Here is a 71925-nt window from a genome sequence, read left to right as displayed (position 1 = left end):
GATAAAATAGTGTATGTAACTCTACACTCACTTCGTTCGTTTCTTAAACCCACACTTATGTTTTAATGCCTTTACAATGCGCTTATAAACGTCAAATAAAGCTACACCGGCTCTAACCTTAAATACTGATCATCTGTTTGGCTGTTTAATGGATCTATGCCTTCATTTGATATGGCCAAGCCCATATCAACTTTTAAGTTTGGAACTCGACTAATAATAGAATTTGTATGCAACATTGGTTCGCGAAATAGAGACTGCAATGTTTTTAACTCTTTAATATTTGACTAAACATTAACTACGCACTTCGCGACCTATTTTTTAACCGACAGAGAGAAAACCGTTGTTGGGCGCCTTATTGATCGGTGGGCTGCTTAAGACAGCTGATCTCCAGCATAGTTACTCGCCCGAGGGCTCACTTAGTACTTACATTGTGTGGTCCATGTACTTGAGACCCCCAGCCGCTGCAGATGCAGATGGCTCGGGAAGTAAACCTCGGCCACCACTACAGGCAGCATGTCACCGGGGGCCACTCCGATGGCTCGGGGAGTACACCTTGGCCACCACTAAGGCAGCATGTCTCCAGGGACCGCTCCGGCGAGGGTACAGTACTCACGTCATTTGATCCATGTGCTCCTGCATGAGGTCATGCTCAGGCCCCAGCCGCTGCAGCCACAGATGGCTCGGGGAATAGACCTCGGCCACCACTACAGGCAGCATGTCTCCGGGGGCCACTCCGGCCAGGCTGCCCGCCGGGATGCTCTCCAGAAAGCTCAGGCAGTCAGAGGGGAACACGTCTGGGTCCTGACACACATACATGCAATTAGAAAATTCTCAATAAGTCTAATCGGACCCACTACGGTTTAGGTTCACAGCGCACACAGATCAAACTGAATGTGGACCTTCGGGAGATTTTTTTAATATACCTGGCGTGTTTGGTCGCGCTGACCTGAACCTTATTACAAGGAGACAGGGTTAGTACTTACATAGTCTATGCCAGGCAAGGCGTCATCTGCGTCGAGTAGCGTGCGACTGGAGCGCCTGCTGGCGCCCAGCGAGGCGTCCCGCGCGGCGCGGCGCAGGCGCAGCGCCGGCGCGCGGCGCGGGCCAGGCGTCTGCGGGGGGACTGGCTTGTACACGAGGGCAAGAGGCACTAATGCACAGGAGTTGATCCCACCCACTTTAGGTGGTCATGGTCACACTAGGCGAACCTGAACATTTTACACTTTGAAACAAGTGTTTTGACTTTTATGCGTTATGCCAAAATGTCTTCACATTTTATGATATTTCTGAATGTCGTCAAAAATTTGTTTAACGTAACTTAGGAGACGGAATTGCTTTCGCCCACGATAATTATAAAATGCTTATCATTACTACATACCTGTCCTCCTTGTACTGTGAGCAGCCAGTTGCCGTCCGCGGCTCGTTGCGCGCTCAATCCTTCCACCGCGCACGCGCACGCCGACACCGACGGGTAGCGGAACCGAGCGAAGTTCAGCTCGTGGCCGTATTCCTCTCTGAAACAAAACGGTTCAACGCAGATCGTTTTCAAAGCCCGTTGTATGCGCCCCTCGTGTGACACAAAACGAGGAAATGCCTCGCGAAGCAGTTAGGTTTGTGCCGACGTCCCCCGAGCGTGGCATTGTGGGCAAAACTTTTTCAACTCACTAACTAATTGAGCACAACCATTCAATAAAAATATTTGTTACATTAACTTCGACAAAGTTTAAAGTATTCTGTTGAAGCCAAATATGCGAAAATCAACTACAAAACAAAATGACCTACTTTATTACTTACTCATACAGCCGTAGAAGCTCGCTGCACCAGAGGCCTTCAGGTCGGCGCGCCACCAGCCGCAGTATCTCGGCCTGCAGGTTCGCCCACGCCGTCGCCGAACGCTCGCTCAGGCCTGCACAACAACACTTCGGTTTGCAAAGAGCAGGCAGGGTTCGATGGCGTAAGAGAAGTACTCATAATGTTTCAAAATAAACTATGTTAACTAATATGATGATAAAATAGAGGCGTTATTCATTGGTCAAACGATAGCGCAGGCCGACGGTAAAACGGAAGCATACGATGTCCTAAGACCAATCAACGAGTCCTTGGCTATAAAAAATTTTACGGACGGGTTGAGAAACCGCCGTCTTAGTACCATTCTAGCCGCTCGAGAATACAAAGAATTAAAAAAAGCTGTCAGAGCTGCCCATGACGAAGAGCTGGCGCGACCACAGCTCGAGCCAGTAGTCATAAACATGATCTACGGCTTTAGAAGAGGATACCAGCAGCCCCGGCGTTACGGTTGGCGCGGGGCGGGCCCGGTTATCAGTCCGGTCGAGCCCTAGCCTACCGCAGCACATGAGTAGTCATTCGATTTGTAGCTGGACCCAAACGGCTAATCTTTTGTCTATTGTTAAGTAAAACCGCACGTGCTACTACCTGCAGAAGAATGGTTCGGTCACTTTAACCGGTTATTGAATTGCAACTCCTACGGTAATTGCAATAAGATTCAAAATAAACAAATGGAAAAATAATTTGTGATTTCTTCTGTTGTCCCTCCACGGTTACTGAGTGCCGGCGAGTCGAACACTACAGATCCAGTCTAAAATGTGTCATTTAATAATAGACAAAGGATTCGCTGTTCGGGGCCAGCTACAAATCGAACGACTATAACGAGCTAGCCTGTACCTAGTAATCATTTTTTTGTACATAACATTTTTTTGTTTTGTTTTGTCTGTTTTATGTTAACCTGTTTACGTGCAACAAAGTGACATACATACATACATTTTCATAGGGGACGCGGTACACGCAGGAGCCGCGGGCGCCGAGGAAACATGTATAACTGTACACATATACACACGAACCGAGGACCTCCCGCAATACGGTAAGTTCAGTCCTTCAGTTTTTTCAAGCATAAAGTTTTGATTATATGTGACGGTAGTCCGTCGACTATATTACTTAGTCTTTATTATATTCTTATGATTGACAATGACGCAAGGATATCTATTCTGTAACGTTTGCTACGTTACCACTGTTACCAGTATATCTGTTCCCAGAGAATCAATGATACACGAGAAGGGTACTGTAATAGTAAAAAAAAACACTTAGCAAAACATTACGTTGATTACAGAAAAATTAGCCGAGAATATATTTTTAGCCGGACGTTAGGTAAAGTTGAGTAGAATAGCAGTCCAGATTATAAACACGAGTGATGAATGACGTTAAATTACCCATGTTTGAGCCTAGCTGGGGAAAAATCTCGCTGAGCAAAATTACAAATATTACAATACACTCACTGGAGGAAGTCTGCCGGCCTGAATCATCGTCCTGCAGCGACTCTTTGCTGCCTAACTTCTGCGACTGGTACACCGGCATTCGCTTCTTCAGGAACCGCTGCAACCGCTGGTGCGAGTCCCCTTCTTCATGCTCGCTGTGTCCGTTGCTCAATGTCTCCACCTTTAGCGTGTAAGGGGTCCAAATATACGAGAAAAATAAGAAAATCTTTTAAATCAAGAATTTGCTTAAGTTGTATAAAATTTCAATGCTTGTAAGACTCCCAGAATAAGTCGCCTCGCGAGGAAATTGCCATGTAGCACACTCTGTGAAGACGTGATAACAGCAACACTGTTGACAACTAGTGGACCCTAATATGTATTTGCAATAAGGTTTACGGATTATCAGTTAATAGTGGGGATGATGACGCTTTACGTGGCCTTCGCGCGGCAATTTCCTCGCGAGGCATCTCGTTCTATGAGGACCGCCAATTCAATAGCAATTTGGATGTCGACTTGCGGAAAATTCTCAAAAAAAACTAAATCTAAGAACTTAGCTGTTCAGTACCTTAGCTGATGGGGCAACCGACTCAGCCTTCTTGGCACTAGGTGTAGTAGTAATGCTAACAGGCTTTGTGACTTGTGGAGCCGGCTCCGGTTTCCTAGGTTCTGAATATTGTGGTATTGGTTCCAGTTTCCAGGGTTCCGTGAATCGTGCCTTTGGTTCCGGTTTCCTCGGTTCTGTCGGTGGCTCTCTTTCTGTGTATCCTCTGTTGGATGTGGTTATTGGTCTGCCGTTTGGTATTTTAGTGGCCTCTTTGTTAAACGTGGTTGCTATTAGACTAGGCTGTGGTTTTTTTATTATGGACTCTGGCACGCTTCTCCGTTTTCCCCTTCTGTGGAGTCAATTTAAGCATTTATAACTGACAAAGAAAAACAAAATAGGATATAGGTATCACTACTTTTATGAATGTTCTGTTCACACTGAGTCGAATCTGCACTATACTACTTATCAGAAGGTGCAATTGGAAAAGAAAGTAACTGGTTCTAAATAACTATTTATTGGGCGTTCTGCACTGTGTCACTAATGGGATTTAAATCACAATTTAGAAAAGTCAAGGTTATATACACTTTAAAGAATCGGTAAATCGATCGTATTATTAAAACGAGTAGCTAATAGCTAACGGAGCTCATAGCTGGGGAGCCAGCGATGCTAAATGTGTAGTTACTGTTATGATAGGAAGAAAAAAAGGTTATTAATGTTGTCTTTCCCAGCGACCAGGAAAGCGTCTACAGATTTCTAAAAAAACCGGGGGGTTGGTGGAGGGTTAAGAAAAACGTTATGTAGATTGATTGTCGATTTGGTCGTTTTGGTCCATAATATTCAGATAGTTGTAGAATTGAAGTAATAGACCCGCGCCACGTACCTAGAATCTCAAATGTGATATCAGCAAAACATTGTGTAATGCCACATTTTAGCGGCTACCATCGCTATACAGGAGATAAATCAAGTAAGGTCAACCGGACTAAATGCAACTACGGGTTTATTGTATTTATTTGAGTTCTTTTTTGAAACAACATTGAAGCATTGTTGAAGAGTGCCCACAGTCATCACAACATAATGAGGGTATGACAAAGAAAAACTGGTTTTAGAATTATTCTGATTATTCTGTTGTTGAATATCATATAAAATAAGTTTAGAATGTTTAGATATAGTTTTTGTAATTACCTGAATAAATAAATAAACATAATATACTTTTTTGTAACTACAACACAACATATAAAAGCTTGATAATAAAAAAAAAGTCTTATCAGCAGTGTTTGTTGGAATTGATAATATTTAGTCTTGTAAATAGCGTGGTCTACATATACAGTAGCGATCAGCAAGTTTTAACAACAATATAAGTTTTGATAATTTAGGAAACATAAGCTATCTCAATCAAACTAATTTGGAAGTAATTAACAGCCTAAAACTTTATCGAAACAAGCAAAAAGTTTTTTTTTTATTACTACATGAAGAATCTGGCCACAAGAAAGAGCAATTCGCAAGATCATAAGTATTTTGACAATAATTTCGTTCCGTGGCAATTGCGGACGGGCCACCATAGGATACCTATTTCATAAATAAGTATATAAGTAGAGTTTCCTTAATCAGTGTGAGTTTCCTGAGTCAGTGGAAGAAAATGGAAGAAAGAAGGAGTACACAGTGTAAGATTGTCCCCAAATATTAATTTATTATTAATACTTACCCCAGCTTTGAGGACTTCTGGCTCTGGACAAACTGGTCAATGTGTTTGATGGAGTCCGTCACAATGAGGGTCAGTATGGGATTGTTCTGCGGCCCCGCAAACTGTAACAGTACAGAACAATAGAGAGCATGTGTGTTGGAGAGTCCGCCATATCGTGACAGGAACCGAAAACAAACAATTACCGCCTCTAAGGAGATGCTGCATACATAACCCTACAGCATTAAAATCTCCCCTACTATTCGCTACAAACCTAACCTTCGCAGACCTGTGCGGTATTACTCCCGCCGTCCTCACTGAGAAAGGAACAGGCCCTGCAGGAGTTGACTACTATTTCTCTATACTCAAAGATACAATCTGTAAATAGCGTCATTGTTTTGCTCCACATTAACTTCTCTTCTCTATTCTTACTTTCTCCTTTCCCTATTTCTGTAACTTTCCTTTCTTTTCGTCTTCGGTGGTGACGTAGCCCTTTCAGCCGCAACACCAATTTTGTCATAAAAAAGACAGTCAATGGTCACTATGTCGCCAAACTGTTTAGACAGGTTAAAAAATAGCATTTAAACCTAAAAATAAAAACATGTCATTATGCTTCGCACCAATGAATAGGGGTTTTCTGTGCTGCCCCCTACAGTCTATACAATTCATACTATTATAGTGTAGATAGGTATATGATTAAGGATAGGAATAATAATTGTAACCAGAAACCATACATATACTATAGACATTGAAATGTAATACATACCATATAAGGAACAATAATATGCAATAGGATACCTACCATATTGAGTAATATGTAAACAACCATTTGACAGCGTCCACATGTAGACCTCCCAAGTAGTGTGATTCATATTTAACCTAGATAACTTAGTAAATAAAGTGACCCATTCACATTTATAAAATGTGAATGGGTCCAAATTTGCGTTTATGTTTGCTAGTACCATAAACAAAACTGCAAATCCATATTAAAAATAAGAAACTAACAAAAACAATGGGCCTTCTTAGTACTTATTACTACTTACTTACTACCTTATTCAAGTTTCTGAATGAAAATCTAGTTGCATATTTGTTTTTATTTAAAAACTTTTTGTGCCTAGTAAACTGCGTAGAATGCCATTAGACAGATCAAAATCGACCAACAGGTTCAATGGATATTACAGTTTGAAGATTTCCGAATGCATGTATTTTTTTACGTCAAGTAACTTTAAATTTAGCATCTTGGGCTCCCCTATTATTAACAATACTTGAATTATTTCGTTAAAAGCGTATTATTAAAATAATGGCAACGGAGGGCTATATGGGGATGTGAGAGAGAGAGAAGGAAAAAATATATAACTAAATAAAAAGCACTAGGTGCACTAAACTTCTGAAACAATTTTTGACACTTCAGCTTGCACAAATCGGCAAATGTTTTTATTTCGTTATTGCATTATTCCCTTCAAAATGATTGCAATTTTTTTTTCATCTTTGTGACCCTGCCACTCATTATTAACACATTCACTGCCGGGTACCCACCTGGTGGGCACTCGTGAACTTTGTTCAGATGCCGGACAAAAAACGGTGCACTATCCCAGAAACCGGTGGTCTATAGCTGCGTACAAAACAACCCGTCCAGCGGGTTGTCCGGCATCTGAACAAAGTTCATGAGCGCCCACCAGGTGGGTTCCCTGTTTCTGGTGTAGTGCGCCGTTTTTTGTCTGGCAGTGAATGTGTTAAAATAGGCACTATTTAACAAGTCTTCATCATATCATAATCAGATCTCTTGAGTATTTCAAGTGGCAATTTTTTTACTATTCTGTCAGGCTGTCCTAGACTCCCGGCTCAGTGTCAAAGGACTAGTACTTGGTGGAGGTACTCAACAGGATGCAAGGTATATATAGATTAAGATAGGGGTATCTTAATCTAATGGCTCAAGTGACTCCAAAAGTCCCCCCTTGGGCTCTTAAACCATTAATTTTTCAGTTTATAGGTCTTTTACAAAATAATGACCCTCAATTTGTAATGCAAGACTGACCTATTCCAATTTCTAATGTAAAATAATACTAGAACTGTTTAGCATAATCAGTCCGACAATTACCACAAACATTGTGCTGATTCATAAGCTTTACTTAAAAGTAAACATTTTTTAATCATTTCTGCTGTTCAATAGGTAGGTCCACACAGGGCGAGCATATGCAAGAGGCAATTTCCTCGCACACAAACTGGCCAGTTTGTGCATGAGGAAGTTAACCCACCTAATCTCTAGCCTTAATTCCTCCCAAAGACAGATAGTTGAGTTGCCTTTATGATGTTTGTATTGACTTGTTGAATATGCAAAACCAAGATACAGAGGTTTCACAGTAAAATATAAGAATAATACCAAGAAACAGTCAGAGCAGCGCTCCCGCAGAAACTGCACTGGATCGCGGAAGCCGTGCTTGGCGGAGGGCAGCGGCTCGCCCAGCATGCGCCGGTAGTCGCGCAGCAGCGACGCCGCGTCCATCGTCGTCGCCGACGACACCACCAGCGAGCGCAGCACCTTCTTCAGACCCTCCAGGTCCGCCATCGTAATCTATCGACAAATACACACGTGCTCCACCTTACGCATATTCGTAGTAGCTGTTTATGAGTTATGAGAACCACATGCATACATTTGAAGAACACAACTACAAGTTGAAACATCTTTGACGTGAAACATTTAGAGAAGTAGGTAGTTAAAACTTTATTATGAATTCAGATCAAATATAATGAAAGTTATGCACGACAGGAACGCGTTAAATAAAAATTATGCGAGATCAGCAGTTTCCAACGGTTGAAAACAAAACAAAGTTGAATCGACCTAAGTAAAGATCATGAAAGTGAGTTACCTGATTGATAAATCGAACTATTACTGTGTTAGCATTTGAGGATGTAAATTAGACATTGGAAATGATCAAAAGAACTTGCAATAGTCCAGATTTCAGCTCACAACAGCAAAATAAGATATCCCGGGCCATTAACTTGCTTTGCTTTCGAAGTGTTTTTTTCTTTTGCTATTTTTCTATACTTAAGAAATGTTTTAGCTTCATAATTTTTTGCCGAAACGAAACGACTCAGCACATACACAAAACCGTTCTAAATTTACCTTCTCAGCTGTCAGATTGACGTTACTCCATCGATGCGATGCCCTCTGTCAGTGTCAGTCGCAGTGGGTTTTGTTTTGCGATATTTCGATCGAACACGAATTACGTAAGGTTATTTTGCATTTAAAGTAAAACAAAATGTCTTTCTTTTTAAAACGCACCATCGGTGCGGGGCTGGGCCTGGGGCGCGTCGTTTTAAATAACGCCAAAGCGCCGGTCGTGCAGAGTATAGCTTGGAAGAGCGAGACCGCCGCTCCTCAAGTGGAGACTCGGCCAACATACGCGAAGCTGGATCCCCTGCAGAAGTCGCAGCTGATAGACTTTGGTAAATACGTAGCGGAGTGCCTGCCGAAGTATGTGCAGAAGGTACAGATCACGGCGGGCAATGAATTGGAGGTTTTGATTCCGCCAGAGGGTGTGATCCCCGTCCTGTCGTTCCTGAAGGATCATCACAGCGCGCAGTTCGCGTCACTGGTAGATATCGCGGGGGTGGACATCCCGGCGCACCCGCAGCGGTTCGAGATCGTGTACAACCTGCTGTCGCTGCGCTACAACTCGCGCATCCGCGTCAAGACGTACGCCGACGAGCTGACGCCTGTCGACTCGGCCTGCGAGGTGTTCAAGGCCGCCAACTGGTACGAGCGTGAGATTTGGGATATGTATGGAGTCTTCTTCGCCAACCACCCTGACCTTAGGAGAATACTCACAGATTACGGCTTTGAAGGCCACCCCTTCAGAAAGGACTTCCCTCTCAGTGGCTATGTGGAAGTGCGTTATGATGATGAACAAAAGAGGGTGGTGGTGGAGCCCTTAGAGTTGGCACAGGAGTTCCGCAGATTCGAGCTGGAAGCCCCATGGGAGCAGTTCCCTAATTTCCGAGGCAACCCTGCTGCTGAGGAGGTTACTAATCCATCTGAGGCACCTAAGAAAGAATAAATCAATCTAAGTTATATCTGATTGTACTCTGTAAATAAACAGTTTGTCTTATTAACCTATGATTAGAGATAAATAAAAAGTATATTACGAATATTATTTATTTTATTGAGTTGGAAAATCTACAAAATCTAAGATTGAGTTTTGCATGTGTGCTATAGTTTGACAGAACCAGTAGGTCTCAAGTGCCTTGGTATAAAATAATTATTGGTACACCTTTTATCACAGACTGTTCTTTTCTTACCACAGTCAACTAATACTCAGCATTGTCTCATCACATGGTCACCTCCTGTGTCCATCATCAGTTCAGCATTTAACACATTCACTGCCAGTGTGAGCTACGCCCTACGTAGCCAATAACACGATAAACCAGTATGTAGCGTTAAGCGCCTACAAACAGAGAAAGTGCCTACCGGATCGCTGGCAGTAAATGTTTTAAATATGTCTGCCTGTTGTTATTATGTTTCTTCTGCATTGGTACTCGCTCGTTGGATAAGCTTCCAGTATAGCTTATACTGCTTATAGCATAGTTATACTTGTGTTTAAAGTAAGGGTTGTGCCACACACTAGTTAAAGAATAGACCCACATTCTTCACAATTTCACACTACAATAAATTACACTTAATTTATTGAACATAGACATGTATTTTTTTTATTTAGGCAAAAGGAAAATTCAAAACAAGAATATTTTGTGTTACTTTATTTCTTAATACTCAACATAGTCAAAAATTCACTTTCAGATGATGATTACATATTTTTAAACATTCAAAGATGTTTTTACGACATTAGAGTTTTCTTGGTATGATCACAATAAAATGTGAAAGATAATTCTGACACTAGTGCTCTTCTGTGTACTGTGTTTTGACATAGTTTAATGGCGGTACCAGTATCACTTGAAGTGGAACCACAGCTGGAAGATGTTGTTGTGGAAGTGGCAGCGGAAGCCGCGCTTGTACGAGTACTCCCACTCGCGGTACTTCTGTCTGACAGTGTTAGCGGCGGTACCGGTACCGCTTGAAGTGGAACCACAACTGGAAAATGTTGTTGTGGAAGTGGCAGCGGAAGCCGCGCTTGTACGAGTACTCCCACTCGCGGTACTTCTGTCTGACAGTGTTAGCGGCGGTACCGGTACCGCTTGAAGTGGAACCACAACTGGAAAATGTTGTTGTGGAAGTGGCAGCGGAAGCCGCGCTTGTACGAGTACTCCCACTCGCGGTACTTCTGTCTGACAGTGTTAGCGGCGGTACCGGTACCGCTTGAAGTGGAACCACAACTGGAAGATGTTGTTGTGGAAGTGGCAGCGGAAGCCGCGCTTGTACGAGTACTCCCACTCGCGGTACTTCTGTCTGACAGTGTTAGCGGCGGTACCGGTACCGCTTGAAGTGGAACCACAACTGGAAAATGTTGTTGTGGAAGTGGCAGCGGAAGCCGCGCTTGTACGAGTACTCCCACTCGCGGTACTTCTGTCTGACAGTGTTAGCGGCGGTACCGGTACCGCTTGAAGTGGAACCACAACTGGAAGATGTTGTTGTGGAAGTGGCAGCGGAAGCCGCGCTTGTACGAGTACTCCCACTCGCGGTACTTCTGTCTGACAGTGTTAGCGGCGGTACCGGTACCGCTTGAAGTGGAACCACAACTGGAAGATGTTGTTGTGGAAGTGGCAGCGGAAGCCGCGCTTGTACGAGTACTCCCACTCGCGGTACTTCTGTCTGACAGTGTTAGCGGCGGTACCGGTACCGCTTGAAGTGGAACCACAACTGGAAGATGTTGTTGTGGAAGTGGCAGCGGAAGCCGCGCTTGTACGAGTACTCCCACTCGCGGTACTTCTGTCTGACAGTGTTAGCGGCGGTACCGGTACCGCTTGAAGTGGAACCACAACTGGAAGATGTTGTTGTGGAAGTGGCAGCGGAAGCCGCGCTTGTACGAGTACTCCCACTCGCGGTTGACGATCTTGAAGGCGATGTCCTCGTACGGCGGGCCGGCGCGGAAGCGCAGCACCGCGAACTCGGGGTTGTCGGCGCAGGGTTTCTGCAACGACACACAGAGTCAATATCTGATGGATATTGTAAAACCAGTTAGCACAGAAAGAGTAACAGTACTAACATACAGAAAAGAAAATTTCTACGAAACCGAAGTTCTATTCAGGGACGAATCATGCTGTGCCTTTTTAACGCATGGCACTATCCCTTTCGGATATTTAGGGTTACCTTATCTGTGGTTGTGCACGCAAAGGGACGTCAAGTTGTGCCAACCGTAATAATTACTCGTAGCAATGCTGAGCCGAACGGAGCCGAGAATGCCCGAAAAGTTCTCCAATTATGGTCCAAAATGCCCTTGAATATCTTAGTTCAGGTGTGTCTATTATTCGAATAGAGAATGCTAACGTCATAGTGCTAGATCTACATGTTCCAAACTGTGGACTTACCAGAGAAAAGTCCGGGGTAGCCTTGGGATCGATCAGATCCGGGTAGAAGATGTTGAACTTGTAGCCCTGCACGATCTTGGGCGGCGGGTTGTCCATGTCGTAGTGCGTCTGGTTGTACTTGTTCCACTCGAAGCCGGTGTGCACGCGGTTGAAGTAGCGCGGCTTGCGCGGACGGTACTTGTCCGGCCACAGCGCGGGCACGGGCAGGGCTTCGCTCCTACAGAAAAATCATAAAAGACACGTAAACAACAGAAATAAAAAGTGTGTGTATCGTAAAACACTCGGTCGGTAGAAGAAAGTATATTATTATTGATTAACAAATACAAAAAAAAACTTGATCGACAAAATTTCACAAATCAGTTCAAAAATGCGACTTACAGGCAGGGAGCTAAACATAAGAAACCATTTATGTACAAGCTGAAACTTACGACACACTTAGCTCGAGCTACACACTCGCTTAGTCAATCAAAAATATAAAATTAAAGTGCACATACACGTCTGGGGATCGAACCCGGATCGTCGCAGTTACCACCTGTTTTTAAGCGGCTGTTTGCCAACTGCATCACTATAGGATATAAATCGAGAAAGAATTTAAACAAAACTGGGCCGTGATGGAATAATCTTACACTTTTGTTTGCCTATCCGCCATCCCCATAAGGAACTTCGTAAAAATGTACTTCCCTCAGGAGAGAGTCGTGCCAGTACCTGTCTAATGCGGCCTCTACGCTGAACTGCGCCTCGTCGGTGCCCATGCCGCGCCGCGCCTCGCGCTCGAACACGGCGGCGCCCGCCTCCCCCCCCGCGCCCCCCGCCGCCCCGGCGCCCCCCGCCGCCCCGGCGCTCTGCTCGTGTGCCCTTTGTGCGTTGGCTGCGTGCGCTCGCGTTCTGAACAAACAATACTGATTTATTTTACAAGCGGGCAAAGTTGTTGTTCAACCCCGCAGGCTAATATATCCGAGCAAGCGAAAGATTGCAAAATTGAGGCGATTGCGTTGCGGCGGTTTTTTTTTTTTTTTTTTTAATTATTAAAGTACATCCACATCATACATATTATAACTTACACTAAACACATTTTAAAAGGTAATAAATACTGATATATACAACAATTATGGAGTACATAACATTGACTACTTATATTATACATAACAGTGAGATTACCTAAACTTAGCCTAAAACTAATCTTATACTAATCTAAGATTATACTAATTTTATTCTAACTACAATACTATAATTTCTGTTATTGAAATTTATAAAAGACACAAAATATAATTTAATTTAATTTAATTTAATAAATTATTTCCCTTGTTTTATTTTCTGCCCAATATTTTATTTTTGAAAGCAGGTAACCGATCATGAAAAATGTCGATGTAATCCCCGTCCTTTATAAAGGCATTGTAGGCAGCGCAAACTCGTACCATGGGAGACTGCAGTCCGAGGTTGGTCCTAGTTACTGGCAACGAGAAAGTTTTCGTTATAGGACGCCGAGGATAATTATGAGGTGTGGTTATATAGATTTTCTCAAGCAAGTTGCTGCATTTTATTTGTCCATTTACGACTTTGTGCAGAAAACACAGGTCCAACATTCGTCGCCGATCGCGCAGGCTATTCATATTATATTTGGCGAGGCGACAGTCGTAGGTGTTTCTGTGCGAAAAACCTGGAGTACTAAAAGCAAGATATCTTGTGAAAGCCCTCTGTATGCTCTCAACGCGTTGTGAGTGTACGTGATAAAAAGGACTCCACACAATTGAGGCAGATTCGAGATGGCTGCGTGCTAGCGTGTTGTAAAGTATTATTTTAGTTTTCTGATCCTTAAAACCAGTGGAATTTCTTTTAATAAATCCTAGCATCTGTGCGGCTTTTTTTACTACAAAGTCGATATGGGCATTAAATTTAAGTTCATTATCAATTATTACGCCAAGATCTCGAACTTCAGTAGCTTCCATTAAATTAACACCGCCTATCTCGTACATGTATTCAAGTGGTTTTTTTTTCCTGCAATATTTAATAAAAAAACACTTTTTTGCGTTGAGAGTCATACGATTTGTATTGCACCAAGACATTATATTGTTAAGGTCACTCTGTAGCTTTTTTGCATCTGATTCACATACCACCGATCTGTATAGCTTGAGATCATCTGCGTACAAAGAATAATTGGAGTGTTTGATATGGTCAGTAATATCATTTATAAATATCAGAAAGAGAACTGGGCCCAGGTGAGAGCCCTGTGGTACTCCTGAACCGGCGTTATAGGTTATCGATTTATAGCCATGTACAACCACATTTTGAGGCCTATTAGTGAGATAAGACTTGAACCATTTTAGCCACTTGCCACCTACCCCGAAACTGTGCAGTTTTTGTAAGAGAATTGCATGATCGACTTTATCAAAGGCATTGCTAAAGTCAGTGTAAACAGTATCAACTTGCAGGCCTTTGTCAACTTGCTGGCACAAGTCAGAAACAAATGGCACCAGATTTGACACTACTGAGCGACCAGGCCTGAAGCCGTGTTGATGGTCTGAGATAAAATTGTCCACAAGCCCTGAAAGTATTGGTTGTATAAGAGACTCGAATAGCTTTGAAAAACACGATAAAATTGAAATTGGGCGATAGTTCTGTACCGCGGTTTCATCTCCTTTCTTAAAAATTGGCACTATTCGAGCCTCCTTCCATACAAGAGGAAAACATCCGTCAGAAAGTGACCTATTAAATATTATAAAAAGAGGCAAAGACAGTGCTGAACCACAACGTTTCACAAACACAGGAGGTATGCCATCTGGACCAGCACCTTTAGAACCGTCCAGTATTTTGATTGCCCGCAATATTTCAGTTTCAGATAGATGGATTTTAGTGATGTATGCATCAGATCTATGAGGTGGGTCATCGAGCGCGTTGCTTCCATAGCTTGGTGAGCTATACACTGAAGAAAAGTGCTTAGCAAATAGGTTAGCAATCTCTGTTCCTGTTTCCGCTGTAACGTCACTGAGGTGCATTCTGGCAGGGAGGGTTGAATGGCCTCCTCTTTTGTTCTTAATAAAACTCCAAAATGCCGTTGGGTTACTTTGGATGTTTGATTCTATAGTAAGTTTGTAACGTTTATAGCATTCATCATATATTTTGTGACACCGATTACGAAGTAACTTAAACTCCAATTCGTCCCGAGGGTTTTGATATTTGCGGTGCCTTCTGCGAATTTTATTTTTCTCGTGTAGGAGTTTTATTAGCGCTCGACTAAACCACGATGGGTACTTGGAATTCTTACTACTCCGCTTTGGTACAAATCTGCAAATCAAATCATCAAGTATTCTATAAAACTCGGTAGTCATCACATCGACAGCGGTTTCAAGGCATGAGGGTTTAACAAATATTGCCACCGAGTGAAATACAAATTTTTTCGCCACACTTCGCGAGGAAAATGCTAACTGTAAAACATCGAACGAAATCAAATACGTTTATGAAATTTTGTATTTTAGACCAACTAAGTAGCGGCCGGCGCGGTACAGCGCGACGCGGGCCGCCTCGGACTAGTGTACCTCAGATACTGCAGCCTCTGCTCGTCTATGTCCGCGTCCGTGGTGAGCGTGCCGGGCTCCAGCGCGCGCGGGGACAGCGGCGCGGGGGAGTAGCGGCCGGCGCGGTACAGCGCGACGCGGGCCGCCTCGGACTAGTGTACCTCAGATACTGCAGCCTCTGCTCGTCTATGTCCGCGTCCGTGGTGAGCGTGCCGGGCTCCAGCGCGCGCGGGGACAGCGGCGCGGGGGAGTAGCGGCCGGCGCGGTACAGCGCGACGCGGGCCGCCTCGGACTAGTGTACCTCAGATACTGCAGCCTCTGCTCGTCTATGTCCGCGTCCGTGGTGAGCGTGCCGGGCTCCAGCGCGCGCGGGGACAGCGGCGCGGGGGAGTAGCGGCCGGCGCGGTACAGCGCGACGCGGGCCGCCTCGGACTAGTGTACCTCAGATACTGCAGCCTCTGCTCGTCTATGTCCGCGTCCGTGGTGAGCGTGCCGGGCTCCAGCGCGCGCGGGGACAGCGGCGCGGGGGAGTAGCGGCCGGCGCGGTACAGCGCGACGCGGGCCGCCTCGGACTAGTGTACCTCAGATACTGCAGCCTCTGCTCGTCTATGTCCGCGTCCGTGGTGAGCGTGCCGGGCTCCAGCGCGCGCGGGGACAGCGGCGCGGGGGAGTAGCGGCCGGCGCGGTACAGCGCGACGCGGGCCGCCTCGGACTAGTGTACCTCAGATACTGCAGCCTCTGCTCGTCTATGTCCGCGTCCGTGGTGAGCGTGCCGGGCTCCAGCGCGCGCGGGGACAGCGGCGCGGGGGAGTAGCGGCCGGCGCGGTACAGCGCGACGCGGGCCGCCTCGGACTAGTGTACCTCAGATACTGCAGCCTCTGCTCGTCTATGTCCGCGTCCGTGGTGAGCGTGCCGGGCTCCAGCGCGCGCGGGGACAGCGGCGCGGGGGAGTAGCGGCCGGCGCGGTACAGCGCGACGCGGGCCGCCTCGGACTAGTGTACCTCAGATACTGCAGCCTCTGCTCGTCTATGTCCGCGTCCGTGGTGAGCGTGCCGGGCTCCAGCGCGCGCGGGGACAGCGGCGCGGGGGAGTAGCGGCCGGCGCGGTACAGCGCGACGCGGGCCGCCTCGGACTAGTGTACCTCAGATACTGCAGCCTCTGCTCGTCTATGTCCGCGTCCGTGGTGAGCGTGCCGGGCTCCAGCGCGCGCGGGGACAGCGGCGCGGGGGAGTAGCGGCCGGCGCGGTACAGCGCGACGCGGGCCGCCTCGGACTAGTGTACCTCAGATACTGCAGCCTCTGCTCGTCTATGTCCGCGTCCGTGGTGAGCGTGCCGGGCTCCAGCGCGCGCGGGGACAGCGGCGCGGGGGAGTAGCGGCCGGCGCGGTACAGCGCGACGCGGGCCGCCTCGGACTAGTGTACCTCAGATACTGCAGCCTCTGCTCGTCTATGTCCGCGTCCGTGGTGAGCGTGCCGGGCTCCAGCGCGCGCGGGGACAGCGGCGCGGGGGAGTAGCGGCCGGCGCGGTACAGCGCGACGCGGGCCGCCTCGGACTAGTGTACCTCAGATACTGCAGCCTCTGCTCGTCTATGTCCGCGTCCGTGGTGAGCGTGCCGGGCTCCAGCGCGCGCGGGGACAGCGGCGCGGGGGAGTAGCGGCCGGCGCGGTACAGCGCGACGCGGGCCGCCTCGGACTAGTGTACCTCAGATACTGCAGCCTCTGCTCGTCTATGTCCGCGTCCGTGGTGAGCGTGCCGGGCTCCAGCGCGCGCGGGGACAGCGGCGCGGGGGAGTAGCGGCCGGCGCGGTACAGCGCGACGCGGGCCGCCTCGGACTAGTGTACCTCAGATACTGCAGCCTCTGCTCGTCTATGTCCGCGTCCGTGGTGAGCGTGCCGGGCTCCAGCGCGCGCGGGGACAGCGGCGCGGGGGAGTAGCGGCCGGCGCGGTACAGCGCGACGCGGGCCGCCTCGGACTAGTGTACCTCAGATACTGCAGCCTCTGCTCGTCTATGTCCGCGTCCGTGGTGAGCGTGCCGGGCTCCAGCGCGCGCGGGGACAGCGGCGCGGGGGAGTAGCGGCCGGCGCGGTACAGCGCGACGCGGGCCGCCTCGGACTAGTGTACCTCAGATACTGCAGCCTCTGCTCGTCTATGTCCGCGTCCGTGGTGAGCGTGCCGGGCTCCAGCGCGCGCGGGGACAGCGGCGCGGGGGAGTAGCGGCCGGCGCGGTACAGCGCGACGCGGGCCGCCTCGGACTAGTGTACCTCAGATACTGCAGCCTCTGCTCGTCTATGTCCGCGTCCGTGGTGAGCGTGCCGGGCTCCAGCGCGCGCGGGGACAGCGGCGCGGGGGAGTAGCGGCCGGCGCGGTACAGCGCGACGCGGGCCGCCTCGGACTAGTGTACCTCAGATACTGCAGCCTCTGCTCGTCTATGTCCGCGTCCGTGGTGAGCGTGCCGGGCTCCAGCGCGCGCGGGGACAGCGGCGCGGGGGAGTAGCGGCCGGCGCGGTACAGCGCGACGCGGGCCGCCTCGGACTAGTGTACCTCAGATACTGCAGCCTCTGCTCGTCTATGTCCGCGTCCGTGGTGAGCGTGCCGGGCTCCAGCGCGCGCGGGGACAGCGGCGCGGGGGAGTAGCGGCCGGCGCGGTACAGCGCGACGCGGGCCGCCTCGGACTAGTGTACCTCAGATACTGCAGCCTCTGCTCGTCTATGTCCGCGTCCGTGGTGAGCGTGCCGGGCTCCAGCGCGCGCGGGGACAGCGGCGCGGGGGAGTAGCGGCCGGCGCGGTACAGCGCGACGCGGGCCGCCTCGGACTAGTGTACCTCAGATACTGCAGCCTCTGCTCGTCGATGTCCGCGTCCGTGGTGAGCGTGCCGGGCTCCAGCGCGCGCGGGGACAGCGGCGCGGGGGAGTAGCGGCCGGCGCGGTACAGCGCGACGCGGGCCGCCTCGGACTAGTGTACCTCAGATACTGCAGCCTCTGCTCGTCTATGTCCGCGTCCGTGGTGAGCGTGCCGGGCTCCAGCGCGCGCGGGGACAGCGGCGCGGGGGAGTAGCGGCCGGCGCGGTACAGCGCGACGCGGGCCGCCTCGGACTAGTGTACCTCAGATACTGCAGCCTCTGCTCGTCTATGTCCGCGTCCGTGGTGAGCGTGCCGGGCTCCAGCGCGCGCGGGGACAGCGGCGCGGGGGAGTAGCGGCCGGCGCGGTACAGCGCGACGCGGGCCGCCTCGGACTCGGAATCCGGCTCCGACTCGTCGCCCGAGCCGGAGCCCGACGCCTCCGCTTCCGCTTCCGCCTCCGCGCGTGACTCCGCTTTTGGGCTTGCAGATCTGAAAAATTTGGTAAGTTAAAAAAATGTAAACTCGATGGCTACCAAATTTTGAATCAATGTTCCATTGTCACATTTTTTTATACATTGCTACACACGCCGGAAAACACGGAATTACGTCGAGTGTGATGTACCTACACATGAAGCGGGACCATTAAAGGACCATATACCTTTCTGAGCACTTTTTTTTCGAACACTGCAAGTTATATATACTTACTGTACTCTTTGACTGCAAGTTTTAGTTCGTCTCTCTGAGGTAAGGTGGTGGTTTCGCAGGCGTAAGTCACACCAGGCCTGATCATGGTGCGATAAATAATAAATTTAGATCTAATACGAAGCAGCAGCTCAAAAGTTTCCCACACTTGTAGAAACTTTTGTGCCCAGCAGCTATTCGCGCCCTTATCTCTTCGTCGGTTCTGTTCTGAGAGTTAATCGTCGATCCTAGATACTTGAAGCTGCTCACACCTTTGATGTCTTGATTGCCGAGAGAGATGTTCACCGAGGTACGTACATATGTATAATGTGTGTCAGTTTTAAATACTCTGTCACGAAGTGCTGGAATAATATACCTCCACCAGAAGCTCGCCATCGATTGGTTAATTTAAATGAAAATTTAAAAAACACGTTTTAAACTAACAAAATATATAAATATTGGGTATACTCCTGTGCCATCCCTACTAGAACGAATGCGTCCCATATAATTTATTTCACCTTGTATGGCGTATTACTGGCTGTTTAGATACCGTCATTTAAATTATTTATTTGTTATTGTAGTTTTTAATTTAATAATAATTATATCCTTATTAAATTTACTTGAAATTTTTGCACTTATATAAAGTACTTTAGCGTGTAGTGGCGCTCTCTTGGAAAGGTTTCCACGGACATCTTGATCCCAACAAAAACATAAATGTGAATTTAGAGCCAAGTTCAATATTAAGTAAGAATATGTATCGTTGTTAACTCACCGACAAAAGAATTGAGATCTATATGGGTGCCAAGTTCTGTGCTGTGTAGAAAATCCTATCATTGTACAAAAATTACTAAACTACTAATCATGAAAGTAGTTTTGCTCAAGCTGAAAAGGGGACCCATGCGCGGTCAATTGTCAAAAACTTCCAGTTTTTAGATTTTTTCCTTTGTATACGCCTAATAGTCTACCTTCATGCCAAATACCAAGTCTCTAGGTCATCTAGAAGTAGGTTAGGTTTTTGATCTATAAGTCAAATTTTCTTATCAATATATGATTTGTTTTTTTCAAACATATTTTCATTAATTTTCAATTTTTAGATTTTTCTCCTATGTACAGTCAACCAATTTGAATCCTAGGCGACCATAGAACCTTGTCGCTTTAACTAGTCTATACATGACATGCATCACTCAATAAGCACTGTCGTAGAAGTCATTTATGGCATGGTTCTATAGTGGCCTAGGAATCAAATTGGTTGACCGTACACCTAATAGCCTACCTTGGTGTCAAATATTATAAATATTATCTACTTAATAATGAATAATTTTCAGTTTTCAGATTTTTTCCTCTAAAAAAAAGTCTACCTTAATGCCAAATTTCAAGTTTCTAGGTAATCTGGAAGTGGGTTTGGTTTTTGATCTATTATTATTATTTTATTATTATTATTATAATCTTTAATTCAATAAATGAAATAAAAATAATGTTATGTAAGAGCATGGAGCCCAATCCACCTCTTCAACACTGGCGAGTCCCAGCGATCAACAACAGCGCACAGGAGCGTGTTGCGGCTGTCGCGTGTGCGCTGCATCATGGAGGCGCAGCGCGCGCGCATAATGGCGGCGAAACCCGCCGTGCGCGACTCTGCGAACATCGCAGAAGCACTGCAGTAGCGCGGCAGCTGCAACAACGCTCTGTACGCGTTGTTGTATTGTACTCGCAGGTCGCTGTATGCCTTCTGCGTATAGTTAACCCATAGGCTGCATGTATAGAATGACTGGCAGTAAGCTTTAAATAGTGTAATTTTTACTTGCTCAGTACATTTTGCAAACCTACGCCAGCATGTTGCATCGGACAGACAGCGCCCTGCGCTCCCGCTCTACATCAGCATTGTCTTTTTGGTCCGCGGTGACCCAATGACCCAGATACTTGAACTTGTCTACCCTATGTAGTTTTACACCAGTAAGTACAAACTCAGGAGCATCAGTATAACGAATTTTATCTGGTTTGAACATCATAAACTCACTCTTCTGAGCATTGTATCTGAGTCCGTTGGCCACCGCATAGGACTCACAAATATTGAACAGTTTCTTCAGTGCGCCACTCGAGGGGCTCAGCAGCACCATGTCGTCCGCATAACTAATATTATTTACACAGACTCCATTTATATGACAGCCGATACCGGTACTGCTGAGCTCCTCGATCAGCGCGTTGACGTAAAGGTTGAAGAGCGTGGGAGAGGTTATTAGCCCCCCCTGCCTCACCCCGCACTCCAACCTGTACTCATCGGAGAAAGAGCGTGCCCATCTTACACAGTTGCTCTGATTATAATACCAATGCATAAACAAGGATGTTATTTCTCCAGGTACACTAGTTTCCGTCATTAATTTCCTCCATAGTACGTCGTAGGCAACAAGGTCGAAGGCTTTTGACAAATCAAGGAAAATGGCGAATACTGGTGTCTTTCTACTAGTATAGGACTTCACAGTCTCCTTGAGACACAGGACAGCACTTTCGCAAGAAAGATTTGGCCTGAAGCCAAACTGCGCGTCGTGGAGTTTAATGTGCTTATCCAAATGCTTACCAAGAAGACTATCAAGCACCTTAGCAATGACAGTGGCTAGAGAAATTGGTCTATAGTTATTAACATCAGAATGGTCACCAGTTTTATTTTTAATTATAGGAACCACTGTAGTACGCATCAACTTTTCCGGTAAATATGAGTGGCTCAGACACAAAGTAAAAAACGTTGACAACACCCTGTGCAGATGAGCTCCAGCGTGCTGCAGGTGCTCAATGCTGAGGCTGTCATGGCCCGGCGACTTGCCTCGCACCATTCCCTTTATGACCTCGCTCACTTCCTTCGCGGTAAATATCACTTTCAGATCGCCACTGACAGCTATAAGTCAGTCACAAAAATGACAGTTTTTAAACGTTAATTTATCAATAACTGTTTGATCTACGTTTATGAAATTTCGTATTTTAGACAAGCTAGGGGGCTCAAATAATCGTGCCAAGTTTTATGTATGTAGGTTAAATAGGTTTCAAGTTGTGAAGGGGTCAAAAGTAGCTCGATATGGTTCGTGTAATATTGCACGGTTGCGTCACTAGTTCCTTTTTTTTGAACTTGGCTGGGCACGCTGCCGCGTGTCTAGATATTAAGCTGAGAGGAAACCTTTCCAGTGACGCTTAATAATAAATTGGTTCTGTAGTCTCATGTAATACCTAAATTTAAGCGTTTTATAAATAATTTTCTTCTATTCTATTCTATAATGCTTTTCTGGAAAACACGTGGAGCTACAACCTAGGCCGTTAATAGTGTACAGTCAGCATCAAAAGTAGCGGATGAAACAACGCGTCAAAAGTATCTGATATTCCGGATAACTTTTCCAAAAATAAATAAATTTTTAAAATTCGCGCTCAAAAGTATATCTTTTACAGTCTTAGTTGTTCTATATTAAAGACATCACTTTTTATTAAGCTGTTACAGAATGGTAGTTACTTATGAAACGTTATTTGATCCGCTAGTTTTGATGCTGACTGTACGTTATTCCAGTTCCGGCGCACATCACTCAAAGAAAAAGACCATATTTAAGAGAGAGAGAGAAGAAAAAAATGTTCTAGTGGCTTACCCAGTAGGCTGAGGATTTTCTTCCGGTCTCGTTTCCGGTTCAGGCTTAGCAGCAACTCCTTGCTCCTGCTTGAGAAGCTGCAGCTTTCGCCGTAGATTGTTCTGATGTCGGTCCCGAAGACGAGCGCGGGCCATGTGCGCTGTGAAACATAAACTCAAGTAAAATAACGCGAAGACATATAATAAATTGCTGTATGTCATTCAGCTTGAACTTTTTTGACGCAAATCACTCGTTTTCTCAGTCGTTCAAGTTCTATAAAAACTCTGTTCTGCAAATCGGTGTGGCAGTAAGATAGAGAACTTCTCGAAGTAGGTATTAACTTTAATTGGGTCTCTATTGCTTCCCATAAAGTTTTAAGCCATAATGTATTGTTTTCCCGCATTTTTGTTAACCATAATTTGGTTTTTCTCAGAAACGCGTAACTTTTCAGAATTTCCATAAAACAAACCTAACCTAACCTATCTATAGGATAACCTAAGAAAATTCCTGCAGAATTAACGGTTTCAGAGTTCTGACTAATGATAATATGACTATCATTACATTATGTCTTTCGATAATTATGCGAAAGAAAGGGATCCGATTTTAAATATATCTGTGACACTGACACTGGTGAATCAGAAATATCAAAACACGTACAGTCACGTCTGAAAATATCGATACGAACAAAGTTCCATAAATATGTATACACGGCCTTAGTGGGTGAATACATATTTTTGACATTTTTCGTCCATATTTATATTTTCAAACGTGACCGTACCTGCTCTAAGGCCTTGACATAACATTACCTTTAAGTTGGCTGAGCAAGCTCTCCCAGTACCCGACGTCGATGTTATCAGCGCGGGCGCTGATCTTCTGCTCAATTTGGGCTTGTAGTGCTTCTAGTTGCGCACCTGTCTTGCCCTTGAAAATCTGTAACAAATAATTTATGCTTCAGACCTTTACATAAACCGGGGATTGTTGTGTCAAAACAGCCTAAGAATATTGAGTCATAACATAAAAATAATCTATTGATGAGTAAGTTACCTGTGTGACGTCATCGGCCACGCTCTGGTGCACGGTGTCGCGATGCACCGCCTCGTGGGGCTCGGGCGCCGCTCTCCGCAGCTTTGCCAGCTCGTCCTGACAAACAAACGAGTTAGATTAGCTTTACTTTCAATGACCCTTGATTCAAAATTCAACTGGTTGCTGTATTTTGTAACAGAGTGAAATTTCCCCTCATGGGCCACCATTTTATGCAGAAATTAAAGATTTATAGTTTTGGACAATCGTAGTTGTCATCACTTTGATCCTGAGATAAGTAAATGTTAAAAATGTTACAACATATCTTGTACAAGATGTTGTCAGAGGTAGCAAATAAAAATACTTTTGTATTTGTAAGAGGCTCAACCTCAATATATGGTTTAAGACTTTTTATTATCTCATAAAGAATTTACAAAATTCACTTACATGAGATACACTTATATAACAATACTTTTAAGACTAGCGAGCACTATTTAATTTTATAAAGATTAATACGAGTATAAATTCTACATATATGGTTTTGTTATGCATGGTAAAGTGGGTAGGAATAGGAATCGGCAGCTTAGAGGACAATTTACTTCGACCGTCTTGTTCAGATGCGTCACAGCGTAGAATCGTAGATAACGAACAAGTCGTGTGAATACAAATGTTCACGAGTTATAATGTAAGTAGCATGGATGGATGCGGCATAGCTGTGCACACTACAGATGTGATAAAAATATTTGAATTAAAGGTAATATTATTAATCTTACCTGCACAATGGTCTCCACATCCTTCCAGTACCGCTGGTTTTGCTCCTGCTCTAAAGACTTGTACACAGCTATGTCAGCCAACAAGTCCTCAAGGTCCGGGGCTTGGAGACCGTTGAGGTAGGTGTAGGGCTCGTGCATTTCCAAGGCGTCGACACATTGCTCTGAGCCCACGTACCAAGCGAGTAGGTCGATCGGCTTCGCTGTGGATACAAGACGGATATTAGTATCACAGCATATAATGGGTACACACCGAATGAGCTGCCTTGCGAGGAAACTGCGTAGCAGGTTGGTTGGTGTGACCCCCCCAGGTATCCCAGCTACGCGTGAGTTAGCTTTGGGCGAGACAGGTCTCCAAAGACAATGAATACTTATTAGTTGCTTCACTCAATAGCTTATTTACAAAATAAATAACAGTCCAGAAATATCTCATCTCATAAAATCGCTTCTATTTTTGTCTCGATGAGTGTCATTATTGTTGAGTTGACAAGCGCAGCCTAAACCATAGCCTGAGCCAAGTAAAACGCGATGCTGTTATTGCTGATGCTGAAATCTTGCCTCGCAAACCTCGTATTCAGCTTTGTCTTAACCTGATACAGAATAGACTACAGGTAGACCTGTAAAATAGTCTTACCTCGACCGTCGTGGGTGCGGATTTGCGAGCATATTTAACATATCTCGCTGCAAATGGAAGTCGTCTTCTTACGCGTCCGTGAATCAAACTGTGCCACCTTGCGAGCTCGCGCCGCCGCTGCTGTTTTTACCTCCCATTCTAATCTACTCAACTTTACCTATAGAATAGTCTTATATTGTCAGATGCGGATCTGCAAGCATAACTGAGCCTGTTGCAAGTGGAATGCATCTTTTTGCCGCGCGCATGAATCAAACTACGCTACGAGGTGCGGTCCAAAAGTGTCCGGCCTAACAAAGAAAACAAGTAGATATATTTACAAAACCTTTTTTATTTTTCGATATATTCCCCCTCTATTTCAACGCACTTTGCAGATCTCGTGATAAGCATTTCTATCACCTTAAAAAAATACTCTGGAGTTTTGTCCTCAAAATGGGCGAAAACAGCTTGAGCCACTTCATCATCCGAAGAAAATCGTCTTCCCCTTAAGTCTGCCTTAAGTCTCGAGAACAGATAATAGTCGCTTGGGGCCAGGTCGGGGCTGTAAGGCGGGTGGCGAATTTCCTCGAAGCCACATTTTGTTACAGCAGCTTTGGCAATTGCAGCGGTGTGAACGGGAGCATTATCGTGGAGAAGCCGAACACCTCTACTGAGTTTTCCACGTCGCTTCTGCTTGATTGCCTCTCGTAATTGCTCAATAAGGGTGGCGTAGTAAGTGCCATTTACCGTGGTATTCCTTTCTTTTATATCAATCATTAGTATTCCGTGACAATCCCAGAATACCGTTGCCATTATCTTTTTGGTGGATTGCGTTACCTTGGCCTTTCTAGGCGGCCTTTCACCAAGACGGCGCCACTCCATCGATTCCCTTTTCGACAGAGGATCATAGTATAAAACCATGGTTTCATCTCCCGTAACAATCGACTCCAAATAACTTTTTCCGTAACGCCTATACGCATCTAAAACTTCTTGAGAACACGCTTTTCGCTCAGTTCGCTGCAAGCTCGAAAGAAGTTTGGGTACCCACCTAGCACTAACTTTATTCATGTGAAGATGTTCATGAAGAATCCTAAGTACTGAAGTTTTCGAAAGCCCGGTTCTTGCCGCTATTTCTTTAGTCTTAAGTCTTCGATCACTCAGAACTTCCTCTTCCACTAATTTGACACAGTCCTTGGTGAGTACTTCCACAGGCCGGCCGGAGCGAGGTTCGTCGTCAATGGACTCCCGCCCTAAACGAAACTGCTTACTCCATTCTTTTACCGTGGAAAATGACGGAGAAGTATCCCTGTACACGGCATCTAACCTTTTTTTTTATATCGGTCGGACTGACCCCTTCCTTTGTCAGGAATTTGAACACGGAGCGATATTCCAATTTGAACATTTCGAAAATTCTTCGACTTACTATCGTTAAAACGCCGTGAAATCAAAACAACAACCAACAGAAATCCCAAAACCATACACGAAAAAGCAGAATAAATGACAATCGCGATGATATATTTTTTTTTTTTTTTTTTAAGCCGCCAAATTTCTCCAGCCTGAAATTTTTGGACCGCACCTCGTACGTCGTGAGCTCGCGCTGCGGCTGCTGTTTCTGCCTCGCGTTCTAATCTTCACTAATTGACCTGTAGAATAATAGTAGCGAGCGCAGTTTGGCCTGCTGGAACTGGAACGCGTCTTCTTGCTGCGCCCATGAATCAAACTGCGCGGCCTCGCGAACTGTTTCTTTCTGCTCGCGTTCTAATTTAAATTACCTGTAGAAAGAACTTACCTCGTCCATCGCGGATGCGAATCTGAGAGCGTAGTCTAGCCTGCTGCAAATGGAAGGCATCTTCTTGCCGCGCCCACGAGTCAAACTGTGCTGCCTCGCGCGCTCTCGCCGCTGCTGCTGTTTCTGCCTCCCGAGCCGCGCGCTCTGCCTCGCGCTCTAAGCGACGCTGCTTCACCTACAGATGAAAAATATGGATGTTAAGTGGAAAAAAATCTCAATACAAAAAGACAAAGCGTCGATAAAGAGTGTAATAAACCTGCTAAATCCATTTTTGAAATTTATTTATTTTTAACTTTAATGTCTATAGAAATAGGTAAAAAATTTTGTTTTCATAAATGGATTTGGCAGTACCTACCTTGTACCTGATAAAAGAAACAAGTGATGGCATAATGATTGATAAAAGCCAAAAAAGAAAATAAATATGTTGATTTAACATGCAGTTTCACTTCAGCTGATCAAAGAACCACTAAATCCAACATCAGGAACCTTGAATTTTAAATTAAAAATACATAAATTTGGTGCCTCAAGTGGAAGCGGAGCAAATACCAACTTACTTCGCATTTTTGCATATCTGATCTTCAATTACCGCAATAGCCAATATTCATTAAATAAAACCATTTCAGTCATTAGTAGCCTCAGTTTCCATGGGTCCTTTAGTTTAAAATTTTTGATGTTGCTAGCAGATATACCTACTTACTATAAAAAAAAAAATTATTTACCTTTTCCAGCTCAATCTTGTTCTCAAGCTGCTTCTGCCGGTTCATGGCCTCCAGCTCATCTCTGCTGACGGCCTTCACACCTTCTTTAGCCAGCTTCTTCGTCCATACGAACGAGTGTGTGAGTGCCGAGTCCCCAAATGGGTTGTCCTGGTTGGTATAGCATTGGTACTCATTGTCCCAGCCCATGCGTTCGCGGCGTTTGCGCTCCTTTTCTTGCTTCTCTTTTAAACGGCGGGCTCTTTGTACACAAAAACAGTTGGGCATTGAAAGATGCAAAGATAAAAGTTAAAGATGGCCATCCATAGAAATGTATAAACAACCCAGCCTATAAAAAAGTCTACGCCTAAGCTAGTAGACTGGTGCTGTTCACGAGTGTGTGATTTAAATGAACAATATGGTTTGATTGATCTCACTCACTCTTCAAACCACTGAAGATTCAACTTGTTCAGTAACTCATCTATCTCAGTGTTACTTGCTTGCTCTTTCCCACTCATGATTCAAATGAGCCAGCTGAGCCAAACGAGTGAGACAATGCAAATATGCAAAACAACGGTTTCGGAGCAATTCAGAAGAATTCGGAGGGTGTTGGGAGAACAGGTGCGTCAGGCGTCCATAGGCTGCGGTGACTACTTACCATCAGGCGGGCCGTATGCTTGTTTGCCACCTTCATGGTATAAAAAAAAAACATGGCAGGATTGTATCGCATGATTTGCCATCTTGGTTGAATTTATGGCTGTGTGTATCTGATTGATTGTCATCTCTCTCTACTCACTCGTGAACAATATAGCCTATCATATATACATGGTCCGAAATAAATAAATTGTATTGAATATCTCCGTGAGCGAAAGATATGATTCAATCTCTTCAACTTAGTGAAGCGTTTTGTGCATCTCTACAAGCCAGTCTATGCTACATGCAGCCAGAAAAAAGACTCAACAGAGAGAATTTGCAGTATTGCTGAGGCATAAATAAAGTATTAATTTATATTGCATCACAAAATGCAACCTCAAGTAAAATGTGGTTTTCTTGTGCATTTACCTCCAAGAAATGGATACAAATAAAAAAAAATTGTTATTAGTAATTCTTATAATAAATTTACAACACACTCCCAGTGAAAGTATGTCACGGAAACATTTATAGAATATGTATTTAAATGAGTTATTATCTGAACTGTCTTAAAAATTCAATATTATGAAAATGCAAAACTTAAGTATTAATGCTAAAACTTTACCGTTTCTCCTCTGGAGTTTCATTAGCTTTCTGTAATTCTTTCTGCTTCTTCCTCTCCTCTTTAAGTCTCAGGCGCTCTGCCTCCAGCCGCTGCAGCAGCCTCAGCTCCTCGTCCGTGTCGCTGCTGCTTGACGAGCTGCTGCTCTTCTTCTTCTTCTTTTTCTTCTTACTTTTCTTATGTTTACTTTTCTCCCTGCTAGGTGATCTGTCTTTGGACGGCGCGGGCGACCGCGTCCTCGACCGCGCTTTGTGCTCTTTCCGTGAGCGATGGCGCTCCACCGAGTGGCTCCGCGAACGCTCTCGACGTCTACTCACTTCGTGTCTTGAAGACCTGCAAGAAACAGCATTAGATTGCAATTAGAACATTGGTTACAGTCAACACAAACATGTAAAATAAATTTTATTCTGTAGTACTTACATTTTTAATAATTAATGGTCCTTATGCGTTAACACATTACGACTATTAATTTACTGTTTAACATGGCCTTGACACAAGAAATGTGTATTTCTAATATTTTTGCAAAATATAACGCAGAATACAAAAGCCAAAGCAAAGGATCTGCCAAGTGTCACTGTCAACAGTGTCAACGGTATCTTGACAAATAATTTGTTTTTAAAATGGTTTGAGGCCTGATGGAATGACGTTGGTGCCTTGGAGTATGGGACGGCCCCTTGTCTGGGATGCTACATGCGTAGATACCCTGGCACCGTCCCATATTCCAGGCACCAAAGTTGACGCTGGTGCGGCCGCATCCTCGGCCGAAAGCCTCAAGCGTCGCAAGTATGTCAACCTCGGCAGTAGTTACATATTTGCGGCGTTTGGGGTTGAAACCCTAGGGCCGTGGGGGCCTAGCGCGCGCCGCCTCTATAAGGAGTTAGCAAAACGCCTTATAGAGGCTTCGGGTGATCAGAGGGCTGGCCTGTACTTCGCCCAGCGGATAAGCATCGCTATCCAGAGGGGCAATGCAGCCAGCCTTCTGGGCACCCTGCCAAGCGGTCTCGATCTGGGACAAATTTTTTATTTATAAGTTTTTAATTTAAGTTTTTAATTGTTTTTCCACCTATTTCTGTTTATTTTTAATATAATAAATTTGTGTTTGAACTATGATTTTTGACACTAGTATGTATGTTTTAGAACAGTTATATCGGTATTTTTAACAGATTTATTCGTAGGCTGTTTGAGGAATGATTTAAAACTCGTCTTCCTTATTCCGATGTTCCTTGTTTTGCTATCTATGGTCCCCAACGAACTGTCACTCAGTTTATCTGTCAGATGAGTCAATTTGGAATTTGTTGACGAAAGTCGAAAGCAGAGTGAACGTAACTATTAATTGGACAATGTTTATTCAGTTTCTACTTTAAAATTTACATGTAATAACTAGCGACTCAACCCCATGGTTTGAAATATAGGAGTCCGTCTTTGGAGTGACCTAATTTGTAACAATCAGCAGTGCAGTGTAACTTTCGAAAATGTCCTTCCTTCGGGGCTCTGAGAACTACGTTTGGTGCACGACTAGCGTGCTAGGTAAGGGCGCAACAGGCGCCGTGTTCCAAGGCGTCAACAAGAATAACGGCGAGCCTGTGGCGGTGAAAACATTTAACCAGCTCAGCCACATGAGGCCCCATGATGTGCAGATGCGCGAGTTTGAAGTGCTTAAAAAGGTGAAACATGAGAACATCGTGAAGTTACTCGCTATCGAAGAGGAGCAGGAGGGCCGCGGCAAGGTTTTTTACTGATCTTTGCTATATCTTCAATTGTGTTTTCATACTACTAATTTCTTTTGAATTATTTGTACAATTCTATTTTTATCTCAAGGTCATTGTCATGGAGCTGTGCACGGGCGGCAGCCTCTTCAACATTCTTGATGACCCAGAGAACACCTATGGTTTACAAGAACATGAGTTCTTACTTGTCTTAGAACACTTGACAGCTGGCATGAAACATTTACGTGACAACAATCTAGTGCATAGAGATTTGAAACCTGGAAATATAATGAAGTTTATCAATGAAGATGGAACGACAACATACAAACTTACAGACTTTGGAGCAGCTAGAGAATTGCAAGAAGAGGAACAGTTTGTTTCTCTATATGGTACTGAGGAATATTTACATCCTGATATGTATGAGCGTGCAGTGCTTAGGAAACCAGTGGGTAAGAGTTTTGGGGCCACAGTGGACTTGTGGTCTATTGGGGTGACATTGTACCATGTGGCCACAGGCCAGCTGCCCTTCAGGCCATACGGGGGCAGAAGAAACAAAGAAACCATGTTTTATATTACTACTAAGAAGGCTTCAGGAGTTATAGCCGTGAGTATATATAAAAGAAATCTAAATAGTTAATACTTGGTTATTATTTGAGAATTGCCTCTAGTAATTAAATTGCTAGAGGTATTGAGGTATTGGTATGATGATTCATTCATACTGATTTATTTCAATCAAATGTATTATAATTATTTATTACTTTTTTTATGTTAAAACAAAACAAATTGAATCTTATTTTGATACACCCCCAATTTCCCTGTTATAATATTAGGATGTACTTTACTTGTATCTTATAATCATTTACAATCTTCATTGTATTTTATTTCAGGCACACAAACAACAGAAAATGGTCCCATAGAGTGGGCAAGAGAGCTCCCATCCCACTGCCAACTTAGTGTTGGTCTCCGAAAATTAGTAACACCATTACTGGCAGGATTATTGGAAGTGGACCCTCACAGGATATGGACGTTTGAGCGGTTCTTCTCCGAGGTGCAGGCTGCCACCTCCACTACTGCTATACATGTGTTCCATGTCAACAAGGCTTGCAGTGTTAAGGTAAGTTACAATTTTATTTATACAAATCATTGAATTAAATAAATATTATAAGTAAATGGTAATGCATGGAAACAATATTCACCAGCATTTTAACATTTACCAGCAGCTGAGAACTACATATAGTGCAATTTGAGCAATATAATAGCTAGGTTCTTCTGTAAAAAAAGAAATTGTTAAATAAAATTAAATTAAGGGCCTGTTTACACATGTGCCCAATGTGATGGCCAGTCACACTTCTATTGACCTTACTACTTTTATACAAAACAATAATATTCCACACTGTTCGTTCTTACGCTAAAGTATTGATTTTAGCTGAGTGTGCTTAAACTACAATGGTCTTTGTTGTAACACCTTAAGTTACATAATGTAATTTAAACACAAAGGAAATCACTGTTTTTTTACTAGAACAATGATCTGTCAATTTTTTTTATCAATAATAATAATAACGAAACTTGTGCTTAGGTATACCTATTACACTCAACTAAAAAGTTTATTTAGTGAATAGCAGACTTATTTTGGAAATAGGTACTCAAAACAAACTACTTTTTAAACGTATAAATCCTTCAAGCCAAGTCTTTATTCTGTCAGGCGGAATTGTATTTAAAGTCAATCAAATTTATACTTTTACCCCCTTATTCATAACGTGTACTAAAGTTACGATGCCGCTAATAATCGTTTGTCCCTTTCCGACGTATTGGTATGATGGAAAGTTTATTAATAAGGGGGTAAGTTATTGACAAAAACGTAAAAATTTTAATAGGCATAACATAGATAAGCCAACAAAAGGGTTACGTCTTAAGGCCCCTAATTTGTTTCGACATTTGTCCTTGTTGAGTATCTACCGTATTGACCGACACACGGAACAACGAGAAGGTACAATTTAAAGTACAAATAATTATAATAAAGATTGAAATTGAATGTGTACATTGCCCTCAATGTACACATTAACCCTTTATAAACCATAAAAAAATATGAATTCCAGTGACCCACATTCATCCCCAACATTAATGTGTTTCTATTTACGAGTATTGTTGTAAATGTAAACATGAGCATCTAATTTCCTGGGCTTGAATCAGCGTCATTATCGTTACATTACGATTGCATAATTCATGGAGCCCTATGATATGCCCGCAAAATGCGACCGCATAAACGAATGGCAGCATTGCGACCAGTACTTTAACTTGATAATTATCATCTAAACACGTTGTCACTGTGCGCGACTGTGGCGCCCGCCTGGTGACTCTGGGACATATCATTTATGTTAAAGTTATCAGTTATGAAATAGTACTTATATAGAGCCTACAACATTTTTGCCGACATTTTCACCGGCGATCATGGTCGTATTTCCTTACACAAACTTTGTACATAGCTAACACTGCACAAGAATAAAGGCACATTTACTGGCGTCCGAAGTTCTTACCAACTACACATTTTGAGATAAGATAATGTTTGTTTTTGTTTCCTACCATATTGTAACTGCTGCTGTTAAAAAAAGTATTTTCAATTTAAGATTGTTCTTTCTGTGCAACAGCTTTACCTGTACGTTTTACTATCGACACCAGGCCGGTTAGGCCTAATCGTGAACCTTATTACAACGACATGTAATATATGACTTTGCTAATTATACTGGACAGTCGCAAGTTATTTTGAAGTCATAATACTGCGTAAAGTGTTAGCTATTGTTGCGCAAGCGGCGCGAAACAATAGCTCACCTCACCTTGGCGGAAATTTGAGCGCGGCGGTCGCGGGTGAAGGCTGACCGAAAGTCTATGGATTATGGATGCCTTGTTTACGGCGCGCTGTTTTTTTTTATAACAATTTTAACTACCTATTCTTAGTTGAAATAATTTTTTGTACTAGAAAGAATAACAAGTTTTTATTGCCGCCCGTACATTTCCTTTAACAGTCATATAATTATATATAATTATGTGTACCCCTTTTATTTAACTATAACTTTTTAGGCAAGCAACTAACTAGAGTTTCCTTAGTTCGAGACTTAGGTATCACTTTAGACTCAAAGCTCAATTTTATTTCACATATAGATCTTATTACTGCAAAAGCTTATAAGCAGTTGGGTTTGATACTTCGGCTCTCTAAACCCTTTAAAGACCCTAATACTCTAAAGATATTATATTCCTCTTACGTCCGTAGTGTTTTAGAATTCGGTTGCATCGTTTGGACTCCCCAATATACAGTTCATAAAACGCGAATTGAAAGAATTCAAAATAAATTATTAAAGTCACTTAACTTCCGCCATGGTTTGAATCTGTCTGAAAGTACCAGCATACGGCACGGTCTCACGCCATTAGTCGGACGCCGCGTATATATAGACCAAATGTTTTTATATAAGCTTTTAAATAACTATATTGACTCTCCTGATCTTCTTGAAAAAAATATTTTTAAATTGCCTCGTCGTATTCCCACTCGCCACCCCCAAACATTCCATATTAGCTTTTGTGGCTCTAATTTTGCCAAGCATACTTTTTTAGACGAGCCTGTCGTGATTACAATGATAAATTTTCAAATTTAGATATTTTTTCATTATCATTTTGTAAATACAGTAGCATTCTGCGAAGTTCAATCTTTCCTTTATAAATATTGTACGTTTTCTTTTAAGTACCTAGTAACTATATATTATTTGCACGCATAACAACTATAGCGATACATGTATTTTTAATTATTTTGTATACCACTTTAAACTCTGTACTATGTCATGCATTTATTAATTACCTACCGATGTTTTGAAATCCCTGTACGCGTGACAGACAAGAAGATGCCTAACACCTTCCCTGTTTCGATCTGTAATTTACTATGTATACTTTTATTTTCAATGGAACTAAAGGTCTGTTTGTTATCACTTAAGCTTATATAAATTAATATGTGACTGTTTGTTTCCTAAATAAATTTAAAAAAAATATATATATATATATATATATATATATATATATATTACTTACGTTTCATTGAGATGATTCTAATAAAGTCAATTAGGTTGTGTTGTTTTGTTACCTAGTTATCATCATCTTCGGTCTCATCAGCTCGACTTCACCTGGTGTCAGATGCAGGTTTTGCTGTGGGAAGGGCTGATTTAAAAATGACGATTACTTTCTCCCATGTCCGTCAGGTGTTCATGAAGCCTGAAGACCGTTTCGAGCAGCTCCAAACCGCCCTCCTCGAGCAATGCGGCGTCGTCGCCGAGTCCCAAGTCCTGCTCTACGCCGACCGCCTGTTACTGAGCGAAGTAGACGACAACACCCCCGGACGGAGTTATCCCGCCACCACCGCTACCGAGCCACTGTTGTTGTTTAATAAGAGCTCGACGAGTGTGAGCTTAGCGCCGGAGCCTGATGCTCCAAAGTTTCCCGTGTTTCCCGAATATTGTTTCAGTTGAAAATGACGCTAGTCAGGCTAAGGTAAGAAATTCACACATACGTATATCGATACATACATTAGCTCCGTAACCTACATAAGTTCCTGTTTATTTTTTAACGCGTATTTATCTGTCATCAATTATATTTTATATGATTTATTTTTATGATTTTTAAGGTTTTTTTGGTATTAACCTAGTAGATATTCCTAATTTAATAAATAAGTGATGCGCGTTATGGATTCTCCATTTTATAATACTTTTTTTGTGTAGACGGCGTGCAGCGTAGGCCACGTGATCAAGCGGCGAGTGGAAGCCCTGGCCGCAGCGTCGCAGCTGTGCGGCGCCGCCGTGGCGCGCTGGGGAGCCCTGCTCGGCGCCCGCCTGGCCGCCGCGGCGCAGCGCACCGACGCGCTGGCGGCCCACGCTCAGAGGCTGCACGACGCGGCGAGGGCGCTCGATCTGCTGACACAGGTACAGAATACCTGCCCTACTCGCACAGGCGAGTGGGAAGCTCTGCTCGGCGCCCGCCTGGTCGCCGCGGCGCAGCGCACCGACGCGCTGGCGGCCCACGCTCAGAGGCTGCACGACGCGGCGAGGGCGCTCGATCTGCTGACACAGGTACAGAATACCTGCCCTACTCGCACAGGCGAGTGGGAAGCTCTGCTCGGCGCCCGCCTGGTCGCCGCGGCGCAGCGCACCGACGCGCTGGCGGCCCACGCTCAGAGGCTGCACGACGCGGCGAGGGCGCTCGATCTGCTGACACAGGTACAGAATACCTGCCCTACTCGCACAGGCGAGTGGGAAGCTCTGCTCGGCGCCCGCCTGGTCGCCGCGGCGCAGCGCACCGACGCGCTGGCGGCCCACGCTCAGAGGCTGCACGACGCGGCGAGGGCGCTCGATCTGCTGACACAGGTACAGAATACCTGCCCTACTCGCACAGGCGAGTGGGAAGCTCTGCTCGGCGCCCGCCTGGTCGCCGCGGCGCAGCGCACCGACGCGCTGGCGGCCCACGCTCAGAGGCTGCACGACGCGGCGAGGGCGCTCGATCTGCTGACACAGGTACAGAATACCTGCCCTACTCGCACAGGCGAGTGGGAAGCTCTGCTCGGCGCCCGCCTGGCCGCCGCGGCGCAGCGCACCGACGCGCTGGCGGCCCACGCTCAGAGGCTGCACGACGCGGCGAGGGCGCTCGATCTGCTGACACAGGTACAGAATACCTGCCCTACTCGCACAGGCGAGTGGGAAGCTCTGCTCGGCGCCCGCCTGGCCGCCGCGGCGCAGCGCACCGACGCGCTGGCGGCCCACGCTCAGAGGCTGCACGACGCGGCGAGGGCGCTCGATCTGCTGACACAGGTACAGAATACCTGCCCTACTCGCACAGGCGAGTGGGAAGCTCTGCTCGGCGCCCGCCTGGTCGCCGCGGCGCAGCGCACCGACGCGCTGGCGGCCCACGCTCAGAGGCTGCACGACGCGGCGAGGGCGCTCGATCTGCTGACACAGGTACAGAATACCTGCCCTACTCGCACAGGCGAGTGGGAAGCTCTGCTCGGCGCCCGCCTGGCCGCCGCGGCGCAGCGCACCGACGCGCTGGCGGCCCACGCTCAGAGGCTGCACGACGCGGCGAGGGCGCTCGATCTGCTGACACAGGTACAGAATACCTGCCCTACTCGCACAGGCGAGTGGGAAGCTCTGCTCGGCGCCCGCCTGGCCGCCGCGGCGCAGCGCACCGACGCGCTGGCGGCCCACGCTCAGAGGCTGCACGACGCGGCGAGGGCGCTCGATCTGCTGACACAGGTACAGAATACCTGCCCTACTCGCACAGGCGAGTGGGAAGCTCTGCTCGGCGCCCGCCTGGCCGCCGCGGCGCAGCGCACCGACGCGCTGGCGGCCCACGCTCAGAGGCTGCACGACGCGGCGAGGGCGCTCGATCTGCTGACACAGGTACAGAATACCTGCCCTACTCGCACAGGCGAGTGGGAAGCTCTGCTCGGCGCCCGCCTGGCCGCCGCGGCGCAGCGCACCGACGCGCTGGCGGCCCACGCTCAGAGGCTGCACGACGCGGCGAGGGCGCTCGATCTGCTGACACAGGTACAGAATACCTGCCCTACTCGCACAGGCGAGTGGGAAGCTCTGCTAGGCGAGGCGTGGAGGGATATGTTATTATTCCAGCACTTGGTTGCGAGATACCGGAAGCAGCCCGTAAAAGCGGCGGTTTTGTGTGGGTGTGTCCATGTCATCTGTGGAATGAGGAAATTTGTATTTTTCAGTATATTTTGAGTATATATATTTTCTGATTTTTTGTCATTTATGCTGAGGCGAGCCAATTTCATGGTAAACTATTTTTTTATTCTATGATTAAATGCGATGATTTTTGAAGAGTGCTAGAGGTAGACAAACAGATATTTTTTTTCTTTTACTTCTCTAAGCTGCTAAACACAAGGAACAACGCCGTGTCTCAAAAGGATATTTAAACTCTATTCAAATTTTCATCCACATCCATTTCTAATGAGTCTGATTTAATTTATGCTAACTTATCAGGTAAACAAGCACCACGGCGGCGCGGAGTCGGAGCCGGAATGGTCGTCCATGGCGGGCCTGGTCGCGCGCGAGGCGGGCGCGCTGCGCGCCGCCGCCGCCGCCCTCGCCACCCGCCACGGCGGCGCCGGCGCGCCCGGCCTGCGCGCCGAGTGGGCCGCCGCCGCGCGCCAGGCGCCCTGCGTGCACGACCAGAGGCTGCACACCCGGGCCAGGACCCTCGTCGAGCGGTGAGTGTCCCGCCTACAGCCGCCCCGGCCACCCGCCACGGCGGCGCCGGCGCGCCCGGCCTGCGCGCCGAGTGGGCCGCCGCCGCGCGCCAGGCGCCCTGCGTGCACGACCAGAGGCTGCACACCCGGGCCAGGACCCTCGTCGAGCGGTGAGTGTCCCGCCTACAGCCGCCCCGGCCACCCGCCACGGCGGCGCCGGCGCGCCCGGCCTGCGCGCCGAGTGGGCCGCCGCCGCGCGCCAGGCGCCCTGCGTGCACGACCAGAGGCTGCACACCCGGGCCAGGACCCTCGTCGAGCGGTGAGTGTCCCGCCTACAGCCGCCCCGGCCACCCGCCACGGCGGCGCCGGCGCGCCCGGCCTGCGCGCCGAGTGGGCCGCCGCCGCGCGCCAGGCGCCCTGCGTGCACGACCAGAGGCTGCACACCCGGGCCAGGACCCTCGTCGAGCGGTGAGTGTCCCGCCTACAGCCGCCCCGGCCACCCGCCACGGCGGCGCCGGCGCGCCCGGCCTGCGCGCCGAGTGGGCCGCCGCCGCGCGCCAGGCGCCCTGCGTGCACGACCAGAGGCTGCACACCCGGGCCAGGACCCTCGTCGAGCGGTGAGTGTCCCGCCTACAGCCGCCCCGGCCACCCGCCACGGCGGCGCCGGCGCGCCCGGCCTGCGCGCCGAGTGGGCCGCCGCCGCGCGCCAGGCGCCCTGCGTGCACGACCAGAGGCTGCACACCCGGGCCAGGACCCTCGTCGAGCGGTGAGTGTCCCGCCTACAGCCGCCCCGGCCACCCGCCACGGCGGCGCCGGCGCGCCCGGCCTGCGCGCCGAGTGGGCCGCCGCCGCGCGCCAGGCGCCCTGCGTGCACGACCAGAGGCTGCACACCCGGGCCAGGACCCTCGTCGAGCGGTGAGTGTCCCGCCTACAGCCGCCCCGGCCACCCGCCGCGGCGGCGCCGGCGCGCCCGGCCTGCGCGCCGAGTGGGCCGCCGCCGCGCGCCAGGCGCCCTGCGTGCACGACCAGAGGCTGCACACCCGGGCCAGGACCCTCGTCGAGCGGTGAGTGTCCCGCCTACAGCCGCCCCGGCCACCCGCCACGGCGGCGCCGGCGCGCCCGGCCTGCGCGCCGAGTGGGCCGCCGCCGCGCGCCAGGCGCCCTGCGTGCACGACCAGAGCCTGCACACCCGGGCCAGGACCCTCGTCGAGCGGTGAGTGTCCCGCCTACAGCCGCCCCGGCCACCCGCCACGGCGGCGCCGGCGCGCCCGGCCTGCGCGCCGAGTGGGCCGCCGCCGCGCGCCAGGCGCCCTGCGTGCACGACCAGAGGCTGCACACCCGGGCCAGGACCCTCGTCGAGCGGTGAGTGTCCCGCCTACAGCCGCCCCGGCCACCCGCCACGGCGGCGCCGGCGCGCCCGGCCTGCGCGCCGAGTGGGCCGCCGCCGCGCGCCAGGCGCCCTGCGTGCACGACCAGAGGCTGCACACCCGGGCCAGGACCCTCGTCGAGCGGTGAGTGTCCCGCCTACAGCCGCCCCGGCCACCCGCCACGGCGGCGCCGGCGCGCCCGGCCTGCGCGCCGAGTGGGCCGCCGCCGCGCGCCAGGCGCCCTGCGTGCACGACCAGAGGCTGCACACCCGGGCCAGGACCCTCGTCGAGCGGTGAGTGTCCCGCCTACAGCCGCCCCGGCCACCCGCCACGGCGGCGCCGGCGCGCCCGGCCTGCGCGCCGAGTGGGCCGCCGCCGCGCGCCAGGCGCCCTGCGTGCACGACCAGAGGCTGCACACCCGGGCCAGGACCCTCGTCGAGCGGTGAGTGTCCCGCCTACAGCCGCCCCGGCCACCCGCCACGGCGGCGCCGGCGCGCCCGGCCTGCGCGCCGAGTGGGCCGCCGCCGCGCGCCAGGCGCCCTGCGTGCACGACCAGAGGCTGCACACCCGGGCCAGGACCCTCGTCGAGCGGTGAGTGTCCCGCCTACAGCCGCCCCGGCCACCCGCCGCGGCGGCGCCGGCGCGCCCGGCCTGCGCGCCGAGTGGGCCGCCGCCGCGCGCCAGGCGCCCTGCGTGCACGACCAGAGGCTGCACACCCGGGCCAGGACCCTCGTCGAGCGGTGAGTGTCCCGCCTACAGCCGCCCCGGCCACCCGCCACGGCGGCGCCGGCGCGCCCGGCCTGCGCGCCGAGTGGGCCGCCGCCGCGCGCCAGGCGCCCTGCGTGCACGACCAGAGGCTGCACACCCGGGCCAGGACCCTCGTCGAGCGGTGAGTGTCCCGCCTACAGCCGCCCCGGCCACCCGCCACGGCGGCGCCGGCGCGCCCGGCCTGCGCGCCGAGTGGGCCGCCGCCGCGCGCCAGATTGCGGTTTATCTTCCTCGCTATCTATCCCATCTCTTCTGTCGATTCTGAAAGAGACTACCCTTCATTCCCCTACTCTCAGACAGTAACAAAGTGTGTTTTGCAGATTGCGTGAATCCTGGCAGCACCTAGTCCGCGACCGAGCCACGCGCGCGCTCACATACAACGACGAGCAGTTCCACGTGCTGGAGCGGATCACAGTGGCCGAGGCGGGGCGCCGCGTCCGCGCCTTGCTGCAGAGAGCGGCGCCCATGGCGCGCGCCCGCGCCGACGCGCTGCACGACTGGTACCAGGTCAGTGCCCCGCGCAGGCCCGTATGTTGGTGAATCACCACGGCTGAAGCAGGGCGGCATAATGTACCTGAGGCTAAATTATCCTGTTTGGAACACGAGACTGAGATTTTTCGTGTCGTGTTTAGGTGGCGCAGACAGTGTGGCTCCAGACGTGCATACTGGACAAGGACGCGAGCGGCGCGGAGCTCAAGCTGCTGGCGCTGGCCGCCAGGCTGCAGGACGCCGAGCTGCGAGCTCGCGTGCAGTTGCAAGACCATGTATGTGTATATATCTATAAACCACCTTTATTATATATTTATAAACCACCTTTTATAAGACCAATACCTGAAACTGATAGGAATTCCTATGTTTAAAAAGGTCAAATTCTTCCTGCCTGCCTTCTAAACTACTACGTCTATGATGCTTTTATAAATTTGTTTTTATTTTTTTGGAGATCCAACAGCTGTGACATTAACATAAAATTTAGTAGATACTGGAAGCCAATTATAGGAACTCGCAGGTGTCAGGCACAATACTAAACTAATTATACGAAGGATACGCGAATACTTTACCTTTGTATCCTGTCTGTGGAAACCTATTGGCTTCTCTGATACTTATTTATGTTAACCTAGTTTTAATTTACTTAAGCTGTTGGTTTTCCAAATTTAAAATAAATAAATACAAATGACACCTAATAAGGGTAATTTGGAAGTAGGGATTGCAATCCGATCCGGCGGATCCGGTAATCCGGCCGGATCCGGCACTTTTCAGGAGCCACCGGATCCGGTAAAATAAAAAAACGCCTAAATACAGCACGTGCTGTGCGTTTTAGATGAGGAAAAAGCGACGGATGAGCGGTGTATGAAGTTGAACAGAACAAAAAACGAATCAACAAGTTTAAATTTAGTGAGATAAAAATATATTTATTATGACGATAACTTGGGAACAGGAGAGAATTTATTTTTCTTTCATGTTGGTGGCATGATTTGACGATTACATAAATACTGTAATAGAAGGAAAAATTAAAGTATGGAGATGCCATGGAAGGCATTTGTAATTTATGCTAGAGAGAAGGTTAATGTTGTGATAGGACATTAAAACTTAAGAAATGAACAAGGAGTTTCAAGGAGTTCCATTTCCCACCCCACATCCCATCATCAGGCTTTGGAAACTAATCAAATTCATAATTATAATCGAAAATTTGAGCACTTGGTTAAATATAATAAAAAACCGATTTCATATTTTGTTTTTAAAGTGATATTGAAATTTTAACACTTTTTACTACTAAGTTCTATTTTAATGTTAAGAACTTATTTATTAACTTCAAATTATAGATTTAGGAATACGTATTACGCAAAAAACTAGAAAACATGTCATTTAATTAACTTTAATATCCCTATACCAATCCGGATCCGGTCCGGACGGATCCTCACCAAAATCCGGCCGGATCCGGCCGGATTGGAAATCAATCCGGTTTGCAATCCCTATTTGGAAGTAACTAAAATACTAATTGACATAGTTACACAATGAGGACTAAGGAAAAAATATGAATAGATTTTTTGTTCCTATTTTATAAAAGCCTCCTTTAATAAAATAGGAACAAAAAAAAAATATTTTATTTACCTGTTAAATTTTATATGTTTTCATCAACAGCTTTTGTACCTATTTATTGTGCTAATGAATTTCAGAATGTGGCTATAATTTCTAATATTTGTAAAATTTTATTCATAACATACCTACTGTCAACATCAATAGCAGGGAATAGAACAAAGAACAACGCGCCAAAATCTGCCACAGTCTGTTTGTACCATACCTCGCTCTGTATATTAGTAGACTGTCTCAATTTTACACAAAAATGAAATAATATATACCGTGTACCTTTTCAGCTAAACAACAAAGCAGCCGATCCTCCCGTCGACAAAGCCAAAGAGACGGCGCGCAGCCGCGGCGGCGTGGCGGCCGCCGGCGCCGGCGTGCGCGCGCTGCTCCTCGCGCACGACGACCTGGCCGCCGCCGCCGCCGGCCACGCCGCGCTCGTCGCCCGCCTCGCCGCGCTGGCCGCCGAGCTGCAGCCCTAGCGCCGCGACCAATGTCAACTTAGTGAATACAGTGTGCAATACGGCAACCCGAGCGAGCCCGTTGTTCAACACGGTAATGGCAAACGTCACGGCCCGGGAAACGGTGAATGTGCTTGCGAAAATAGTGCGGAGTGTAATGGAAACTATGAAGATAAACTTGTTTGTGAACAGTGCAGTGAAAGTGATAGTAAAAAACTAGAAGCTTATAAACTTCAGGACCGATCTGAATTTGCAATAGAGTGTAATGGAAACGATAATTCTAAACCGTCTGAATGCAATGGTAACTATGCTAGTGAAACAGACAGTGAAACGACCACAGACAGTTTGAGCGACAGTGAAACTCCGTCGGTGACATCGGGTGTGGGGACAGTTATTCATGGGTCCATGAGCTCCAGGGATGTGACCTCGCCGGATGAGGAAGTCAAAGAGAAGGTTCGGAAATCGACTTGTGTTGTTACATAGAAGTTCGAAATTAAAATACTATTAGCACTTGCCATTTTGTCAATTTTAATACATATTGGCAAAAATTACATTACGATAAAACAGCAAAAAATAACCTTGTTTTTTTATGGTATAGGATGGATAGGGTCAGTCTTTAAAGTACCCACTTAAAATAAACAAAAATAAACCAACTTGAATGTAGAACGCTGGGTCAAATATTAAAAACCCTTACAGAAAGTGATTGATATGCATTTTTTTTTTAATTAAGGGTTCTTCACAGTAAGTTGCAGCCTTGACCTACACATGCCAACAGTATGAAGTTTTCAGATGAAGAAAAGCTACAATTTTAATATTATCATATTTGAGGCTACTTTTTAATGAAATTTATAAAAATGAAATGTTATTTAGGTAATAAACTAAAGATCTCTTGATTCATCCTTCCAAATAGTTCCAAGAAGATTAAACTTCCGTTTATTAGTTATTTGAACTGAGAATAGATCTCAATTATGTATTTATGCTAGGTAGCAAAAAAGTATAGAGATATTTTAGACACTGCAAAGAGGAATATATTAAGCATATTGTAGAATTTACAGACCAATACAGTTTAAGGCCAGTGTACAATTTTGCACTTAGGGTCTCGAAGGGGAAGCAAGAATAAATACCGAGTTTAATAATAAACTGACGTATATTTATCCTACTAGTAAAAATCTCCACACAAATCCTCAGAAAAATACAAAACAAGTTTAACACCTTATAAAACTACGTTGAACTAACGTTCGCTAGTTGGCCGATGTAACAGCGCCATCTACCGGGACATTGGGTAAACCAATTCCGATATGCGTTTCGTACATGCCGCCCACCAAGGACAACATGTCCTTCATCATGACCGCCCACCGTGAAGTGTCTGAACGGTTAGAGGTTAACTGTATAGAAAACTGCTCTAGTTTCTAAAACAATAATAATAAAAGGTGGGGGAACATGTCTTCTACTATGATACAATAATCTTAAAGAAAACTGTAAACTTAAAAACTAGTTAGCAACCGGCAGTATACAAAGTTTTGACGTTGGTCGCTTTATCAAAGTATTTTTACATTTGATGGTTACCACTCTGGTCAGTTGATCCGAACCAGGGTGCTTCTGCATGATTCTGCCGAAAAGCCACTTAGAAGGAGGGAGATCATCCTCCTTGACCAAAACAACGTCCCCAACGTTAGGTTCGGGAACTTGATGTGCCCACTTGTACCGCTGTAAGTAATGGGTCAAATATTCGTTTGACCAACGACGCCAAAAGTTTTGTAGCATACGCTGGGTCAGTTGCCATCGCTTAAGAGTGCTGATATTCGAGCATTCATAGTTTATTTCCGGAATCGTAACTAGAGGCTCCCCTATCAGAAAGTGACCCGGAGTTAGAGGGTTAAGCTCATTAGGGTCGTTGGGTACAACGGAGATAGGCCGTGAATTTAGGCAGGCCTCGATCTGGCTGAGTAGAGTCGCCATTTCCTCATAGGTAAGTGTCGACTCTCCAATAACCCTTTTGATGTGGTATTTGGTGGACTTAATCCCTGCTTCCCATAATCCACCGAAGTTCGGGCTTTTAGGAGGGATGAAGTGCCACGTGGTACCATTTAACACCAGACTTTCCGCTACTTCTTGGACCATAGTTGACTTCTCTGCGTTAAAAAGGTCCTTTAATTCTTTAGCAACGAAATTGGTGCCGTTGTCGCTGTAAATCTCTAAGCAACGGCCACGTCTGGAGGTGAATCTCTTGAAAGCCTCAAGAAATCCACGTGAGGTAAGTTCGCTCACTACCTCTAGGTGTATGGCTTTGGTTACCATACAGATGAACAAGCACACATAGCCCTTGTATGAGTGATGTCCTCGGCCTTTTGAAGTTCTTAAATTGATGGGTCCAGCATAATCAACTCCGCTGCGGATAAACGCTCTACCTGGTGTAACTCTAGCAGAAGGTAAGGCTCCCATCAATTGAGTTTGGATCTTAGCTTTGTGACGAATGCAGCGCACACATTTGTGAATGTGGTGTTTTACTAAGTCCTTCGCTCGTACTATCCAATAAGCTGACTTTAAGTAGTTCAGCATAGCTCGCTGGTCGCCATGAAGAGTACGTTCATGGGCATCTGCCACAATCAACTTAGTCAGATGCGAGTCATGCGGCAAGATAATAGGATGCTTGGCTATTTCTAACTCTGGAGCGTTCTCCAATCGGCCGCCCACTCGCAAAATACCTTTTTCAAGAAACGGCGTTAAAGAACGAATATTAGAGGTTTTTGAACTAATGTACCCGCTTTTGTTGATTTCCTCAATTTCGTTCTTGAACTCTGCGTTTTGACACATTTTAATGCAGGTCATGGTTGCTTCATCCAACTCCCACTTTTGCAGATATCGTGCGTGAACCTGCTTGTTCTGTACTTTATCACGCTTTCTTATAAAACGTCGGCAATAGGCAACAACACGTATAAGTCTGTTAAGAGATGAGTATTTGTCCCAGAACGTTTCTTCTACTATTCCTACATGGACTCTCGCCGACTGTTCAAGGTTTGTGTCATTGTTTTTAGGCTTTGAGTAATGAATGGTCTTATCGTGCAGAAGTTTAGGTCCAAACTTCCACAGGTCGTGTTCTTTTAACTCTTCTGGTTGCATACCACGTGAAGCACAATCTGCCGGATTTTCCTTTGTACATACGTGAGACCATTGCGCTGAATCCATAGTGGTTAATATCTCGGATACCCTGTTAGCTACAAAGGTTTTCCAGCTGCTTGGGTGCTTGTTGAGCCACGCAAGAACCACTGTGGAATCCGTCCACGCTCTTATGTTTGATCTGGGTATTTTCATTACTTCTGCAACTTCAGCCAGCAGTTTAGCCACAAGTACGGCTCCGCAAAGTTCCAATCTGGGTATGCTGACCTGCTTGACAGGTGATACTCTTGTTTTGGCTGTCACTAAAGCCACATGTATGTTTCCAGTTGAGTCAATTACTCGAAGATAAACGACAGCAGCGTAAGCGGCGTTGGATGCGTCGCAAAAGCCGTGCAGTTCATGAAGTGTGTCATCCACGTGCGTGTGAAGCCATCTTGGAATCCTGAAGTCTACAAGGTGAGCTAGCTGCTCACGGTAAGTTAGCCAATCCTGCAGTATATCCGATGGTGGTTCTTCATCCCATCCGATTCCTGCTAGCCATAGACGCTGGATAAACATTTTTGCTGCAATGACACATGGCGCTAACCATCCTAATGGGTCGAACAAACGTGAAACATCAGAAATTATTTTTCTTTTTGTTGCAGGTGGCGATAGCGGCGGCAGTTTCACCGAATACTGAAATTCATCGTCGTCCCGGTTCCAGGTAAGTCCCAGTATTTTAGTTATATTATCTGTCTTAATTTCCAGATTGCTCTTTTCTTCTTCGTTTCCTAGATTCTCTCTTTCTCTTCTATTGATCTCCTTTGACAATTCTTTCTTGTTACTAGCCCATTTCTGTAGCACGAACCCTCCCTCATTCAATAAGCCTTTCATTTCATGATACAGCTGTAGACCTTCTTCTTCTGTCTGACACCCGGTCATTAAATCGTCCATGTAGAACTCTTGGTGGACCCGTGACGCAGCTATAGGATACTGCTCTCTGTGGTCACATGCTACCTGATTGAGTGCCTTTACTGCCAAGTAGGGCGCTGAAGCAGTTCCGAAAGTGACGGTCAGCAACTTGTAATCCTTGATTTCACTTCCAGCATGTTCGCGCCACACTATGCGCTGAAAGTCGGTGTCCTCGTTGGCTACTCTTACCATCCTGTACATTTTTACTATATCCGCCACTAGACAGACGGGGGTACTGTCTCCAACGCATAATGAGGTGACGAAGTTCTGGTTGCAAGGTAGGTCCTGTCATGAGCTGATCGTTTAGTGATATCCCGTCATCATATTTACAGGAAGCGTCAAAAACGACTCTGACCTTGGTGGTGCTTTTGTCCTCGCGAATCACAGCATGGTGAGGTAAGTAGATCGCTTCTTTCTTTTTATGATCAGGTTCTGTCACGGGAACCATGTGACCGAGCTGTTCATACTCTTTTATTACTTCAGAGTATCGTGCTTTTAGGGTTGAGTCTCTGTCAAATTTTCTTTCTAATGTGTGTAACCTTTTGACTGCTATCTCACGTGACTTTCCTTTGCAGGTTGGATTGTTCCGAAACGGCAACTTCACCACGTACCTGCCCTCTGCGTCTCTCGCAGTCGTGGATGCGAAAAGATCTTCACACTTTTGTTCTTCGTCTGTTAACAACTTAGTGTGACCTGATGGCTCGGCTTCTATTTCCCAGAAACGTTTTAGCATGTCATCTTCATTAACGTGTACGTGTAAAACGGTTACGTTCTCATTTACGCTCGCGGAGCCTACTGAACCAGATAGAATCCACCCGAGGGTGGTGCACTGTGCTAATGGCGCTCCTTCTGGGCCATTGAGCACTCCATCTCTTACAATCTGGCTGTACACTTCACCGCCTAGTAGTATGTCTATTTTGTTGGGTGTACTATAGGTTGGATCTGCTAACGTCAGCTGCTGAAGCTGCAACCACTCTGGAATTACTACCTTTTTTCCAGGAAGCTCAGTTGTGATCTTGTTCCAGACATAAGCTTTCAATACGAGGCTGAAATTTGAATCGGTTATCGATTGAATCTTTATTTGAACTTGATACTTAGGCGACACCGGTAATTGACATCCACCTAATCCGGAAAGTGACTTTTTCATGGGAATTTTCTTTATCCCTAAGGCTTGTACAACAGCTTCTGTCACAAATGAAGCCTGTGAGCCTTGATCTATAAATGCTCGAATAACCTGATAGTCTCCTGTTTTAGACTCAGCCTTAATAAGCGCGGTGGGTAACAATACCTCACCTTGATCTACCCCTTTCGTAAAACAGCTGACTATCGGCGTGACCTCTTTCTTCTCTGTTGCGATATGTGTGGCTTCCCCCGACCCAGTTTCAGCTGCCTGAACTACGCTCTTAGGATTGGCAGTTGAAGTGGATACATCCTTAGGGTGAAGCAAGGAGTGATGCTTTCTCTTACAAATTCTACAACTAGTGGCTTTTTGGCAAAATCTTACATTATGGTTACCACCTAGACAATTGAAACAAATCTTATTTTTGGTAACAAACTCATGCCTTTTGGCATAGTCCTCACCAGCAAACTTTTTACAATAACAAAGCTTGTGAGGCTCGGTACAATATTCACACGCGAGTGAAGGTGCGGTTGCGACATGGAGTACATTTGGTTTGTTGTGACTACTATTACTACTATTGAACGACTTCCCATAAGCACTTGGGGTTTTACTGGCGCTTCTCGGTTCAAGAAATTCCAGTGCTCTGTATCGACTTGTTAAGAACTCTTTAAATTGGCTAAAAGTAGGTAAAGCGTCTGAAGCCGAGTTAGTCGCCACGTTAAGTTCCCATTGCCTGCGCGATTCGGGGTCTAGTTTTAACGACAGCAAATGAATGACAATAATGTCCCACGTAGAAACATCGATGCCTAGATTCGACAACGCACTTAAACAATCGGTCGATGTGTCCATCAGATCCTTAAGGAATCCTGGGGACTCCGTCGTTGCACTCTTTTGACTTAACAATCGTTTAAGTATACAATGCGATAAGTATTTTTTATTATTATATCGCTGCTCTAACTGTGTCCAGCACCTAGTATAATTAGTGTCCGAAACAGGTATGTTACGAAGCAACTGCTCCGCCTCCCCGGTTAGATAACTTTTTAAATACTGCAATTTTTGAACACTGTCTAACGACTCATTGTTGTGTATCATTGACACAAATAAATCTCTGAACGTCGTCCACTCATGATATTTCCCCGAGAAGCTAGGAATACACAACTTAGGAAGTTTCACTACATTTGGCCTAAAGGAAGCGTTATCTTGACTGTCATTACCCCTTGACTGATTAGGTAAAGAACGAGTACACTGCGCTAATCCATCTTTTAATTCGCATTTGTAATCAGTATACTCTTCCTCTGTTTTATCATATGTATCTCCCGTAACATAAGACTTTGCTTTTAAAGCTGTAAGGTCTTGCGATCGCATTAAATCCTTGTGTCCTTTTCTAAACTCAGACCAAAGTTGTTCTAAAGTTTCTAATCTACTCTCCAAGTAATTTTGAGTTATGCGTTCCTTGGGCGACTTTTTAAAGTTAACTCTTGCTTTAAAAATACGAGTACACAGATCATCTTGATAGTTAAGTAACGCGTCCATAGTGTAAACAAACGAGCAATGTCACATACAAATTTTAAAGACTTAGCAATTGTGATACGAAAAAACACTTAGAATAAATTACAAGCCAAATCCGTAAAATTTTACAAGTGTTTGGGACTTAGTAAGAATTCGAAAAAATCGGGCATAGGTTCCCCGTTCCAATAGGATTTCGCTTATAATTCTAAGTTAATGCTAACTACAAATTATTCTATGTTAATATTCAATACAAATCACTAATGCAATTATTCTAAGTTGAAAGTCCATATAAATCCTTGATGAAATTTTCTAAGTCGATGTAAACAAACCGATTCTTCTGATTGAATATGCGCTTGCAAATAAAGTTCAAACTTCCGCAATAAATTCACTAATTTGTTCGTTGTTTATAAAGTTGAAACTCGCGTGAAATATGAATTAAAAAGTACTCACGATTTCGCACTTCTCACTCACTCTGATACGTGACGTCACACTTCGTTGAACTTACTGCCGTCTGCTAATCTCGTCTCCTGTATCTGCTACTTTGGATGCTTCCAGCTACTCGTCGCTAGATGGCGCCACTCGCGCCTTCTGATGCTCCAATTCTTGAATTGATTTTACAGGAAACCGCCAGCTATCCAACGCTAGATGGCGTTGGCAACCTCAGTTAGCTGCAACTTTCCCGGCCTTTGAAGCAGCGAACCACTGCTAAGCACGGGACGCGAAGTGTAGTCCGCACAGACTACCAAAAACGCCACTCCAAATTGGCTTCCAAGGCTATCCGATTCGAGGGACCATGTACAATTTTGCACTTAGGGTCTCGAAGGGGAAGCAAGAATAAATACCGAGTTTAATAATAAACTGACGTATATTTATCCTACTAGTAAAAATCTCCACACAAATCCTCAGAAAAATACAAAACAAGTTTAACACCTTATAAAACTACGTTGAACTAACGTTCGCTAGTTGGCCGATGTAACAGCGCCATCTACCGGGACATTGGGTAAACCAATTCCGATATGCGTTTCGTACAGCCAGGATGCCAAAATCACCTCATCAATGAATTTATTGCACTAAGTATTCAGTGTCAGACATGTAGTGTAATATTCTTATTCATATAACTTTACAAGGCTCAATTAGTTCATTATTTTTTTATCTTTTTCTTACAAATACAGAAGTCAAAATGACAGATTAAGACAAACAATCAATAGCTAATTGAGACTTGTAGTGTGTTTATGAATAACACCATTAGTTTTAATTAAATTCTTCTATTATCAATATCATCATCAATGAAAGCCATTGCAAAGAACAGATATGTTAAGGTTGCATCTGTCATCCTTATTGGTGCAATATATGTATATTTGCAATGTATGTAATGGTGCACTAGTAACATTTAACCCTTTTCCAGGCATAGTACGATTTATCGACCACATACGCGCCATCAGAATTTCAACTTTAGCATTCCGATTTAAGGTTCAAATTAGATTACACTTTGAGGAAATGTTACTTGTCTTCAAATGAATCATCAAAGCTGGATTTGTTGGTATATATTTGATTTGGGAAAACCTTGTAGATTGGTGCGGCCTGGAAAAGGGTTAAGTAATAAAATTATTATGGAAATGTAATGAATTCCTATATTGAATTATCATAAGAAAATTGTTTATTGTTAAAAAATATTTTAATGTAAATAATTATGTAGTATACGATAAATAAATAAATGAATTATTATAAAGATTCTAGTTTGAATAATAAAACACAATGTGGAATGTACACATAATATATTTCTGTTTCAAATAACAGTAATAAAATAATTTATCGAGTAACCTAAGCTTAGGTACATTCAGCCGTGGGCTTCATTACACTTTGCTTATAATTATAAAACATACTCCGACAGGGAATTGTCCTCTCCTATAAACAATTCATAAATGTTTCGTGTTTTTCAGCAGGTGCTAATCAACCATTACTTATTTTTAGTGCATTATGCAATTTTACAAAAATAATAAATAATACAGACACGCTTTCATATAGATTTTCGTACATTGCCCCGCATGATGCTATCTCTATTACTCACGCATAAATATATTGCTGTCAAACTCGCACAGTGACATTGACAACTGGCGCCACGGGCGGGACGGCAATATAATTATGCGCGTGCAATAGAGATAGCGGACTTCCGGTTTGAGCGCCAGTTTGATAATCACGCCTCGTGATTAATTACTTTGTTTTATGCTCATTAATATTGTTTAAAGTGTAATATCGATAGCTTATTATACAGTAAACTAATGTGGTAGTGTGCAGTGAATGAAGAATTAATCTTGAAACGCGTTTAACCACCATTTTGGAGTCAACGGCCGGTAGTCTACGTGCTACTTGTAAAGTTCAGCTATCGCTTTACAAGTGCTGATGAAATCACCGTACACTGTCTTGTACTAACCGTACAATTTTAGTTACTATAACCGTACAAAGCTCCTAATACCTTGATACTGGCGAAATAGTCCCACTGGACTGAAGCCATATTTTTAAAAAGAAGAAGAAGAATAGAGATAGCAACAGGCAGGGCAAGTACGAAAATCTATCTTGAAAGCGTCTCTGCTTTAGGAACCCAATTAAAACCAGAAACTAAAGAGGCCAAACCCCATGTCATTCAAACATACAAAAAGTACGAATTCATTTCATAATCACTTTATCATCACAAAATCATGAAAATAAATTGGTAGATCATAGATTTCCACAGAGAAAAATCGATAAATAACGTTTTGTTCTTATTGTATAATGCCACTCATTGATTCAATAACACTTAAAATGGCTCAATTCGAAAATTCTACTAGTACACTAAAAAAATGTGACTAAAATTTCGGTTTGACCATTTAGCAGAAAGGCAGCATATGTGCAGTCTTACCTAAAACAAAATCTTTACAAATACTAAAAGCAACACCCTTTGCCGATCATGGGAGGACCTTATGTGGTTGCAATAAGGGTTACGAGTTGTAAGTTGACAGTTTGGTATTGAATCTGTAAAACTACAAAATACTAGTGCCTGTTATCATAAGAATTTATTCAATCGATGTAGCATTTTATTAAGCTGCTACAATTTCATCACTGCTATCAAAACCATGTTTTTCATCGCCAGTTGCTTTTTATTGACGCCTACTAACCTAGAAATACATTTTGTCCCACACGCCGGCAACAGAATGGAGTCGGCGTGACCGTCTAACAACACACGCCTTCATTAATATTTTCAGTTTACAAAAAGAAAACTTGACAGGCGTATTTTTATATCATCTACTTTTTATTTAGAATTAAGTAGTATACAACTGATCTCTCAAATTTGATGTGAAATATAACGACTTAACCACTTAATTTAAGAACACGTTTTGAAGCGCCCATGGTTCTACAGCATTTTATATCAAAATGCACTGAATGCATTAATTTAAATGAAGATGTTGTATAGTCAATATGAACTGTTTTGTGTCCTTTTCAATAATCAGAAGTATTCGGGGTGGGGTACATAACACAACTAGCCTTGTTCGGCACCTGGTCATGAAACTGATTTTCCATAAAAACCTAGCCACTTCAGGTGAGTTATGGTTCATATCTGTCTGAACTCGTATCCTACTTATGTTTGTATGAGTGAACGTGTCCCGCTACGAGTAGGCGGGGAGCCGCCGCGGGCGCTCCACGAGGCGGTGCGCGCGGTGCGCGGCCTGCACGCGCCGGAACTGCTGCAGGAGCGCTGGGAAGTCCGTGTCGGGCGCCGCCGCCGCCGCCGCCGGACCTATTGTTCTGTGGGTGCACACTCGATTTTATTCTATCATATAAACCGAGTGAGCAAATACGTGCTAAAACAAGTATATCATAAAAAGAGAACTCGACTCTATGTGAGAGTGATTTATTATACGTAATACTCGGAGTCTGTGATGCTGTTAAAAGTGTTATTTCTAGTTTTTTGAGTTATTGGCTCGCTTATTAAATTTTGTTGCTGACGGCGTAGCGGTTAAAAATCAACCAGAGGTAATATAAGTAATCTACGTTTAAAAAATCAAATGTATGAAGAAAACGCCGATTCGATTTGGTAAGGCGATCGCAAAAAGAATTGCATTATAATAAAGTAAGTATAAAAAAACGATCGTACAGTGCAGGTCTGTCCGGGGGCGGGGCGCACTGCAACCGGCGGCGCAACGTGTGGAAGGCCTCGCTCTGCGGCAACAACATCAGCAGCCCGTACAGCGCGCCGCGCAGCTCCGCACTTTGGGACCCGCTCAGCAGCTCTAGGCGCATGTCTGCAAATAACACAGGTGATGAATAATCTTGTCGGCGTCGAATTAAATTAAGACGCCGATTCTACCAAATTAACAATATTTTATTATTTCCCGTAAAATAAAACCGCATTGAGTATTACTGTAAGTTTATATGTCAGAGACAAAATTAAATTAGTAATAAATAATAATCCTATTTACTCACAAGCAAATATAGGCGACTCTATGAGTTGCACAAGCTTGTCTAACTCTGTTAAGAAGTCCACGGTGATTTCCAGTTCACCACTAAATTCTAGTTAAGGAATAATATAGACAATCCAAACCATACACTCTTATTGCACAGTGCAAGAAACAAATCAGAAGATACTATCACTATTAAATTAAATTAAATTACCGTTTATTTCAAGCGCATGTGGCTCATAAAATGTTAGTTATGTACAATAAAACTTAAAAACTATGTTAGTAACAATAAATATCTTAACTAAAATCATAACGATTCACCGTTACTGGGCTTATGAAGCCCGCAACAATGCGTTATGTACGGACAGTCGATCCTATCCGCAGTCATAGTTAGGATGGTGTTGGGGCTGGCGCGCACGCGCCGTACCAGCGATGCGGCTCGCAGGCGCATTGCTGCTTTGAAGCATGTTACGTGCGCGTCAGCGAACATCTGTGACGCACTGCAAAAGCGCGGCAGCCCCATCAACATCCGGAACGCATTATTATATTGAATTTGTAGGGCCTTGTACGATTTTTTTGTAAATTTGCTCCACAGGCTGCACGTGTAAAAAGTGGTACAAAAAGCCCTGAACAGGGTTATTTTACTGTCATTAGAGCAACGTGCAAACCTGCAAACTATAAGTGCCTGTTTCACAATGTCCAAGTATTGGATAGCTAATTAACAAATAAATTAACTGCTAGATAAAACTACCTTAGTTGTAAAGATATTTATCTACCAGTTAAGCTTATTTGCAGACTGTGAAACGCCAACGATGACCTTATTCGTCAGATAAGTGGCAAGTAGCTTATTCAGGACTTGGACATTGTGAAACAGGCCATAACAGACGTAACTTAGCATGATGCCAGGTCGAGTCGTTAGGTTGTTTGAATAGCGTTAGAAAAAGTCAGTTAGTAAAAAATCTTCACTTCCATAAAAAGGATACAAAGTGGATATGAGCGCATTGCAGTGCGCGTAATTGTGGGTCAGTAGACACAGCGCGAGCAGCGACACCGGCGAGTGGCACCAGCAGCGGTACAGCCCCGAGAACAGCTGCTGCGTCGCCTGGGAACCCAATACCAACATTTTGAAACTGCACTTCGGTCGCCAGGCGTTCATATTATTCTGTAACACTGGCGTTTTCATTTCGACTTTTCTTCATTTGGTTTTTTTTTTTATCGTATATTGTATCAATTGATTTTTTATTATTATTAATTAAAAAAAAAAAAACAAAATTGTTTATTTCTTTCAAAACCATGACAAATATTACAATGGCTGGTGTCTCCTTGAAAGTTATTTACACACTACATGTGCTAAAAGGCATCCGCTCTTCCATAGCTAAGTACAATCTGTATTATAGTATTCTTAAAACTATGTTCCTTAATCATTATTTGAGTATGTGTGTGCGTGTGCGTGTGTGTGTGTATGTGTGTGTGAGTGAGTGCGCGGGCGCGCGTGTGCGGCGTGTGCGTGTGTGTGTTTGATTGTGTTGCTTGGCTAGGCTACATATCCTAGTAATTATTCCACCTGATCGTAATTTTTATCTTCTAACTACTTTGTTATTAATTATTTTATTCAATAATAATATTGTTACCGGCGCAGTAAAGTTTCGCAGCTGCAGCCTCAAGTCCTGCAGCTCGGCCGCCGTGAGCAGGATGATGCTGAGCACGTCCACCACGGTCGCCGCGAACTTCAGGTTCGGTTCGTCAACGAGAATCTTCGACAGGGCTTTGTAGATGTCCTCCGCCTTTAGGAGAGCACATAGTTGCCTGTAAAGATAAGTTAGATAAAAAAAAGACACAACAAACAAAAAAACATAAATTAAGAATTCCATATCAATAATGTCAAGATTGTCAATGATAAGTACTCAATTGTCTGAAAAATATATTTATTTTTAGGGTTCCGTACCTCGAAAAGAAACAACGGAACCCTTATAGGATCACTTTGTTGTCCGTCCGTCTGTCTGTCTGTCAAGACCCTTTTTCTCAGAAACGCGTGGAGGTATCAAGCTGGAATTTATATCAAATACTCAGGTCTACTGTCCCTTGGAGCTGTGAAAAAATCAAACTTCTAAACCTACGCAATCAAAAGATACAACCGTTTATTCCGCAAATTTTCGACACTCGCAAGGGAATCAAAACCTACAGGGTACTTTCCGTGAACTCGGAATCTTGAAATTTGGTATGAAACAACGTCTTATAGCACAGATAAAAGGAAGAATTGCGAAAACCGGAAATTTTTAGTTACATCATATAATAACATATACCTACAGGTTTGTACGGAACCCTCGGTGCGCAAGTCCGACTCGCACTTGGCCGGTTTTTTTATTTAGTTAAAAGCACTGTTACATTTTAAATTGTCATTAAGGCGATGGAAACATTTTCTTCATGAGGGACATTTTAACGATGCCCACTGACTTAGGAAGAAAGATTGTTCGACACGCCGGAAACATTATTTGGAATCGGCGTAACAACAAATAATGAAATGTGGATGTTATTAACACACCACGATGTAAAAAATATAAGGATTCCCTTGAGGAGCTCCGAAATCTTTACAAATTGTATCTAGCAAAGATACCGTCAATGTAAAAAAAACATTCCATTCTAGACGGATCCGCCGACGCCGTCAAATAATGTGTTCCCACCGTAAATTCCGAAAAAAGCCGTGTACGTTCAAAATATACACTTTCGCCAACCAATACTTCGACACTTTGACCATTTCACTAGAAAATGTACCCATATGAAGTTAGCACCATGTTGATAGTGTCTCTGATAGGTTGGGCAGGGCAGTGTTTGGGTTGCGAAAGATGAAGCCACTTATCTCGAAGGAAGCTCTAAAGCAGGTGTACTTTGCTCACTTCCATTATATTATGTCGTACGGCACGCTCATTTGGGGTAACTCCACTGATGCCAGAAGAGTCCTCATAGTTCAGAAGAGAGCAATTCGTACACTTGCTGGAGTAAAACACAGACCCATGTAAAGAACTTTTTATTTAGGAACGCATAATGACTCACTACTCACAACACCTCTTTGATCTAATAATATATGTCAGAAATAATATTGCTCAATTTTCTCGTTTAGATTGTCCGGGAAAACAACTGCGTAACACAGGCCGTCTTAGAACAGTTCCTCGTCGCTTGGTGCTTTCAAAAAGGAACCCACGAATAATCGGACCTACTTATTTCGAGCACCTACCTGCCGAGATAAGAAACGAGCAATGCAACGAAATATTCAGACGTAAATTGAGAAACCTTTTGTTGGAAAACCCTCTGTACTCAGTAAATGAGTTCATGGAATTGACATTTTGATTCAGAAATTGTTTTATTCTTATTGTTTTTTATTGACGCTGATTTCTTTATCATACAGAAACAATGAAGTGTCATGAGGTATAGAGGTATTGCTAGATTCTCATACCTAATTATAAACGCTCCCCGGTCTTCTAGTAAATTTTCATCAGCAGCCAGCAGCCTTAGTAAAGCTTGTAGGAACTTGTAATAATAGGGGCTAGATTCCAAATCACCTGTAACATATTAAGATTCTTCATAAACTTTTTTTAAATAAATGTAGCTACCAACTACTAAAATTGTCACTGTTATAAAACAGTTACTGAAAATTTGCTCCAAGGTTACGTTCTCAATTGGATTTAATTCGAGGAAATTACTGGCAATTATTATTTTTAGCCTATTATTACCCGCCTAGGGGTTTGCAATATCCGTCCGATTTTCTTATTCGGATAATTCGAGTAAACAAATCCGAATATACGAATAATGTGAAACAAAATATTTATTCCAAGTAATATAATTCGTAAAACCAACGCTAAAATAAGCGTGGAGTTGATAACGACTGAGATGCTAGAGTGCCACAATGCGAAACTAGCATCTTGCTTAAAAAAAATTGCGTAATCAGCAGAACTAAACCAAAAAAAAAACGGATGCTTCTAGAACTCTCGTAAAACAAGGGGATGCTACTTTCACAGACACCTTAGTGTAAGGCCTGAGTGGACGCTCGAGTCGGGCGTGCAGCGGGGCGGGGCGTGCGGCGTGCATGTTAAACAAATGAAACTCATACTACAAAAAATATTTTGTTTAAATTTGAACTTTAATAACTGTTAATAGAGTTTAATATTATAACTGCCATATATAGTTGCATATGCGGTAAAGGGTTAATTTACCTTCCATTTATTTATACAGTCTATTTTTGTATAAAGTGTGAGTTGATAGCCAAAATGCTGGTTTATATTGTATTTCAATAATTTTTTGTTAGCACGACATGACTGCACGCTCTTATCGCCGCTGCAAATCACAAACAGGTTTGAACCTCTCCGCGACGCCGCGCTCGACGCCGCATTGCCCGCAAACTTGCCCGCTCGGCATTCGCTTTGAGCAGCGTCGACTCAGGACACCAGTATGAGTTTCATTTGTTTAACATGCACGCCGCACGCCCCGCCCCGCTGCACGCCCGACTCGAGCGTCCACTCAGGCCTTACACTTAGCAAAATTGTCTATTCCGCGCACCGGGCGTGCAGGTGCAGATCTCGGCGGCGACGGCCAGGCCGCGCCGCACCACCTCGTCGGCCGCGTCCGTCAGGCTGCCGACCGCGCACGCGAACACTCGCCCCGACTGTGCTGACATCTGCACCACAATCACAATATCTAACTTTAATAATACTAATATTTGTTCAATCTCTCTCTCTCTTTCTTTCTTACACATGTTCTGTCTTATTCTGTTGCTATTCTGTCATCTAACAAACACGGCTTATGCTGAGCGGCATCCTATGTGGTGTACATATACGTTTCATTATTAATATTTGTTATTTTTATGCCAAATAAATATTTTTCTATTCTATTTTTTGTCGACATTTTCATTTTGGATACAACTGTAAGGTCACGTCTGGAAATATCGATACGAAAAAAGTACCAAAAATATGTATACACGACTTTATTGCCCATATATTAAGGTAGTGTATATATATTTTTGGCACTTTTTTCGTATCGATATTTTCAGACGTGACTGTACTATTCCAACAAAAATAAACTTCAACGTACTTTCCGTTGTCAACATCATATTGCATTATCACTATTATCATCCAGCTTTCAAAAGTATACCCAATTTGAGCCCTATCGGATGCAAGGATCATAAAGTGGTTCTAATTTAGCTTCTGAGATTGGACTCGTAATAATGTACATACTAACTAACAGGGCAAGTTAAATGCTTGTCAAAATACTCTTTGGTTGGCGACCAAGTTTGGTAAGTGACGATACATAAACAAGAATCTAAGTCGCTTCTCGTCTATGCAATTTATCGCATAAATCTATTATGTTTTTAGGGTTCCGTAGCCAAATGGCAAAAAACGGAACCCTTATGGATTCGTCATGTCCGTCTGTCTGTCCGTTTATGTCACAGCCACTATTTTCCGAAACTATAAGAACTATACGGTTAAAACTTAAGTAGATGTATTCTATGAACCGCATTAAGATTTTTACACAAAAATAGAAAAAAAAAACAATAAATTTTGGGGGTTCCCCATACTTACAACTATAACTCAACTTTTTTTTTATCAATCCCATACGCATGGGGTATCTATGCTTCTAATATCATTTTTTTCTAAACTGAATAGTTTGCGGAAGAGACACTTCCAAAGTGGTAAAATGTCCCCCCCCCCCCCCCCCATAACTTCTAAAATAAGAGAATGATAAAACTAAAAAAAATATATGATGTACATTACCATGCAAACTTCCACCGAAAATTAGTTTGAACGTGATTCAGTAAGTAGTTTTTTTTAATACGTCATAAATGGTACGGAACCCTTCATGGGTGAGTCTGACTCGCACTTGGCCGCTTTTTAAATTGACCTAATAATTATCGAGGATCACTCACTTGAGTAGGCATCTTACTGTAAAGATGCAAGAACCACTCCAGCGCAGCCACCTTCGTGTGCACCGAGCTGTGGTGCACCATCTGTATCAAGATCCCGACCACCGCGTCCAGGTTGATGCGGCCTCTGTCTTCCTCGTCGCCCTCAGCTCCTGGGGATGATGAAGGGGATTCCGCTTCCACCAGCTTGGTTAACTGCATGTTGACTATCGTGGCGGTTTCTCTGATGCCTGGCGTTTGTCGTTAAGAATTATATGTTTAGAAACTTCGTAGACTCTGACCACGCTAACTTTGCAGCGCAGACTTTATAAATTGTTGTATTTATAAATGTTGTTATGTATTTTTCATGTCACTATATGATGTTATTATAAATGTTGTATTGACTTGTAAAACAGCTCTTGAGACCTACTTGCAGAATAAATTTTTGAATTTTGAAAAACTTGGCAGTAAGAATGCATACGTATCCCTATAAGCTCCATACTTGACGTAACACTTGGCATGAACACTTAGCGTGGTCCGACTCTGTCATTATTCATAATAATCATAATTATATTTATTTATATCTTGCAAAAAAACCTTTCATAACAAATCAATACGAGCCAAGGCGCGCGTCTTCGTGAATAACTGTGGCTGTTCGAAAATCATGGTAATCATCAAGCCATTGACAAACAGATACAACACAACGATGTAATGCTAACAAATATTAGGGCAGGTTTAACAATGAAACAGTTTACGAAATATCAACAAACATTCAATTCTAATGTAGAGGTGATTGATAATATTCACTGTAGTTAAATTTGTTTACAAATAAAAAACGAGATAGCAAGATGGGCGACGAGCTCAATTTCGACAAGATTTTAATTTTTATTAAGAAACTAAGAGCATATGTATGGTTTTGAACCCCCGATCCCTTATCTACCTCTGTCGTTAACTGGACCAGATAGCCTACCCCGAAAAACGCAAATCGAAGCTTCGTTTCGATAGAGAGGCAGGTAAAGCAATTACGATTATCTCCGTAGGTCCTCAGGTAAAGTTAATAAGTAGACCGAGTCAAATGACCGATACTATTTCATTGTTTTTTTATATTGTTGTGTGTTGACGATTCTTATTGGGAGATATTATTTGTGTTCTTTTATTAATTTATCGTTTTTATTTTTATTGTTCTCGTATTTTCGTAAGTTTTGACATTGTACATTTATATTTTGGATTTTGTAAGTATTTACCTACTTACTGTTATTCTAATTGTATTGACAATCCTTATTGGAGCTATAATTTTATTTCATTAGTACTGTTATTATTTTCATTTTTTTTTTTTGACGATCATGATAGAAATTCTTATATTTTTGACATCAATGCAAATTTATTATGTAATTGTCTTTCATGAAATAAATCATCTAATCTAAAAATGAGGCAAAGGATACTCCTTTGCGGCTCGTCGGAGTAGGCGAGGCAGGGCAGCGCGGCGGCCAGCACGCCCGACGCGGAGGGCAGCATGGCGGCGCCCGCCAGCTCCACGAACTCCTTGATCCACGTGATGGCGGTCAGCTGTCACATATACCCATATGTACAGTCAGCGTCAAATACTTCGTAGCAGTCAAAGTAGCCAAATAGTTCGGTACACCATATATTTAGTATGGTGTACCGAACTATTTGGCCACTTTGACTGCTACGAAGTATTTGACGCTGACTGTACAAGCATACCCCGAGGGATTTTGGTGCAGAAATGAATTCGTGTATTATAACTTTTTTACAGTACATATGGTGCTACTTTACCGCACTAGTGCGAAAATTAGCATATTACGTTACTGTGTCGAGCATTTAAAGGGCCATATGTACTGTAAAACGTTGTACGATACATGTGCGAATAGGTAATTCGCAACTCGTGTCGATTTAAAACACTTCAGTCGTGTTTTAATTTATCGCCACTCGTTTCGAATTTCCTATTTTTTGCACTTGTATCGTACCGTACTATTATTTCAAAATAGAATATAGATAGCACCAAATGTGCTTACAATTGTTAAAATAATTTCTGTTTTCACGGTTATAACTTTTTTTTGGCTAGCGTAAAACATTGTATGGATGGTATGGACTATGGTTATAAATCGCTGAGATACACTAACATGTTAAAAAGCGGTGGTGGTCGAGTGGATATGACGTCCGACTTTCAATCCGGAGGTCGTGGGTTCAAATCTTGGCTCGTACCAAAGAGTTTTTCGGAACTTATGTACGAAATATCATCTGATATTTACCACTAGCTTTTCGGTGAAGGAAAACATCGTGAGGAAACCTGCATACATCTGCGAAGAAGTTCAAAGGTGTTTGTGAAGTTCCCAATCCGCATTGGGCTAGCGTGGAGACTATAGCCCGAGCCCTCTCGCGCATGAGAGGCGGCCTGTGCCCAGCAGTGGGACGTATATAGGCTAAATTATTATTATTATTATTACACTAACATGTTCATTTTGTTTAGTCCACGTGAAGGATGGCTGTCAAGTACAAATAATATAGATTTGGGCCTTAACTTCTCAAGTAAACATTGCTAAATCTGAAAATTGCAAGCATTATTTATTTACGCCATCGTTGCTATCCAAGTAAAATAAGTAAAACCGCCGACGCCGTCTTAAATCGGTAAAATTACCAAAATAACAAAAAGCCGTAGATAAAGTGTGGCCATCATCGCCGACGCCGACAAATACCTGCTTTTCAAAAAATTGCTTCTGAAGATTTAGCTTTTACGATATTTTTTATTGACTGACCTGTACAAGTTCGTCGGGCGACTGTGCGTGCGTGATGAGGATGTTGATCATGGCGGCGAACTCCACGCGCGCCGGCTCCTTCTTGATGCTGCGAAGGAACTCGCCCAGCTGGATGTCGCACCTGTCCAATAAACAAAAACATTTCCGATAAGAGGTTTCATTGTTAACAGTACTTTTCTTAAGAGTAGCGCATGTAACTCCTCTGGAGTTGCAGGTGTACATAAGCTACGGAGACTGCTTACCATCAGGCAGGCCGTATGCTTGTTTGCCACCGACGTAGTATACAAAAAAATTCAATAACACATATTTTTTTTTACATACATACATACATACATATAATCACGCCTATTTCCCGAAGGGGTAGGCAGAGACCACGGATTTCCACTTGCTACGATCCTGACATACCTCTTTCGCTTCCTTCACTTTCATGACATTCCTCATACATGCTCGTCGGTTTAGGGTGCTCTTGACCTGGCCTTTTTTCAGGATTTCCCCGATTTGATCAGAGAAAGTCCGCCGAGGTCTACCCCTTCCAGCTCCCTCTTCTACTTCTCCCTTATACACTCTCTTTGTTAACCTTCTTTCACTCATTCTTTCCACGTGTCCAAACCATCTCAACATACCTTTCTCAATTTTTGTCACTACATCTTCGTTCAGTCCACACTTTTCCCTTATCTAAACTATCTACTATATATCTAATCTTATCTTAATGAAATGATTTATATATTGTAATTAATGCTGACATGTTTGAATTATTTTAATGAATTGATTTTTATATTTTAATTGGTGCTGACATGTTTGAATTATTATTATTATTTTTTATTTGTTTATTTTTTCATATCACATTTTATCATATCAAAGTGTACGTATTGCTCACCCGGTATTGTATAGTCCTAGCCCTAAGTATACGTGTTGCATGGTAGATTATAGGAAATTGTAATAGTCATAGTCATAGTTTAACATTATTATTTAAGTCTGTTACTAACACTTATATGGGCTATGCCTGAATTAAACGATTATTTAATTTAATTTTTAATTTAATTTATCACGCTGTTCCTAATTCTATCCTATTCTATTCTATTTATTAGAGATGTGCCGACTAGTCGCCGACTAGTCGGGAAAGCCGACTATCCGGCTACATTTATAGTCGGCGACTAGTCGGCGACTAGTCGGCAAAATGAGCCGAATAGTCGGCTGCCTAGATCTTCCAAAAAAATAAGGAAATAAAATAAAAAACCACCATACTCGAAGTGTTTGCCGATTGGTACCAGTCCACCTCACGAAATAAGTACTTGGCATTGATTACTTTACTTGAATCACCTTCAACATCGTCAAAAAATGTCCACACGCGTGATTTTCTTTTAGACATTATGTTTATAAAGATCACTACTTGTTTATTTAAACTTTTAAACAAAAATTACGATTCGTTTTGTATGTTTTTCTAATAATAACACACCGGAGCAACAAGTGAATCGGAAAGGTAAACAAAACTAGTCAAAACATGAAAACGCAACCACGTGCGGCAGCGAATCAGGCGACCCGAACGTTCCCGATTACGCCCGAACTTAGGCGAAGACCATAGTCGGCTACGCCGACTAGTCGGCCGACTAGTCGGCCACCTGACTGCCGACTAGTCGGCTAGTCGGCTAGTCGGCCAAAACCATAGTCGGCACATCTCTACTATTTATATATTTTTTTACAGAATAAAATTACCGAATGATAGGTTGTAACGTTCTCGTCTCAAGTTAGTATAAAGTTTCAACAGTACGCACGGCACGAGCATCAAGTTAATTACAATCTGGCAAATTTTAAATATTGCTTGAATTTGTAAGTACAGTCAGCGAAACGATTAGCTTAGCAATCTTAGCATACCTGTATATTAGTATGCAGGGGTGATACGCTAATAGATTTGCTGACTGTATATACCTACGCACGACCAAAGGAAGTTAAGTAAACATGTATATAGAGGTATGTAAACAGGCCTCTAGATTTTTTGTAATAAAGATTGTTATTGTCAGTTTTGGTTTTTTACTCAACGCATAAATAATATAGGATGAAATGATAACACTTGCCTGTTATTTAAGTGGCGCACCAGCCTCGTCACACGCAACCGACGTAAACTATTTATATCCTCCATCAAATCGACCAATAAGCACAGTGATAACTTAGTGAATAAACTAAAACAACACATTATTTTATATTTCCTCCTCACTATATTTTATATTTCCTTTAACCTATTAGGAACTATTTTCCCTTAAACCATGGATATTTTATCGACGAGTTATGGATACCGGATTTCCTGTATAAGCAAGCGCTACGATATTTTTATCGTCGTCTATATTATCAGTGTGACTTGAAATAGAAAGATGTAAACAAATCAATGTATCACTGTTGTTGCACGATCATTTGCTAACGATGACCCAGCATGGTCATAATCATAAAACAGTGTGTCAACATTCATTATACACTGGGTTTAAATTTAAAATTCTTAGTTAATTTTATTTTATAACTAACGCTTTACTGACCACAGCGGACTAGTCTTTGCAGTTTACGAATTTTTACGATGGAATAGTCGTCACCATCAGCATAGGACTAAAACATAAGTACGCGATACGACGTCGTGCCACAACACGATGCGAATTCGCGTCAGATTGCGACGTCGTACCCCGGTACGATTCGACATCGTGCCGGCACATATGAATGAAGAGAATGTAACGTACATGCGGCGGATCTCGGCGTGCACGTCGCCCAGCATGACGAGCAGCGGGTCGAGCAGCTGCGGCAGGTGCTGCCGGAGCGGCAGCGCCGGCACGGAGTCCAGCACGCTCAGCCAGGACACGCAGAACTGGCGCGCGGCGGCGTGCCGCGAGTACATGCGCTCGCGGAGCATCGGCACGAACGCGGACACGGAGAAATCGGGGCTTTCCGTCACTATCTCCTGCAGACAAATAATATGCTTGTTGACCACTGTTGTTGGTGTAATGACGATTAAATACTTACTGATATCTTTATATTGGAAAAAGAAACCATGGCAGAGCACTGATGCGTTGGGATGAAGCCATAAAAAGAACAGCCGGTACAGAATGGATGACTGTAACACGGGACACTCAGGACATTGGATAAATGGATAGCACTGGAGGAGGATTAATTAGATATGTTTTATTTTCATGATGATGATGATGATGATGAACCGTTTATAAAGAATGAAGGGCTTTTTTATTTTATTTTATCTTTTTAATAGTACATTACGATACAAGTGCGAAAAATAGGAAATTCGAAACGAGTGGCGATAAATTAAAACACGACCGAAGGGAGTGTTTTAAATCGACACGAGTTGCGAATTACCTATTCGCACATGTATCGTACAACGTTTTACAGTACATATGGCCCTTTAAATGTTCGACACAGTAACGTAATATGCTACTTCTCGCACTAGTGCTAAAAAGTAGCCCCATATGTACTGTAAAAGTATTTTAAGTATGATACAAACTGACAAGACAACTATTTTAAATTGCATTTTGATACTTTGTTTTGTACGGTTTCAACTGTTAATATTACTCTGAGATATTACTTTGTATGAAACGCTTACGCTAGCGGTCGGCAACGCGCATGTAACTCCTCTAGAATTGCAGGCGTACATATGCTACGGAGACTGCTTACCATCAGGCGAGCCGTATGCTTGTTTGCCACCGACGTAGTATAAAAAAAATGAAACGGTTTTTACGTAATTGGCTACTTGACAGTTTTAAGTAAAGTACCTGGGCGACCGAGCAAAGCTCGGTTATAACTATTTATTGTAATGTGGTGGTGTATAGGTGACAATCTTAACTACATTTTTTTACTAAATTAAACTTATCTAAAACAATGAAAATTAAAAAATTATATATAAACTTGCACATATAAAAAAAAAAACAAAAGTTAGTCACCGGGCGAGATTCGAACCCGTAACATTCGTTTAGCAGTCCGCGTCTTAACCCGCTAAACCAGACGGACAGTGGCCGGCAACACGAAATTAGCGACCATATTCTGCGTCGAAAGAAAAACGCATGAAAAATCGAAGACACGCGTTTTCCCAAACATAAGACTAATCTAGATAGATTGTATACCCCCAAAAACCCCCATATACCAAATTTCAGCGAAATCGTTAGAGCCGTTTCCGAGATCACAGAAATATATATACATATATATATACAAGAATTGCTCGTTTAAAGGTATAAGATAATGTCCATCGATCTTGCTTTTCCTGAGGATCAAATGTCTATTTTGTTTTATATATAGGACTCGTGGCATTTGAGCAACACAAAGGTCAGAAATGGGAGTTAAAATCTGACGCTCGCACTCGACGATTGAAACGCCTCTAACAAAATGATAATATGATGTGACGTCACATCATATAAGTCTGTTCTAAATGTATGGAAGATCAAGGAAATTGCCATTTTGACCTTGAAATATTGCGTTTATGTGTATAGTTGTCATACAATTTATTTTTCAATAAAATGTAAGGAATCGAATGGTACCATTTTCTTTTCTGTTTTTGAAAGACATAAAAAAAAAATTCATTTTTGAGAATTCAGAGCCTTGTTTTTTTTAAATAATCTCGATATAATTTTTTGAATTCCACTTTTTTATAATGGATGGCTCATTTTCTATCCATTTAACTAAATTTTGTTATAATATTCAACATGTGTCAAGTACCCAATTAGAAGAGATTTTGCTGGAGGATGATTATTAGCTGTTTGACAATACAAGTAAGAAGGATTTGTAATTTTATAAGGTATTTTTTTAAAGCTTGGAAAAATATGATTAATTTTGCATCCGTGATTAATCGCTGTGCTATAGGAAACCAAGTAATGGATGTAGACTGCTTTGCTGACACAAATAAAAAATGATTTGTTTCATCAGTCATGCTTTGCTTAAGATTTTCAGACTAAGCTTTGTATAAGCTTTATTAGATGTGTTGTACCTTGACAAGTCGGTCCAGCAGTTCAGCTCCCTGTTTAACTTGCGGCTCCGGGTCGGCAGCTAGCTTCGCGAGAGCATCAAAGAGCAGAGGGAAGTGTGCCAGTGCAGCACCCCGGGCCACTTTCACCACGTTGAAGAGCGCCTCGGCCGCTTGGTAGCGGACACGGGACTCACTCTCGCTGAAGCAGGCGACGATCGGCTGGATCAGCTCCGGCAGGTATGCTATGCAGCCCTGCAGACATTTACTTAGTTAGTATTGAAATACCCAGCGCAACGAAGCTGATAATGGAACTACCATGTTATAAAGTAAATTTTTGGTTTACATACCTCAAAATGAAAAATATGAACCACTAATAGGATCACAATGAATTCATTCATAGAAGTGCCCATGCAATTTTGCGGTTTGTTATACATATATATTTTTTTATTGCCTTTTTACTTCAAATTTCAAAAATATTATAAATGTGTATTATGGAACAATCTTACACAAATCGATCTAGCCCCACAGTAAGCTCAATATATAGTTAGCCCTTTAAGCTAATTATGTAAGAAGTCCTCACAGGCTCTCGTGTGTCATCTCAAGAGTAGTAAAAATTTGGAGGTGTCCATTAATTATGCGAGGTGTTCAGAGGGTCAGGGGGTTAAGCTGAAACTTGTGATTCTCATTGGGGGTGGGGGAAATAATAAAAATAGTATATGTCAGGATTACTATCAGGTGCATAATAAATGGAATAAAAGAATCAATGCAGTAATTTATTTTGCTTGTGTTAGTTCCAAGTTATGCTATCAAAATCATTGCAGGCTTATATTGGTCCAACTCTAATGCTGGTGCAGATGCGTAAAAACATGTATTTTTTTATATATTTTCTTTCCTGCTAAGGAGGTGCAAGTATATCAGGTCAGGAGTCAATCAAAATATCAGGAGAATAATGAAGAATCCTGACCATCTAGCAATCTTGATAACAAATAATAAAAATGTAAGTAATGCGACTTTTTAGCTATGGAACCCTAATATCAAAACTACTTGTAATTCAATAACCAGATGAACAGAATCTCTTCTATGAAGTCCATTTAAGGCTTAAAATTTGGTTAGTCTTTGTTGTCAGCATTATTATAAATTTTTTTTATGATCGAGGAGGCAAACGAGCAGACGGATCACCTGATGATAAGCGATTACCGCCGCCCATGGACACCTGCAACACCAGAGGGGTTGTTAGTGCGTTGCCGGCCTTTAAGATGGGAGTATGCTCTTTTCTTGAAGGTCTGAAGGTCATATCAGTCCGGAAATACCGCAGACGACAGTTCATTCCACAGTTTAGCTGTGCGAGGCAGAAAGTTCCTGGAGAAACGCACAGTTGAGGACTGCCAACCATCTAAGTGGTGAGGATGGAAATGTTAATAGACAAGTATATTCATATGAATGCCATGTGTTTCACCTTCCCAAGGCCGACAGCGACGGAGGAGAGGCCCATGAGTGCCCCATTTTTAACATTAGGGTTAGTAGACGCCATCAGGTCTTGGCCCAACACCCGCACCAGCCGCTTGATCTGGCTTGTGTTGTTCGCGTCGCTGAAGTCCTTCACCATCCTGCAAACACAACACCACACCTCTGCTTCAAACTGAACATCATCCACCTTAAACTTGTATAAAACCATGACAAACAAAGCTAAATTAGGACAAAAACAAACTTCTCTATTTCGACTCCAGCGAACTTCCTTTTATCGTATAGTTTGTCACATAGCCCACGGACGCAGGCTATGCTCAGTGGCGCGTAGTCTCTCTCCGACATTTTCAAAAATTTTAGATTATTTCAAGACATAAAATAAACAAATTATTTTGGGAAAAAATCTACAATGATGACTACAACGTCTACAACCGCGGCCCTAAGCAAATGTCAATGTCATAGTACTCATAGTGACAGTACTCTTTGGTTGAGAAATATAATTAGGAACGCCGACCGACTGGGCTGACTTCAATGCAACAAACTAAAAATGACGAGCATCAGTAACCGTTAGCATGATAATTGTTTTATAGTTAAACCTGTGCTTAGTTGTTATTTGCTAAAATTATGATTAAAGATATCGTTTCAATAAATGAATATAAGTACAAAAATATATTCGATCGAAAGTAGTGAACTTCTAAACGAAATCGTATGATGTCTATTCCTACGCCCAACATTAGAGGTTGTTCCGTTCCAAGCAAACAAAATTTGAAAGTGTATTCAGATTTTCTTTGATAATATGTTATCTATCTAAAGTGGCAAGTTTTACATTTCAATCTAAATCAATGATTGATTTATAAAAAATATAATAAAATGGGAAATTCGCAAATAATGTGGTATCAAATTGTACCGTAGTACGATGTTCTCAATAAGAACGTGTTAATAACTCAGCCATCTCTCACTCTCACTCGCACTTGTCATTCCTGTTTATCTGACGATTGGCTGATGTGTTATTAGCTCGCAATAGTTCGATAAAACTGCGTGCAAACCATTAATTACGATCAAAACTCATTAATACAGTGTTGTGATGTGTAGTGGGACGTAGTGTCGTCTTGATATACAATAGTGTTTTTTAAAATGCCTGTGACACTTATAGATCGGTTGCCCTTGCCGAACCTCAAGGTTTATACGGCGGCGAGTGTTTCCCTGCTGTCTGTGGCTGTGTACTATGCGTTGAGCGTGACGGGCGAGGCGGGCTGGCGGGCCAACGCGACGGTGGCGCGGCCGGAGGCCGCAGGCGAGGCGGGGCTGCAGCCCGCGGAGCGCCTGCAGCCCGCGCCAGGGGACCCTGAACTCCTCAACTCCTCGCGGATCATCTCCGAGCAGGTCGCCGACGTGCTAGCCTTCATGATGCAGGAGCCGCTCTGTATGTGGGTAAGTCAGCAGTCAAATCTCAAGTAGATATATATTAGAAAGTTCTTGGTTGATTCTGTGCTGTAACTCAGGTCAGGTCACGAGATGACTCACGTCAGTAAGCCAAGTCTCTTCTCAAGGAAACAGTTCATTATCCTTATTAGAGTCCTATAAAATAGCTTACAGTGGAAGTGAATAGGAATTTCAATAGATTGCAACATGTTTTGTTTATGTCATGCATGTATGTAAACAAATTATTGTTGACTAGTTTAGTTTTGTATGGTGATCTTAATGATAGAATCAAATAACATTCTTAATCTTTATGAATAGTTCCATTTATTATTTAGTGAGTAATCACTTTGTTTAGATATTTAATATAAAATTAAGTTAGCTTCGCCTATGAATTAACTAATTAATTTATATCTTGAAGGGTCATGTGCAACAGGTCTAAATGAACACCTAATTATGAATTTCAACTTTTGTTTTGGTTCACTGATTATTTGTGACATAATGATTGCATTTGCAAATTGTTAAATAATAATCAGTTATTGCACAAGTCTAAACTCATTTGCAGGAAATTGCTCACTTATCAACATGATTGTGTTTAACAGAATAGCAAATTAATGTGGTATTTGAACATGATTAGAATAAACCGAAAACATATAGGACAAAAATATAAATGAGAATGAGTGCAACTATGAAAATAAAAGTAAGTTTACAAATTAAGTAATTGAGGAGTCTTTTCTAAAGGGCTACTTTTATTAAGGTTTTCATAGACAACTAATTTTAGTATGGTTTTCATAAACAAATAAGCCCTTTTGAAAAGACACTCTACAATTGTCTTAAGATGTTTAATTATATTAAAAATCTAAATTTTATTCTGCAAGTAGGCCTCAAGGGCTCTTTTACAAGTCAATACAATATTTATAGTAACATCATATAGTGACATGATAAATACATAACAACATTTATATTTAACAGCCAATAGGTAAACATTACATTATAATAATCTTAAAATAAATAATTACTACAATACAATAGAGATGTATAGTCTCTATGGTTAAAAATACAAAAAATCTGGAGATGTAAAAGGTTTAATTATTGTTTATTAAAAAGTATTATATTTGTTCTTCTTCTCTTCATTATCTTCATTATGATGCAATTATATTATCTAATACATTAAGTAATACAATTAGTAATTATATTGTTTCCTGATAACTGATTCACCTTGAATATCTATTGGTTTAACTTGGAGTCAATTAAATTTAAATAGCCTTAGTGAACAAACATCTATTTTGATTTGATTATGCAAATTCTAATGTTGATGAAAAAGTAGACAGGATATTTGTATATCAGCTGATCATGAGTGTTTTATGTACGTTACTGCTGATAACAGATAAGGTTTTATATGGGAGTTTTCAGAAAATAGTGTTACCAATGACCACATTAGTGCGTTGTTGATAAAACTTAATCACTGTCAGTTTGGTGACATTAAAGTATTAAATCTCAATAAAAACTTGGTTTTGGTGTTCATTTCACAAACTAAATAAAAAAAATAACAACAATTTACTTTAAAAACCAGAGTCACAGCCTGGCCCTATTTTACAATAAATTGCGTAATAAATATGTAAAAATGTGACCAATCGCTGGCCGTAAGTCACCGACACGCGAACACGCGATGTCACGTTGTTTCATAAAATTGCGTATGGAGTCTGTCGGGTTTACCATTGACACAATGAATTGAGTCAACTATAAACCTTATTGCAAAGAGATAAAGTCTAGCCATGGTCAGTTCATTGTGATGCTGTTTCTACCATAGGGGAAGAACACACGGAGCGGTGGGGCACCGCCCGCCGCGAGCCGCGGTCGCGCGGACATACGAATCTGCTTCACCGCTCCGTGTGTTGTTCGCCTTAGTCGAGGGGTTACCAACATTTTTTTATACACAGGGTAGAGTTGGA

The 71925-nt window shown here is 44.0% G+C and overlaps 5 protein-coding genes across 5 annotated transcripts in view; 2 read left to right on the top strand and 3 right to left on the bottom strand.

The window, feature by feature from the left end:
* The window catches only part of LOC133527450 (tudor domain-containing protein 5-like), a 25063-nt gene extending 16551 nt beyond the window's left edge, over window positions 1-8512 (bottom strand). Inside the window, exons 1-9 of the mRNA XM_061864465.1 lie at window positions 8359-8512; window positions 7872-8063; window positions 5516-5616; window positions 3835-4162; window positions 3291-3450; window positions 1795-1906; window positions 1379-1514; window positions 984-1112; window positions 614-801 (exon numbers count right to left, since the gene is read on the bottom strand). Of these exons, the coding sequence (XP_061720449.1) occupies window positions 614-801; window positions 984-1112; window positions 1379-1514; window positions 1795-1906; window positions 3291-3450; window positions 3835-4162; window positions 5516-5616; window positions 7872-8057 (1340 nt within the window). The 5' untranslated portion in view covers window positions 8058-8063; window positions 8359-8512. The remainder of the gene's footprint in view (window positions 1-613; window positions 802-983; window positions 1113-1378; window positions 1515-1794; window positions 1907-3290; window positions 3451-3834; window positions 4163-5515; window positions 5617-7871; window positions 8064-8358) is intronic.
* Window positions 8513-8566: 54 nt separating this feature from the next.
* On the top strand, window positions 8567-9640 carry LOC133527471 (NADH dehydrogenase [ubiquinone] iron-sulfur protein 3, mitochondrial). The gene has a single exon (XM_061864496.1). The coding sequence runs from the start codon at window positions 8752-8754 to the stop codon at window positions 9547-9549; it is 798 nt and encodes a 265-aa protein (XP_061720480.1). The 5' UTR covers window positions 8567-8751; the 3' UTR covers window positions 9550-9640.
* A 20267-nt stretch (window positions 9641-29907) lies between these two features.
* Window positions 29908-43437, top strand: LOC133527474 (inhibitor of nuclear factor kappa-B kinase subunit epsilon). Its single transcript, XM_061864500.1, is given in 11 exon segments — window positions 29908-30469; window positions 30561-31044; window positions 31327-31562; window positions 34687-34929; window positions 34931-34975; window positions 35203-35403; window positions 35529-35540; window positions 37498-37697; window positions 40132-40318; window positions 40444-40575; window positions 42184-43437. Coding segments are annotated over 11 exon segments (2187 nt in total). The 5' UTR covers window positions 29908-30214; the 3' UTR covers window positions 42376-43437.
* Window positions 43438-43845: 408 nt separating this feature from the next.
* On the bottom strand, window positions 43846-46623 carry LOC133527924 (uncharacterized). The gene has a single exon (XM_061865119.1). The coding sequence runs from the start codon at window positions 46621-46623 to the stop codon at window positions 43846-43848; it is 2778 nt and encodes a 925-aa protein (XP_061721103.1).
* A 4186-nt stretch (window positions 46624-50809) lies between these two features.
* Window positions 50810-69373, bottom strand: LOC133527451 (protein VAC14 homolog). Its single transcript, XM_061864466.1, has 14 exons — window positions 68799-69373; window positions 68547-68697; window positions 67112-67342; window positions 64869-65086; window positions 62149-62269; window positions 60817-60940; window positions 59399-59625; window positions 58036-58153; window positions 56936-57041; window positions 55116-55290; window positions 54468-54586; window positions 53510-53589; window positions 53181-53328; window positions 50810-52831 (listed from the first exon to the last, which is right to left on the bottom strand). The coding sequence occupies exons 1-14, from the start codon at window positions 68897-68899 to the stop codon at window positions 52693-52695; spliced, it is 2058 nt and encodes a 685-aa protein (XP_061720450.1). The 5' UTR covers window positions 68900-69373; the 3' UTR covers window positions 50810-52692.
* Window positions 69374-71925: the final 2552 nt, after the last annotated feature.

The sequence above is a fragment of the Cydia pomonella genome, chromosome 18, assembly GCF_033807575.1.
Source record: "Cydia pomonella isolate Wapato2018A chromosome 18, ilCydPomo1, whole genome shotgun sequence".
Lineage (NCBI taxonomy): Eukaryota > Metazoa > Arthropoda > Insecta > Lepidoptera > Tortricidae > Cydia > Cydia pomonella.
This window is presented reverse-complemented; position numbering and strand designations above follow the sequence as displayed.

Bases quoted from the DNA above. Each gene is read 5' to 3' on its own strand.
- LOC133527924 (XM_061865119.1), bottom strand. From the start codon at position 46,623: ATGTACAGGATGGTAAGAGTAGCCAACGAGGACACCGACTTTCAGCGC.
- LOC133527471 (XM_061864496.1), top strand. From the start codon at position 8,752: ATGTCTTTCTTTTTAAAACGCACCATCGGTGCGGGGCTGGGCCTGGGG.
- LOC133527451 (XM_061864466.1), bottom strand. From the start codon at position 68,899: ATGTCGGAGAGAGACTACGCGCCACTGAGCATAGCCTGCGTCCGTGGG. The intron at 65,087-67,111 runs GTACAACACATC...ATTTGTCTGCAG, and splicing joins TGCTGGACCGACTTGTCAAG to GAGATAGTGACGGAAAGCCC. The intron at 60,941-62,148 runs GTCAGTCAATAA...TATATGTGACAG, and splicing joins CGCCCGACGAACTTGTACAG to CTGACCGCCATCACGTGGAT.